General features: G+C 37.6%; 1 protein-coding gene across 3 annotated transcripts; it reads right to left on the bottom strand.

The window, feature by feature from the left end:
- Positions 1 to 9,285: 9,285 nt before the first annotated feature.
- Positions 9,286 to 44,051, bottom strand: LOC117414782 (sodium-coupled neutral amino acid transporter 4-like). Of its 3 annotated transcripts, none has more exons than XM_034024583.3 (16): positions 43,935 to 44,051; positions 27,910 to 28,164; positions 27,284 to 27,377; positions 27,083 to 27,198; positions 24,174 to 24,247; positions 23,968 to 24,060; positions 22,585 to 22,666; positions 19,436 to 19,518; positions 19,277 to 19,335; positions 18,287 to 18,547; positions 18,109 to 18,188; positions 17,314 to 17,414; positions 16,192 to 16,316; positions 12,367 to 12,511; positions 11,458 to 11,555; positions 9,286 to 10,222 (listed from the first exon to the last, which is right to left on the bottom strand). In XM_034024583.3, exons 2-16 carry the CDS (start codon positions 28,026 to 28,028, stop codon positions 10,121 to 10,123), a joined length of 1,632 nt encoding a protein of 543 aa, XP_033880474.2. In that variant the 5' UTR covers positions 28,029 to 28,164; positions 43,935 to 44,051; the 3' UTR covers positions 9,286 to 10,120. The 3 variants fall into 3 exon arrangements, with proteins under 3 accessions (XP_033880474.2, XP_033880476.2, XP_033880475.2); XM_034024585.3 differs by lacking the exon at positions 43,935 to 44,051 and adding an exon at positions 31,364 to 31,464; XM_034024584.3 differs by lacking the exon at positions 43,935 to 44,051 and adding an exon at positions 29,479 to 29,604.
- Positions 44,052 to 72,089: the final 28,038 nt, after the last annotated feature.

Here is a 72,089-nt window from a genome sequence, read left to right on the forward strand (position 1 = left end):
TACTAAATGTCTTTCTCAATGTCTTCAGAAAAAAAACAACATTTATATAAACATTTGTTATGGAATTTACTAAGTTTCTTTTCAAATTTTAAATGTACTTTTATCGTACAAATACACAGACACATGGATACACTGTTCTCTGTGACATTACAGTTAGCCCTTTGGTTTATAAATCCATGAGTCTCTGAGTATAATAAGCTCATTCCATTGCTGAAGATCAATGCAAATGCAAAGCATGGTGGGTAAAGATGTACGGGACCTCAGTACCGTATCCCAGTATAACTGCAGAGCCAATTACAAATTAGTAATTTGGTACCAAAGATCAGTCTTACTAATACCGATCAAGCTATACAAAACTATTAACCATGGCTATTTTTTACAGCATTTTATAGCACCAGGAAATCCACCTGACTTGCCTTAACTACTTTCTGGAGGGGTAATCCAGGGATAACCACAGTAGATGATTGATGCAACACATGGAGATTCCGCTGTGCTGTGAAATGCTCTATAATCCAGTTGTGGTTTATTGGTTTATTCCAGTGTGTTATAGATTTTTTCAAACCAATCCCTAAACGTTTCCATAGATACGCGTACTGCGCTAAGAATAACCAAAATAAATGAAGATGATGCAACCTTTTAAAACAGATTTAAATTTGACATTTTAATCAGAGATGGTCATAGTTAGAAAATATAGAATTTAGGTATCCGCCCTGAAAAATACTGGATGTGTTTGAGTATTATTATTATTATTATTATTATTATTATTATTATTTATTTTATTTTTTTTCAAAGTTTTATTGCACAATTTAACATACATTTCAGTAGCTTCCTAAACAAAATGTGATTGACGTGTAGTGTATTAATGTTTAATTAGATTGGCAGTCCAACAAAACAAAGGTTATTGTTGATAAGCTTACTATGCAAAACTGCAGCCAAATCGATACTACGTATCTCAGGCTACTTAAATGTTTGCCTCAATCGTGCTCCTGCCAATAGCCACCTACACTGACAACATTCAGTATTGAGTGTGTTACTAAAATACACATCTAGGAAAGGCCTTTTACATCATTACCTGTTGTAACCAATAATTTGTTCTGCCAAATCCTTATCTTATCTTTTTTGATTTCCAGGATTGCGCATCTTTAATACAACATTTTGCAATCTTTAATATAAAACTGTTCACTTCTTTTACTTGGACCCAGAAAGATGTGTGGTCTTCACAGTATCTTTGAGCAAAAGTGATTTTCTTGTTCTTTTTTCACTTTCTTGTTCCGGAATACATTAACGTTACTCAATTTATACCGTAGGTGCTGTCATCAAAATCAATAAACCAAGCAAACTCTTTCTCACTGCCTGGTCACTTTGTTAGGACCTCACTACCGGATTGGATTTGGAATCAGTAAACATGATTATGGAGTCCACCCAACAATGCTCCACTTGTACCCTGATGGTGATGGCTATCCCATCCACTGTGTCAGAATCGTGCGTGACTGGTCATAGGAGCATTACATCTTCCATGGCCACAATCCCTGGATCGCAATCCAGTTGAGCATGTTTGGGATGAACTTGAACAATACATTTGCCATCCCAATCGTCTACCTACCTCTCTTCACCAATAACGTGAAATATCATTGACTGAATTGATTACCAGTCTTCAAGACACCTTCTGGTACTTTGTGGCATCTATGCCACTTCATGCTAAGGCTGTCATCAGCGCCAATAGTGGCCCAACCCAATATTACATACAGTATATGGTCCCACTGTATTGCCATAATGTACCTACTTTTTTATTAAATACTGGCTTTATCATAGCCTAAAGAAAGAGAGATAGAGAGGAATAATTTATAAAGCAACTTCAAAATAAAATCATTGAAATTGAACGGCCCCCCCAAATAAATATGCACAGGAGAACTTTTCAGAATTCATGTGTACATATTGAGGTGAACATTTGTGAACAATACATGGCAATGTGAGACTGGAATAAAGTACATAATACATGAAACTGTATTCTGAATTGAATATTGCTAACCACTTCCATGAGCATGTATGGAGGGAAAATTAGTTTATCAGATCACATCATTGCGATTCACACAGCAGGTGCAATATGAACTGAATCAAGGGCAATACAAATGTGTATAAATGAAGTCAATGTCTGTTGCAGAATCACTTATTAGAACAGTTTGTGGCTCCATCTGCTGTTTGTAAAGTGCATTTGGAATGGTCTGTCATGAACTGCATTAGGCTTTCTAACACTAGAAATGAATATCAACAAACAGGTAGCCTTTTATGTGAATTAGTGTTTTATAACTCAAATTTTTATTCATAGACTGTGTGGCTTTTAAACAGTAAGTAGGTTGCAAAGTTAAATCAAAAGAAAATGTAATTTGGTTTAATTACAAATTCTGGTCATTTTAAAACACAAATACAAAATGTTATGCTTCATTTTCAGCAAATCTATTATAATCTCCAGTGAGTCGAATGAAAAGGCTTCGAAGTACAATCTATATGCATTACTTGGAAAACCACACATGTGAACCATTTCAATGTTTCTTTTGCATAAAATCAGTAACTTATTATCTCATTTTTAATATGTCTATAGTGGCATTACTGCAAGGTTTATCTACAGCTCTACAGTGACCCCATTCACATGTAACACAAATTATTATTATACTCAGATTTTGAAAGCTTATTTGCTTATGTGTTTGATATTAATTTCCCTGATGAAACTGCTGTATTTTACTGGGCAGAAAGCTTACGTTTAAAATGAAAATTTCATATCAAAGACTTCACAATGAATCAATGTTTTACAAGGAACCGTCTCAAAAGTGAATATCTTGCCAGCACTTCCCTGAAGGAAACGTAGGTGCTAATTATTGAGAAATGGTCTTGTGACCCTGCAGAACAATTTATACTCCTTGTAGAATCAGTGTCATCCTGTCTGTCCATGGTAGTTTAATGATAGGCGTTTCAAATGTTTCTGTCCAGCCTCTATCTACACAATATACAGTATTCTCAATGGAAACATTCATTTTAAATGAAATATGTTTGTTGAATTTTTCTTCCAGATCATTTATGAATTGCATAAGCAAGCTTGTGTGCTCTGTTGGGTTTAAATAAATCATTCTAAAATGAATGTATTACTTTTAGCTAATTTTGGATTTAACAGAATATCTACTGCAAGATATCTGGTTATGGAACTGAATATTTTAATTACAATGTCTAAAATTCCTTATCCATCGTCTCATTCATATACTGCTTTTACCGCTTTACAATGTCAGACTTACCTTTGAGACATCACACTTTGTTTTGCTTTTTTCCTTTCGCTTTTTGAAGTATACCACTTCATTTTAGGAAGCGATTTGCTCTTTATTAAATGTCAGATATCGGAATCATTAGCACATTTTGTAAATGGCAATTAAATGGATGAAATGTATGGAAACATTTGTGGGGCTGTCATAAAGTCACCTGGGGTACATCCACACATTATGGCCTATTTAGGCCCTGTAGAGTGCTGAATTTTGGTATTGGCACTGAAATAGCCAAAGGGAATAAAATGACACAAAGTAAGAATGCCCAGAGTGTTAAAATCACAGAGATGACGAGTTAAGGAGTGAAGGCCTCAAACACACATCTGTAAAACTGCTCATAGTTAATTAACCAAGTTATATGGGCTTTAACCACACCCCCTATGAGCATTTTTTTAATATTACATCATTGTATTAACCATGACTTGTTCTGTGCTGCTCTATACTCTTCGTCACCTAGATAAGGCACAGCATGCCTAGTAGACAAACTATAGTGCCTTTATCAGTGTTCACTTTTGATTGAGCCTTTTAGTATTATAGATGTGTGGATATAACCCTGACCAAATGCCATGTACTGACATACATGTTATGTAAGGGATTTTTAGGTTGTTGGTTTTTGTTCATCTATTCATGTGGAGTACTGTGGCACACAAGACACAAGATACGTTTGTTTTTAAAATGTTTATTGTGCATCTTGCATATATTGCAATTGTTTCTCTAATACAAAACAGTCTTCTTTGTTCCAACAAATGCACAGGTTGAGTTTTAGTTGTACCAGAGAAGAATTAAGAAAAAAAAAAAAAAACCTATACAGTACAAAACTGGAACTACTGTAGACATGCCATTTGTATTTTTACAACAGCAGCAACATGACAACCGTATGTTTGGTTAACATGCTTGTTGACTTTCAGAACCATGAACCAGGAAACACCAATAAGGCATCTGAAAAATATTCCTAAATTGAATAAATGGTTTACAAACATGGTAGTTACATGTAAACTTCCAGCATACATTATTAAAACTGTTATTAGAAGTCTCTGGATATGTTACAAAACATATAGTAAACTTCTACCACATTCAGGTCCAATGGTACCTGATAACTGAAAAACTTAAGGCTTGTCAAATCTTGTATTCATATACTAGATATGTAACAATATAGCACATACAAGTTTACACTGTGTTAAAAAAACTCCTATAAAACCTTTTTGGAGACTAACTTGCTGAAAAAGAGTTAAAAAAAAAAAACACACTGGAAAAGATATATGGTAATATTAATTTGCCTGCCATAACTTGAGTATGCTTTAATCCGTCTCATCCAAGATTCCTCAAGTATTTTCCATGCAACATGTAGGGCTTATATAACAGGTACAAGCATCCTGGATATGTTGTGATATAGTTTCTGTCTAAGAAGATTCTCCTTGGTAGGGTACAAAAACAACTATATACAGTTATATAAAAGGCAGGGCAGAGTTGCATTGCCGATCAAGGGTTACAGTGCATTGCTACGGAACAAATGGAAAGTGCTTTCATATTTAAGTAGCTTCAAATTACATTGATATTGTTTTTCATTTTTTTTTCACTGATCTGGCACATTAGGCTGATCTGGCCTGTGTTACTTTTGTCTATGGCTGACTACTAGAGCTGAAGGGCAGATTCTGAATTCAGGTCAAAGCACCTTCCCAATATCAAAAGGTAAAACATTCAAAATACACAGTCATTGAATAAAAGAACTGCTCAGAGTGATTGTAAACATCATACACTGCAAAGGGAGAGTAAAAACACAACTGCATATGTCATTTGAAGTAACTTAAGGTACACCTTGGATAATCATTTAACTCATTTATATATACACATTATGTTTCGACCAAGAGAAACAGCTTGTTTATTTAGGTAAATGGGACATGTTGTCACCATTGACAGCGGTAGACAAACACAGCAATGTAACCCATACTTTGCCATTTTTTACTGAATAAACAGCAATGTAACAGTAAATCCAGGTTTACTATTCCGTATCAATTACATTGACCACAATCTTATTTTCAAAACCTTACTTCCAAGGAGAATCTGGTGGCACAATCCCTTATAACCCCCACACAATTATATATATATATAATTGTGTACCACAGAAAACATTATTTACAGTACATATACAATCGTCAAAAAAGACCATGTATGTAATCTAAAACATGCATGCAATATTAAACCATTTCATTTGAAATATCTACTTGTTACATGTATATGTAGATCTACAAAAGATCTATAAATGTCCACTTTGGCTTGCAAGATTTGACACACTCCTTGGCTCGGCTTGTTTGTAACTCTTTCTTGGCAAGATATGACTGTAGCAAGGCCGTGGCAAAATATTGGGACAAAAATATTAAGCTTCAGTGTAAGGCGTTTATTTGGCATCTGCATCTGTTAAAGTATTGCTGGCGTAAGCTTCTGTAAACATTTAGGTAATCGTTTACAATTTAACCACTATCTTTGAAGATTTCAAAAAATTATTTTGCTCAGTTCTTTTGACCTTTTACACCAAGACAAACAACCTTTTAGTGATGGAAAATTAAAAAAACTACACTGAAATAGTGGTATTTAAATACTAAAATGACACCCATGACCGAAAAATAATATTAAAAGAATACAACTAAATTAGACTACAATATTAGAATATCTGCACAGAGAAGATATCAAATGAAAAGGTTACGTCAACAAGTTAAATACATGTACTTATTTGCTGTTTTAATTTTTTGTAAAGTCTTGTATTTACAAAGCTAGCTCTTCTTTCAGAGAGAGTAATAAATCCTAACCTTTTGCAGTGCATTTTTTGATGTGGCCCACAGCATATATTTCAGTTTATAATTTGTTCACGATAAGATGTACTTGCACTTATGCTACAGTTCTATATGTTTCTCTTTCAGTCAATTATTTGTTGATATTTTCACTCAGTCTACTTCAGCAAGATATATGAAAAAAACCTATACAATTATTTAGTAGTTTTTGTGATTTAAAAAAAAATTGTGTCCAATTATTATTTTTCCTACAGTTTTCTCCCAATTTGGAATGCCCAATTGCTTTTCCCTCACTGCAGCAATTCACCACATGGATCAGGAGAGCCAAAGGTTCAGTGTGCGTCCTCCAATCCCATGGCCAAGCCAGCATCCTTTCTCACCTAGGGACTCGAAAGCGGATGTCAGCGAGCTACCGACCTTTGGAGTACAAACACCATTACAATAAAACAATCCTCTCTCCTCCAGCTTACAGTGGGAATATGGAATATAGAAATTAAAGCAAAGAGGTATGTCCGCCTTTGAGCTTACTGGGCGCCTAGCCAGCAGGGTTCACTATAGCGCAATGAGGAGAAACAGTCCCTGCTGGCTTAGCCTCCCTAACCGACGGGAGCGCAAAAGCCAATGCAATGCTACCTTCAGAGTCCCCATCGAAGACTCGACTACTGTTTGTGATGAATTCTTGGCTGCACAGCATGCTGAATAAGGATAACCTATTGGCATTATTTCACTTTCTGGTATGTTTGAGACCTAAGGAAAAAAGGCTGCGTGACCTACAGAAAAGAAACAATGACTAGAACAGTGAATATTCTTGTTTTAAATTCCAAGTGAAGCTATTGCGAGGCATGCTAGATTCATGCCATTACCTTCCGACGACTGCAGCAACAATTGAATAGCTTGAGTGGTAAAAAGTAACAAGCAATACCACTTTACAGGCACATCTCAGCATTCACATTCCAAACCTCAACACAAATATAAACATACTGTACAAGTTTCTAAAACACGGCAACCAATATCTGCGCACTGGAAAAGAGAGCACCCTACACATATTTGGCAACAAACTAAATCCTGTGATATTCAATCAAAACCGAAATTTAAGGCAACCAACAAGCTTATTACAAAAATATTACTAATATAAACTCACAGTCTCTTGCAACAAACATCTTTAGACATATCTGGTCAACAAAGACAAACACAATCTTGTTTCTTCCCCTTGTTGCGAAAAACATGCCTAAATTAAAAGGACAATACTTGACTTGAGTAAAGGTTACTTGCTCCACTTAACAGTGTATGAAATAAAATACAAATATGCAGCCAGCATGGGGGGGATTAAGTCTAGCTTGAAGACAGTATTAATATACATGTATATATACAAATAAAATGAGAGATTCAATTGCTGGCCTGTCAATCTGAAAAAAAGAAAAATCCCCTTAAAATCACCAGTGCATGAACATTATAGACACACACACACACACACACACATACACAGTTAAGGTCACTGTTGGCATTGACCTGGACATGTTATAGGTCGCAGGTATAGCGCATATACTGAAGGTGGAAAGGCACACTTGCAACATATTTTTGTGTGGTAACTACAGTGGATATGTTCCATATTCAGCAACTGTGTTTATACTGCTCCTGCACTGCTGATAATTAAAAAAAAATATACAGTACTGTGCAAAAGTTTTAGGCAGGTGTGAAAAAATGCTGTAAAGTAAGAATGCTTTCAAAAATAGACATGTTAATAGTTTATATTTATCAATTAACAAAATGCAAAGTGAGTGAACAAGAAAAATCTACATCAAATCAATATTTGGTGTGACCACCCTTTGCCTTCAAAACAGCATCAATTCTTCTAGGTACACTTGCACACAGTTTTTGAAGGAACTCGGCAGGTAGGTTGGCCCAAACATCTTGGAGAACTAACCACAGTTCTTCTGTGGATTTAGGCAGCCTCAGTTGCTTCTCTCTCTTCATGTAATCCCAGACGGACTCGATGATGTTGAGATCAGGGCTCTGTGGGGGCCATACCATCACTTCCAGGACTCCTTGTTCTTCTTTATGCTGAAGATAGTTCTTAATGACTTTCGCTGTATATTTGGGGTCGTTGTCATGCTGCAGAATAAATTTGGGGTCAATCAGATGCCTCCCTGATGGTATTGCATGATGGATAAGTATCTGCCTGTACTTCTCAGCATTGAGGAGACCATTAATTCTGACCAAATCCCCAACTCCATTTGCAGAAATGCAGCCCCAAACTTGCAAGGAACCTCCACCATGCTTCACTGTTGCCTGCAGACACTCATTCGTGTACCGCTCTCCAGCCCTTCGGCGAACAAACTGCCTTCTGCTACAGCCAAATATTTCAAATTTTGACTCATCAGTCCAGAGCACCTGCTGCCATTTTTCTGCACCCCAGTTCCTGTGTTTTCGTGCATAGTTGAGTTGCTTGGCCTTGTTTCCACGTCGGAGGTATGGCTTTTTGGCCGCAAGTCTTCCATGAAGGCCACTTCTGACCAGACTTCTCCGGACAGTAGATGGGTGTACCAGGGTCCCACTGTTTTCTGCCAATTCTGAGCTGATGGCACTGCTGGACATCTTCCGATTGCGAAGGGAAGTAAGCATGATGTGTCTTTCATCTGCTGCAGTAAGTTTCCTTGGCCAAGTACTGCGTCTACGGTCCTCAACGTTGCCCGTTTCTTTGTGCTTCTTCAAAAGAGCTTGGACAGCACATCTGGAACCCCCTGTCTGCCTTGAAATTTCTGCCTGGGAGAGACCTTGCTGATGCAGTATAACTACCTTGTGTCTTGTTGCTGTGCTCAGTCTTGCCATGGTGTATGACTTTTGAAGAGTAAACTGTCTTCAGCAACCTCACCTTGTTAGCTGAGTTCGGCTGTTCCTCACCCAGTTTTATTCCTCCTACACAGCTGTTTCTGTTTCAGTTAATGATTGTGTTTCAACCTACATATTGAATTGATGATCATTAGCACCTGTTTGGTATAATTGTTTAATCATACACCTGACTATATGCCTACAAAATCCCTGACTTTGTGCAAGTGTACCTAGAAGAATTGATGCTGTTTTGAAGGCAAAGGGTGGTCACACCAAATATGGATTTGATTTAGATTTTTCTTCTGTTCACTCACTTTGCATTTAGTTCATTGATAAATATAATCTATTAACATGTCTATTTTTGAAAGCATTCTTACTTTACAGCATTTTTTCACACCTGCCTAAAACTTTTGCACAGTACTGTATAATAAAAAATTCAAATAAAAAAACACACTGCACACATAGGGGTAGATGCACTAAGGTGTTGCACCTGTTACAATAGTCGCAAACCTGTTGCAAACGAGCCGGAAGTCTAGGGTGAAATGTACTAAACATACGCAATGCTGTTAGCGACTTTTTAGGGAATGCTTTGCGGCAGCAGTTTTTCTTTGCGGTTCAACCTTAGATGAATATGTAATTATGGGCGTTCCTGCATAAATTCGCAAAAAGGGGGAGTAGAATGAGGATTCACAAATACTATAATGAGATGTACTAAAGCTGCCGACAATTGTGACACTTACAATTGCATCAATGTGTTAAGAACTTTTGAAAGCACATTTTAAACAGTTGCAATTGTTACTGGCATTTCCCAGTCCGCTTTTTCTTGTGCATTGCCAACATTGTGCAGTTGTGCATAGAATCTGATGGGATGCAAAATGCAAACTGCGGTGTGTTTGCACTGCGACTGGCCCCATCTTAGTAGATCTACCCCATAATCTTTAGGTAAACTAAACACAAGCGTTAATTTTCTTAAAAACATAAATAGAAACACTCCCTATTACTAGAGGATATGTGTTTTTTTCTTCTTTGAAAGAACACTTGTACTGCACTAATACAAAGTCTCTTGGATCCTGCTTTAACATGAGTGTGGAACAACATCTCCCTCCTCAGGTGCTCTTTCCCCAGGGGGGCTTCCTGGAGAATGGCATTAAGAGCTTCAAGTCATCAGTGTATACTTGTTTTTTCAACCCAAATGGGTTAGTGGCCACCAGAACCGGGAGGGTTGTGAATCCAGTCACTTACAATAAGTGACATGCTTCCGATCATAAAAACAATTCCCACGACGAGGAACACAAGTGCCTAAAGGTTGAGAAAAGGCAGAGTCAGTACTATGCAGCATACGTACAGTACACATTGCCCTTCTCTTTCTCATCCCATGTAGTTGACAGCCAGGGACTCTGTTGGCTTATCATGCTGGCTGCACCTGTCTCATCACCTGCAGGGGGTACATGGCCAAATAACTAACTCGTCATCCTTGCAGGAACACTATGAAAACCCTCTTCATTTCATACTCCGAGGCACTTATGCTAAACCCTGATACACTACTAAACTCATTCTATCTGTACACAAGAGACTTGCTGCCGCAGTCTCTTGTGTACAATTGTAAATGTCTCTTTAAAAACAATAACTAATGTTTTGCTTTCGTTGTTGCTCAAGTAGTTTCACTGCTCACAGCTCATACTGTTTTGGAAGACGACCTCCATTCCACCTTCTGTGTTAAATGAATAAACAAACAAACATCTTCACCACTGCCATCGTTGAACATAGAAAAAATAGCCAAGTGGCTGAGGGCAAGATTTATTGAAAGTGGAGTTAAGGTAAACATCTCTGTGTCGCCATTTTGGATCCAACTGTTCAGTACCGTGGTGTGAGGTAAATGAGAGTGTTTAAGCAATTTGCATGCCAGCGGTGGATTCAAAAGGGCATGGCACAAAAACACTATTTAAACATTGGTTGAGCTCGGCTGATAGGTAGACAGAAGCTGGGCTGTTGGACAGTGAAATTACTTACCCCCCAGTCGATCAATAACCAAAGAAATGGGGAAAGAATCACAGTTGTGCTTAAAAAGGTTAACACCATCAGCAGAAACCACAGTTCAAACGGTAGTCAGGGGGTGTTTAATAATGCTTAGCAGTTCTGTTGGTAAAGTTGTGCGCTACCACAAATAATTATTTGTACAAGAAAGTCTCGGCATGAGGGTTAACATGCAGATTATTTAACGTGTCCCTTTAGAAAATATGAACAGACTTCCCTATTCCATTTAAGTCAGTTGTAAGGTCCATTTGTCACATGACTTGAATGCAATGAGGAAGTCTGCTCAATGTCAGACAGTTAGGCTTGTTCAGGCAAGCTGAAAGATAGTTGAGCCAGGTAAAGACAGAGTATAAAGAACAATGATGAGAACTCAACATCAGAGCAGAAGCCACAACCACACAGAATGATTAACACAAAACAGTGATTCACATAAATTAGTTTAGCATCCAAATTAGAATGAACAGTGACTTCCAAATTTATTTATTTATATTTGTACTTACCCCTATCTTTTGTGGTGATTTAAGAGGTATGCTTTTCACTAGTCTAATGTAGAACGCAGCTGGAAGGATAAAGATAAGCATGGTCGCAGCAGAGGAACCTGATAAAAGAAAAGTCGGTTTATAAACGTACCAATATATATTTCAAAAACAGAGACTTCTGCACAAAAAACTGTTTTATTATTATTTTTTTACATGGTTCATCAAAAATGCAGATAATAAATTAATAATAAATTTGGCCGTCATTGACTTTAATTATTCCTCCCTTGTAAGTGATGCAACACCCCCTCCCAGCTAACAGCTGTTCACAATTGCTGTACAGCAAGAAGCTATCATTCATATAGCTGCAGGCTGATTCCTAGGCCAGCTAAAAAGTCACCATTATTGTTACAACCCCAAGAAGCTGTTAATAATGAATACGGGATGCTTAAAATGTATGTATTGAACTAAATAACTATCTATTTCCATTCTATTTCCTTCTCTTTTTGATTTCTAGTAGATTTATCTGCACTGTTAAATATTTAAGATACGTTAAAAAAAAACTTACTTGAATCATGCAAGGTCGTACATATAGAGTATATTAAAAACGTGTTCTTATTTTACAGTGTTCTTTTTCTTTTAGTTTTTACAATTACATTGATGGCATGTTAACCCTTTTCTTATGTTAATGACTTTAAACAGTGGCAGATGTTCATACTTTACATCAACCATGATTTACTGACCACCACATCATTAAAAAGATATATCATCTGCTGTGTGTTTTTTTTTTTTACCGCATAGATCAATTACTGGTTCTCAAAGCTGAATTTTGAAAGTGGGAAAAATCACCACCAGGGTCCTTAACATTTTGTGACGAGAGCCCAGGATTACTGCACAGTGAAATATGGGCCCAACAAAAAAAATGAAACTTACCAATGAAACCAAAGATGTCTCTAATGGTAGGCACAAATATCACCAGAAGATTGTTAAAAACCAGCAGGACTACTGCAATCAGGAAATGCCTGATCCAGCTGAACTCTCTCCCGGCAAATAATAGGGTTGTAATCGAAGACCGGACCTACAGTGGGAAAAGAATAAGAATAAAAGTCAACTAAAAAAAAGGACATCCGTTATTAAATAATACCAACAGAAATAGCCAGATATAGACAGAGTGGAGACATCTTATGCTTTATATTTTATAGGAGGACATTTTTCTGCAGAGTAATAATTGTAGATTGAACAGTTTTTTTTCAAGCTAATTTATATCCACCAATACCTTATCTGCATCTTATCGTCTTTTGCTTTTAGTACTTTAAAACAAATCCTCAAATAAGCCTATTAATGTTATGTAAATAGGGTCTATATTTCTGTAAAATAGAAGCGTCTGCTTTCAAACAGTTTGATGTGTTTTTTTTTTTGTTTAAGATATGGGACTACAGACACAGTAGTTTTTTTTTTTACATTGAAATCAGGTTTGTGTGATTCAGTGATGGAACACGTTACATGCAGTGCACAGATTAGCTCCTTCCATTGTGAATTTAAGTAGGTGAAAGTTCAAGAGTTGCAAATTGTACACTGCAGAACAACAATCTGCTCAATGATTGGCTGTGAGAAGTTTTAAGGGGCGTGACAAGCGTTTTTTCCGAAGGTGAAGAGAAATATGGGGTGTCATCGCAACTCAAACAGAGGCTGTAAGGGAGAGACAAGCAATTGCAAGTGAAGCTTACATCAGCCATAGGAGGCATGGCTTATGCAGCACAGGTGCAGTTGTATTATAATCCAATAGAACATTATTGCACAGATTGTTTTGCCAAGAATAAAACACACTGTATATTAAAAAAGCTGTTTTGTTGTAATTAATAATGATATTTTATTTCATGAAAACACAAAGCATCACAATTTTAACAAAGGAAAGCACAAGTTCCTTTCCTATATATTTCCCATACCTTAAATAGCATGTTTTACTGACCACTATCAAAACTTTTAATGACAAAGGCAGCAGAGTGGTGTTGCTGTCCAAAATTGCTGAAAACGTTAGTTATGGTAATCATGGCAATTAAAATGTCTTTGAAAAAGTTGTTCATTTGTAATACAATAGTTCTAAATATTTTAGCCATGCCAGAATATCGGCTTCAGTAACACACTGCAACCTGTCTTAAACATCTCTTTGATCTGTAGCCTCTCATTATTAAAATGATTGGTGCTGAAAGCAAAGAGAACTAAAGCATTGTCTCTGGAAAAAAAATTGCCATCTTTACATTTGACAGATGATACCGAAAGAGCCACAAATACCTTGTTCTTTCTAAAGCTGTGTATGAACAAAGCATTCTACTACACATGAAAACTTCACAAACAGATGTACTATATGGGTCTAGCTGAACTGAACCGTTGACTGATTAACCACTAACTGTTTTGGACTGGCAATCACTGATGAAGAATAATACATACATCCCTGCACAAATGTCTTGTATTTTTTCCTCTCAATGATCTTACGTTTGCAATTCTGATAAGTGTGAATGTTTCTGTAAGGTTATGATTGCATACGTGTGGCCCAGGATCTTGCCTTTCGGCCTGAAAGGAGCAGCTCTCCAAGAGGTCAACCAAGGCCAGGTGATGGGACCCAGTAAACTTCGACAAAGGAAAGAGGTAAGTCCCTTGTTTAAGCAAGTGCACTAAACCTTTAAAAAACAATTACTGCATAACCAAAAAACTGTCTTTCTATAACGGTATGCAGTTGTCAGAGTAATATGTATTAAGCATTCGTGCAAAGAGAAGGCTTTAATTAAAAAAAAAAGAGTAAAAGCTTCTGCTAGTTCCAATTCCCACGTCATATTCTTGTCATCAATGGTTGTTTAATTTAAAGGCATCACTGTTACACAGTCTATCCAGTTCAGTCTTTAAAAAAAGAATACAGGTTCTGAATTATTAAACCTCTTCTGCAGATACTCCAGATACTCAAGAACTGGCTATTTACAAATGAATGAGCCCTTTACAGTTTTGAGAGCTCAGTAAAAAAAACAAAAAACTGACAGCAGTCTGCAAAAAGGACATTAATTCTCTGTGTTGGTATTCAGCTGTAGTAAGCAGATTTATCTAAGGTTTGTTCCAGAAAGTACTAATAGCTATAAGAGTTAAGAAAAAAGTAGATTTTTCCTCACTTACAAACTACAGGAAGTACTTTCCTCTTTGTATGTTTAAATGAGGATGTGGAACAGCAGTGTTGAGGGCCTGGAACATTCTGTCTTTTCTAAGCAAACTGCAAAACACAGGGGTGTGAAAAAGCTCCAACACCCACTTGACTGATCTCCATGTGATTGTTGAGACTACTCAATTGTAATTGTAAGTGAATGTGTTTCTGTTATTTCTTGTGTAGAGAGGGAAACGGATGGGTCCGTTTTTTTTTTTTTATTCCACAGTAACAAGCAATAAAGGTAACTACATCCACATTACACTACAACCATAAGAGAAACATTTAGACTGTATGGTGATTACTGTTTCGCCTGAAAATGCTATCTGGCTCCCTTTGATGGGTACTGTTAGGGATCATATGGAGCTGTTCACAGCTGCTCATTACATTCCCATAGCACTCCTACAGTAGTCACACAGCCAAATAAAGACCAGACCCAAATATGGTAAGTAGGAAGGGGCCAGCCTATTGAAACGACTTCCTGAGAACTAGTTTTAAATGGATTCTGTATTTACCAGGAAAGAACAGCATAGGTGTCCTTCAAGACAAAGCAGAACTCAAGAAGAGCACACATTGAATGATAGTTAAATATTCTATGTATCAGTTCAAGCTTCCGTAACTTGGTCTCTGTTCTTTATTTGGGTTAGCGAGTCCTGAGAGAATAAGCTGAGAACATGCTGTGTAATTCCACAGCTCCCTTTCTTTCAACCTGCTTGTGAGCCACACTCAATGTATCTGTCATTTTTATTGTGTGGTTAGCGACCAAGCAAAGCACAGCACAGGCCTATTTAAAGCAATCAAAAATACCCCCAAGGTGTGACATCAACTTGAAAGCTGGAATGTAGATAATCTGGCATTTGTGTTGTGTTGTGTTATATATTATATATAATATGTTTTCTGTTTGGCTGCTTTTAAAATACAAAACTGTCCAATTTGCACTAGTGGAACCCGATTATTTACAAGCCTCCTCTGAAGGTATCTTCCCACAAAATTGTAATTATTATTATTATTATTATTATTATTATTATTATTATTATTATTATTATTATTATTATTATTATTATTATTATTTTTACTGGACTTAAACAATGAACAATTTGTAATTCATAAACCCATATATCCTAAAAAAATGTCACTAAGCCTGTAGAACCATTTAAAATAACATTGTGTCCAAAGACTAAAAAAGTACCTGGCATAAGCATTCTATTACCTAAGATATCTATCTATCTATCTATCTATCTATCTATCTATCTATCTATCTATCTATCTATCTATGTAACATGCTATCTGCTGTAACATTTCACTGTAATAAGATTTATTTCTGTGTTCTGATATCGATTAAGCTTTCATGAAGAACCTCTGTACCTAGAATGAATAAAACGGCACGGACACTGGCATTGAAATCCTTTCTGAAATCTGATAGAAAGCTCTGTTTAGTCTGCTTTTAATACCAAGCTAATCATTTTGCAAATCACTCACACCCCAGGAACTTATTTTGGAGATTCCTCCAAAGTGACAAATCTACACTGATGCATGATATGTGCCGTTTTTAAGGAAAGATGAACGCTTACTGGAAAGAGGACAATGGGGACAGTCAAGGTGACAGCTATCAGTACTGCAAGACGGACCATGAGAAGCAGGGTGTCAAACCTGTATACTTTGGTGAAGGTATGAAGCAATTCTGCTTCCACGTTACCTAAAATTAAAAATAAATAAAAAGGAAGATGAATGTTTCACACAAGCAACAGCCTCTTCAATACATATTTACAACTACATCATACTGTAGTATACATGATAAAAATAAAACACACACAACATCCAGTGCACTAATGCTGTAATTGTGGTTTATTTTAATTAAAAGGACATTTTTACACACCCTCTAGTCTATACTATTTTACCAGTTATACAACAAGCGTTGGGAGATCTTGTGTTGAATAACTTTTTCAAATTCAATGCTGCTGAGAGAATTAATATTAATATTTATTTTTTATATACAGGATCTCATCTCTCTCTCTCTTTCATTAAAATCCGAAGACAGACTGACCAGGCAAATGCACTGTTCCAAATTACACTGCATTGCTAAGCAGAGAGCTTGATCTAAGGAAATATATTCTCTGAATTCAGTTGTTTAATTTAGGTTTAAACATACTTCTTTCCATACATTGTACTTATTAGTGAAGTAGGAAGCACTTCAAAAGGTGAGGGCTGTGACAAACCAACTAAACATCACTGAGGTTAGAACAAGTGTCTGCAAGGTCAGTGGTTGTGGGTTTTGATTTCTAGCCAGGGCTGACTCAGCCTAGATATCTAAAATAGGTACTCTGGAGCGGGCTTGCAAGGGCTGTGAAACATCCCAGTTGCTTCCAAATTGGCAATGTATGACATATTATGGATTAAATAAAGTTTATGTATGCAAGTTCTCTTGACAACTGATACAGTAACTTACTAAATCTAGTATTTTTTCCACCATCTATCAAAACAGACTTAAAAAAATAAAAATAAAACATTCTTGAAGGAAGTCATGAGTTGAACCCCTAGAATTTCATCTTTTTGGCTGCTGTTTCTGAAAACAATATACCCTTTATACAAGTAGTATCATACCAGAAAACAATCAGAATCTAACATTTTAATAGTGAGGCTTATTTTAGAACTGCATAGTTGTCCATGAGTTTTGTTGATTTTATTTAACTTACCATAGAAAGTAAGATACCCAAACAGAGCTGAAAACATATACATAACAAGCATGGCAGTGATGGATATGTTAGAGACATTCTGCATCTTCTTTCGTGAACGGCTGGGAAGTAGAAGGAAAAGATCCTGTTAGAAACCCTACTCTAAAATAGCTTCAGACTTTAAACAGAAGGTTACTCTGTTGGAGTTTTCATGGGAGAGAGTGCAAACATCAAACTCTCTTCTTTCATATCTCACAGTTTAATACCTACATATGTGTAAATTTACACATTTTACAGTTTTGTTAAATCCAGCAGGTGTTTTGTCAAGTGCAACACTGTAAATGTGTATTATGAATATCAGTACAGGGATTGCTGCTGTTTTCTGGTAACAAATTCACTTCATGTCCTTTGGTTTCAAACCCACTCCAACATATAATAACAGGTAGTAAATTAATTTCAAAGCTATTGTTAACACTCTTTTAACTTGTTTAAAACGTTATTCATTAAACCATTAGTGGCTTCATTAAAAGTCTCGAGACTGAATATCAAACTTTACACCCTGAGATTTGATTATCGACTTTACTCTGTTTTTTTTTTTTTAATACAACAGATGAAATTTGAAAGCCCTTTGAGCTAACTATTTATTCCTTGTCATTAGCAAAAAAATAAATTCTGAAAGAAAAAAACACAACCAATAATGTTCAGAAAACAGAAATACCCATCTCAAGAATTTAATTTTGAGGCTTGTACAGTTAATATTTGTTTATTAATCAATTTAGAATTACAATTGGTGTTATACAGGCTGGGTATTCTTACTCTTTCAGTTCACTGAAGATTGGCAGCACCTCTGGGTGACACACAAATGCGAATGCCAGGATTGGTATTGTGTAAGCGGTCTAAAAAATAAAAATAAAAATGCAACACATATTCAGTAACTCAGCGTGCGTTAGGATCAGAGGATCTATAAATACATGTCCTTCAAAGGCCCGCATACCTGTGAGTTGAACACAAAGTACTTTGGTTTGCACATGTCCTCCTCCTCGTGGTGAGTTTCATAAACCACCCCACTGCTGTGCCCTCCAGGAGCTTTGGTTTCGCCATGAGAGTATTCCATAGCGAAGTCAGCACCAGAATGAACCGTTCTGTTGTGTAACATAGCTGGAGACATGTGCATGCTGGTATTATAAGTTTGGTTCGCTCCAATTGGGTCCAAAAGGGGCAGTGGGCAGGGGATTTGAGACTTCTTGTAGATCAACTAAAAACACAGGAAATTAAATATATATATATACACACATACATACATTTACAAAAATGTATACAGTATATAACCTGAAATTAATAATAATAATAATTACATGTAAATATGCAGCAACTGAAGTGAAAATAGTCCTCACATATATGTTTTATTTTTTTTTATTTTTTACACAAATGGCTTCCCTGATATATAGTGGTAACTATGGGCTATCGTTGAAGAATATTCATCTTGTAGACATCTTATAAAGCAACAAAGCTTTATTTACTGTATTTTATAAAATATTTTAGGTTTCTAATGCCAACGGTAATTAATGAATAACTACAAAGAACATAGAGTATACTAGGGGGTAACAGTCTTCCAAATGGACACATTCTGAGACTATTAGTGAGGGGGCCCGTTACCTTCAATTACAGCACAGGCGACACACCCTTTAGTTATATGACAATTACGTTGGTCCTTGAGTTTTAAGTTTCTGTTTTTTTTTTATTTAAAAAAAAAATGAAGTGCCGCTTCTGCTCTGAGTTTTACTTCAACAGAATCAGTCATTCTGCTCGGCGACAGAATGCTGTTGCTATGGTGTCAATGGAGTCCTTATGATGTTTGTTTATCCAGATGGTATTTTTTTACCACATAATTCATCAAACTAGATGTGGAATCCCAATGAAAGTGAATGGCAGAGAGATTCCGCTTCTCATGAAATATTGTACGATATTAACATGAAATACTTACAACTCCGAGGAAAAACACCATGCATGTGAGAGAAAAGCCACTGGTATAACCAAGGTAACCTATCCAACAACAACAATTGTATATTTTATTTTAAAAAGAGAACAATCAGAAAGCAAAGAATGAACAACATAGGAAGACCTGGAAGTCGAAGATGCTTACCCAGATTTTTAAGCATGGAAAGAGGAAGGATGATTGCCAGTGATACAATCACCACAAGGTAATTGCCATTTAAGTACCATTCTCTGTTAAAAAGAAAGAACGAACATCAATGAAGTTGGACTGCAACATTTGTCTGAGTTGATATACATCTTCCCCGTCACAAGTTCAAGGTTTGCTTATCTGTACAAAATTATTAGATTCAAATTAGCTGTACAGTTAAAAATAAATGACATGCCTTCTGAAGTTGTCTGACATGTTCTTTATGCATAGGGTTATTTTTGGTGCTTTACGTTTTTTAGAACATGGTGGCTAGCACTGTTGTGTAAATATAATGTTTGCCACATTACACAATCCTCATCTTGTCAAGGAGCAACTCTTATTTTTTACCTTCTAATAGCTCTATTGCTCTTCAATTGCTAAGTGTGTCTGCAGAATACATACTGGACAATGCATCTTTTGATCTTGTTATCGGCTCATCAACTGTAGGCTTGAGACTGCTCTGTGTGTGTTACAAGCTAGAAGTATATTGTACACATATGCAGGATTAATGGGGGTCACTCTTTACAAGATGCCTTCTTTATTCTTTAGCATATTGATCTAGGCTTGCACATACTGTACTCCTTTTAAGAAGTAATATCAATTTCCAATGCTTTATTTTTTAACATAGTCATTCAAGCTAAACAGGTGCTTTTGAATGTCATCTGCAAACTTTATTGTGAAGCTTGTTTTATATACTGATTAAAATGTATATAATCAAACGCAATTAGCCTACATGATAGTATTAAAATAATTTAAATTAAGAGCTGACAAGTATGCTTTCATTGACTTCTAGATAAACAAATTAGTAACTGTTTAGTGAATGTACAAAAGCTGGGACAGCAACAAAAGTCGGCTTTCTAATACGCTGTATAATAATGTATCTAAACAAACTTGTGTAGCCCATACAAGGTATAGAAAAACACTAGCACTTGAGATGTGTAAGCGTTCACAGTCCCCTGGTTATAGGCAATACATTCTTCAATCATTTTATTGTATCAATCACCAAAAATTCAAACAATTAGCACTGGGTAAAAGGATTACAAGTCACTTTTCAAAGAAATAGAACACCATGGATTAGTAGTAGGCTTTGTAGATAGCTGTGGCAGTGTGGCCAGGTGAAAGCCCTGCCAGTGCACAGGTGTGTGTGGGGAATATTGGGTGGCAGGGAGGGGGTTAAATTCCTCCCTGTCAAAACATGTGGGAATGTGGCGGGAGCCATACATTGAAATACATGATTAATGATTGATTAGGCTTCAGCCACAGGTGTATAAAAAGAGTGATCGAGGGTATTAGTTAGAAATAGTGGTGAGAATTAATGTCGGTGTTTGTTGGTGAAGGTATGCAAATTATCATTGGTGTTAAGCGCAAGTTTTATGGAGCTGTGTGTTTTTGGAAATTACATTTCTGCCTGAAGCCAGTTAAATGTGTTCATATTATTTTGTTAAACTGGTTTGTTTTGGTCCTTGTGCGTGTTTGTTTTGTGTTTTGTTATTAGTTATTATTAAAGCGTGTTAAACCTTGCAGTCTCTGTCTCTGGGTCTCTTTTCTGCCAGTATCGGCCTTGGCTGTGACGCTACCCTACCACAAAAGCAAATAGACAATAGCACCTTTTCAGGGACTGGAATTTGTTTTGCTCTAAACACCCATATTTTGGACCCAAATCCTGCCTATGACTGTGTGTTCTGTACTCTGCTACACGTAGTTTGCTCACCAATGATTCAAGAAGGTAGCTTATATTTGCTCCAGATTTACATCACATTCTATTACATCCAGATAGTTTTAAACCTGAACACTTTCCTATTTACACCAGTACCTGAAAAAAAATATGAATTTGTCAGTTTTTTGTTCACACAGACTTGACAGCATAAGAGGTCAGTAATACTAGTATTCATTTACATTTAGTCATTATTGTTAAACTCTTAAAGGCTAATCCCACCTACAGCAAGGTCTTTAAAAATGCTGCCAGTCTTGTTTGGTCACAGTTTTTTGGAGGGGTGGGGGAATGTGGGGTGTTTAACAGTAAACTGATAAAGGATAGCCTTTCATTTTCCCATTTTCTTGCTTTCTGAAAGTTGTTTGACAGGTTTAAGGGAGTTGGGTCAGTAAATCAAAATAAACCCTCACAACTAAGACGTTTGTTACTGGATGTAGACTGACCCAGGTCTTAATCACTTTCTGCAGTAGTAGAAGTGTAAAAAGTACACAGTCCATTTGGCGAAGCCTTATGGAGGCACTTGATTTGATGATTGTAAGATTTTATGACTTTCTTGAAGTGGAGTATTTTAATTAGTATCACATGGCCAATGAAATATTGTTTGTTTTACAAGGAACAAGCACTAAAAAAGGTGCCCCTCCTGTTGATTTAAAAGTACGCCATCAGGCAAAATGAAGTAAGGCCTTAAAAACAAAACAAAAAAATCATAATAAATCAGTCCTTTAAAACAGAGCTGCACCAAAAAGCATGTTACAATTTAACTGGACCCATCTTTACAAACTACTATATTCAAATTTTGTATGCTTATTCATACCGTACATCAGTAATAGCCTTGGGTATTAAACACGACATGTATTTGGTTTCACAAAGTCATTGAAATAATTTGATGTGCAATGTGCCACAAATTTCCAAATCGAATATCAGACAGGAATATCATCAATGCATTGTAAACACTTCATTATTCAAAATAATAAAAAAAAAAAAATCTTCAAATACAATGAAAACATGCATGTGGTAGCAATATAATATTAACAAAACGTTATTATTAAAAACCAAGAAGACAGACATTTTTTTCATTAGATTCTGACATTTCTGATTACAAAACAAACACAGATGGAAGAACGTTAGTCTTGCACTGTTGCTGGGTAGTTAACTACATGAGGCACGAGGCTCCAATTATGGCCCTATGTAACAGTTCTCTGAATGCATGCAAAATTAAAAAAAACCATGGGAATCAACAATGTGCTAATTGTGTCTCTGGAAATAATACTCTTTGTACTGCACAGGTCCTTAAGATTTATCTTGGAATTAGACATCAAGCTTGAAGAGACGTTATTTAATAATTACATCGCTGCTGTGAATAAAACCATATGTACAGTTTTTCATTTAAACATACCCAGTGTTCTCCTCCAGACCCATGAATGCTCGGATTACTTCTGGGAGTTCATATTTCACTATAAACAGGTAGCTTGACATAGCTGCAGAACAAAAAAAAACATGAAAAGAATAGGATAAACCGGGGTCCCATGCACTTTCCCTTAGTGAAGATAAAAAAATAAATAAAAAAAACCAAAGACCCAAAGACATAATCCATTTGAAAATAATTTCTGTTAACTAATGCATAGCTGAGCCTGGTGCATAGTCTATTATTGACATTTCTCTGAGGTCCTCTTCTAACAAGCTCTGCTACTACTTGAGAGAGAAGCAGTGGGAAGTAAGAAATTAAATCTTCAAGGCCAGGAAGCAAATGGTAGAACAAAGAAATATTGCTTTCATTCCCAAAACCTTTTTTTTTTTTTTAAATGTACTTAATTTTATTTGTAACTATAAATAGTGTTGCAGTGACAATATTGATAACTGCAGGTGGGGAAGTCTTATATTCATGCGGTGTCTTATGAACTAATTGAGAACAATGAGCTGGGTTGGGCCTATAAATCAGCTATGAAGTAGTGATCGTAACGGTTGTATTTCTCTTCTTGAATATCACAGTGATCACAGCGGGCAGCAGTGTGGAGTAGTGGTTAGGGCTCTGGAGTCCTGACCGGAGGGTCGTGGGTTCGATCCCAAGTGGGGGACACTGCTGTTGTACCCTTGAGCAAGGTACTTTACCTAGATTGCTCCAGTAAAAACCCAGCTGTATAAATGGGTAATTGTATGTAACAATTGTAAGTCGCCCTGGATAAGGGCGTCTGCTAAGAAATGTAATAATAATAATAATAACTAAGGCATTCTTCTTGTTCAGAATCACTTTGTATATCATTTCTGTTCCGTTTCAGTCGTCAAGTTTAAAGCACCCATGTGGCCTGAAAAAAAGCTCTTAAAACATTTTCTGTCTAAGCTCAGCTCGTAAACCAGATTGTAGCCAATAACCCATCCCCCGGCAACACTCTGCTCTTCGTGAATGTACGCAATACATAGAGCAAATGTGGTGTTTGTTGCCTCCACCAGGGGGCAGACAGCTGCTGGGGGACAGGGAAACGGCCACAAAACATATTTGAGAACCCTTTTGAGGCCACAGAGGTACTTAAAAAAAAATTACCAGGATGTGATGACTAAAGTAGAAAAATCTCAGTGATTCTAAACAAGAAGAATGCATTAGTTGAGATGACCATCATATTTTATAACTGTACTAAAACCATACTTTAAAACAGTGAAGTATTATTGCTATTTCAATCTTAATGAATTACATACAAATTCCATTGCAGGCCAAGCCTATACAAATACAAATTGTAAGCACGATGCAAGACAGGAATAAGCTGTTAAATGTGCTTTCTCTTACCTCCAATATTCTGCATTGTTATAGATAAAAATGCAGCAAGTTTCCCTGGCCAGCCAAAGGCCTTTTCTCCCAGTTTCTCATAAATTAAAGACCCTGAACAGACAAAGAAAGCGCTATTGTTAAACAATTCATAAAGTATGTAGCAAATATTTATGTGATAAAGTGAGTGTGCACTTTTCTTATGGAAAAAAAGAGATAAAACAAACCTCCTTCTTTTGACGTTAGCAATAAAAGATGAACAGAATACAGTGATAATATTGCTACTCCTAGCAAGAGGATTCTGGAAAAAAAACAAACAAACAAAAAAACACATATTCAGATGAAAATCCAGCAAGCAATGAAATCGGTTCAAGCATTGTCCCATGTTTAAAGACATTCTTCAACTCTCAATTAGTTTTATATTTTTTACGGTCTTTATTGATAAGCTTGTGTGAGTACTAGCTTAAAATATTACAATTGTACCTACAGTACAATGGCATTTAAAGCCTGTTTTCAGGAATAAAATACATTTTGATATTTATGACTGTTCCGGGTCCAGGATATACAGGTATCCCAAGTAAGAACATATTATGTTCATTTTATTATATACAAAAAAAAATTGAGTGATAACACAAATTCTAAATATGCAAGTCTGTGCTCGAAGATCCTGAGACGTTTCAGGCACAATGTGAAGGGCGTGGCTTCAAAGAGCAGACACTATAGTTTTAGTCTTTTCTGTCTTCTCAAATACAGCACTTAAGTATTTCTGTGCGCTATGAATCCTATGTTTTTGTATTCACAATGCATTCTTTTATAAGTCCTTTTATATTATTTCTGGATTTATTTCAGAATACAAAATGGTATACTATACTGTAAGTCTGGACTCAAAGTAAATTCTATTGTATTATATTTCAGTAAACCAAAATTGATTAATCCTTTTTCTATTTCTGAGATTTTTGCCAATGAGATCAAAATGGTATGACCCTATCTATGTTCCAAACAGAGAGAGTAGGTTGCACACTTACAACCTGTATGCTTGACATTCATTTTAAGACGAGACCTCTCGTAAGTGGAGCATTAGGATGTTTGCTTCTCGTCTCAGCCAAACTACATCCCGTGAGGATGCGTGGTCGGCAGCTAATAATTTACTGACAAATTTGCAGTCGACCACGTATATTAGAACTCCCATGCACAATGTGGTCGAAGGATAAACAAGGTCATTTATAGTCAGTTAATCCCTCTACTACTAAAAAAACCTACAGCTTTTGCTGACCGGGGTTGATGACAGTGGAGAGAAGGAACTAGAGAGATCTATCACGAAAGTAAGCTAAAAGACCATTGCTACGCGTGCTGCTTTTAAACATGCATGATACGTGTTTTGTTCAGTGTTTGCAGTGTTTTGTGTAACTGTTTATGTTGGGCCACCATGACTTTTGTTTTGTTCCAGTGATTTTGTTTGTTTATTTATTAAATAAAAGGAGTGCATTTGCATCTCAACCCGCAGTACTGAGTGTGTGTCAACTTCCTGGTTTGACATCACCCACCAAGCCATCCGTGACAGGCTGTAATTAGTAATCAAATTCAACTCTCCACATCTCTGGGAATTTTCAAACCACAGGCGATTAGAGTTCTCTTAAATTCCAGCTTAAATTCATCCTACGCTAGCAATGCATCTGCAGGTCCATGCACGCTTTTACAAAACGTCTTCTGACTGAATCAACACAGTTCACCTTTCTGAATTACTTAAAACTTATGTACCGAATTTTTGCATATTCACAGATGCTGCTGAGCAAGGGTTGTTTAGAAGGAGTTTGGTGTTGTAAGCAGTATGCCTTCAAGTAAAATGAAATCAACTTGTGTGCCTAAAGTGTGAATTGCCTACAAATTAAACATAGGCGTAGTTGTACTAAAGTGATAGCACATTATAAAACTAACATTGGCATTCCTCAGTGTTAGTGTTAACAGACATGTAATTAATTACAGAATTATTTGACAGTTTTCTGCACTGCGGGAGAGGACTAACTTAGTTTTGGTGAGTATGCGGGAGCCTAACATTACAGTATTTAAAAAAGTATCATTATTTTGGTGGGGTCTTATCACTTTACATTTCACTATCTCTCCTGAAATCCACACATACTTGCATATTTTTTTAAATGTTACCAGAATGGTTTAATCCTTAAAAAAGGATTTTCTGTTTCCTAAACTTTAGTTACCTCTCATAAATAACTAGAGCAAGACTAAAAAAAAAAAATCTAAACCCTGCACTCACAGCATGAGGATCAGCCTCTCTGTAGATCAGAATCACTATCAGCTGCTCCTTTCTGTCAGATACAGTATAGGACACAGTATCCTAAAACCATGAGGATCACTCAGCACCGCCAACACCTACATGTACACCGTGCTGTGGGTGCAGGAAGGAAGGCTGCTCAGGGCACTGGCTGCAGAATTAGAACACACTGCACATTACACTGCAGTGTGTTCCATAAATTACTTGTAATTTATGCTTTAGCTGGCAATACAACCTCCACCTCATCAGCATGCATGGAGCAAGCCGAAGGTCTGCTGCAGCCGAGTGGAAATCTACCAGAGTCTATTTTGATATCTACTGTGTTATTCTTGGGCAGTTGTGTGGTTTGAGATTTGCAGCACCAAATACTTATTTCAATTTACTTACAGTACATTGACCTTCTCTATTTTTATATAGCACAAAGTAAACAAATCTTCACTTTGTCCTAACCAGTAGAAGATAATTAAAATGATACTGTAAATCCATGATTAATAATATTTATTTCATTTATATTTTTAACATAGAAGCTGAAATACAAATGTAGACCATTTGCACACAAACATAACACGAGAAACTATTTCACAACATATCAGCTCTGCTATCGATAACCTTCACACTGAAATACTAAACACCAGACTGACTGAACTGATTTGGAACATTTCTTTTTGTTCTGACTCGGTAAATTATTTTTGTTGTGACAATAACAGGCTCTGAAATATAACACCCCATTGACAGATGTAGTCTACTGCATCGATAAAACAAATAAATATTTACAGTATTATTAAAAAATGTAAAAAGTAAACTGTATTGCATTATCAATTAAATGTGTGTTTACTTTCAAATACTTACACAAACAAAACAATCCCAGTGTTGGCCATGGCATAAGACAGCCCAAGGATGCCACTTCCCATTATGGCATTGCTGAGGTTAAATACTGACATCCCAAAGGAGGTGGTTCCTGGGTGCTGTATGAGATAAAACACAGTGTCAGTTGATAGAAATCAAGTTGTACAGTGCATGATATTGTTCAGGCCATTCAACTGTACTTACACATTCTTCTTGATACTCTTCATATTTCTTCCTCCCCAAACCTCCATTCGTCAGGAACTTTTGACTTTCTGCGTCGTCTTCATCAGCAAATTGACTGGAAAGAATAAAAAGGTTAAAACTTGTGTTGTATATAATATTTCACGCTCAGCTTTTGCACACATTTATTTTGAAATAATTAATAATTGAAAAAAAAAAAAATATCACATATGCAAAAATTGCAGATTCCCTTTAAGTTACACTCAGACATAACATCAACCTTTATAAATGTAGTATTCTGTATACAGTATATAAGTATAATGTCTGGGAATAAGCTGTGATCTTATAAGCTGTGAATAAATGCAATAGATAGTTGTAAAGAAAAGTAAGGAGGAATGTGGTCTGCACAGTTAGGCCTCAACTCAACACCGACCTCCACTGACCATCCCGACCCCCTGGAGGCGAGATACAGTTGCAAAAGGTTGTTCTAAAAGGAAGATATTTTGGGAAGAGCAAGTCTGTTTACAGAGGTTGTGTTACACCAATAGAAATGATCTGGAAAGGGACTGCAGCGCTGTCCCTAGACTTCATCCACACAAATGTCTGGAATCCACTTTAAATGTTCATGTATTAGTTGTGCAGCTCCTTACCTGCTAATGGTAGCTTTTTCTGAATCTATTGGCTCATTGAAGCAGCCATCCATGCTGTCTCCACTGTTGCTCTCATCATCAGGGTCAGTGTTGACTTTCTTTAGTTCCATGCGGTCCATATCAACGAGAAGCTGTTTTGAATGTACTGCTCAAGCTGGAATTCCGTGCCGTACGTAGTGTTTCTCTGCTTTACAGTATTTGTTTTGGTGTTTTCTTACTGGTTCTTATGCAGAATCAAACTTGTGACGCCGTGTCCTGTAAACAAATTACAGTACATAATATTGTCAGAAGTTTTCCCCATGGCTCAGATAAATGACCGGACACTCATTTGCTGCAGGCACTTGTGAAGGACGTCATAATCATCAGGACATTGTCCAGCATAGACTGCATACAATACCCTATTGTAAAGAAATACAGGAAACACAAAGAAGTGGACTGCTTGGAAAAACATTAGTTGCTGGTTCTATGGCAGAGTATTTTTATTGGTTTCCCTTTACATTAAAGATGATGTAACTTTCTATTAACTGGGTTTTATTGTGCATGTAAAAGAGATGGTTTAACTGGTAATGCCTTTAGTTTCCCATTTATTTCTGATGTTAACATATGTCAATAAAATCCTGTTTAAACACATTTGGTAGTATCTAATGTCAAAACTGTGAAGGGTGTCAGGGAATACATATTGTCCTACACAAGGTAGGGAGTTTTCCCCCAAATGTACATTAGGAACAAATAGATTGATCATAAAACAATCAATTATGTATGTGAGGTAAAACTATGAGAAACTAGGGGCCAGATATTGCTTTACAGCAACAAACACTTTGCCCCATATAAAATCTTATACAACAAGTAACAAACAACTGTTGTGAAGTTTTTTTCTTTCACAAAACATGGTGCAAGTTAAATTTCAGTGTAAAGATCTTTGGTATACAGTGAACTGCTGGTTAATTCCTTCATCTGTGTTCTAGTTTAACCAGATAATAAATAGATATTGAAGTCGAACTGTGACGTTGCTTCACAGCAAACACACTGAAGCTCTGCATATTTCTAACCAGCAGAAAAACTATTTTGTGCATGTTTTGAATGCAAGATTTAATCAATATTTCACAAGTGAATACAAAAACAAATCTGTTTTTCTTGGTGTTAGTCAGTGCACTTAGTGAAAAAATAACCCCAGTGTTATTCTCAAATTCTTATGACTGCAATAGTTTTATCTTTCACATAAGTTACATTTTACCTACTGTGGAAAAAATATATACAGTGAAACACCATTGTGTTAACTACCCCCACCTCGTGTACTGTCACACGAGTAGAAAATATATCACTGGGAAAAAATATCCTGGACACTGTTATAAATACCGTCATAAATGAACATCACAAAACTACATTAAAAAAAATAAGTTTGAAACTGTGCTGAAACTACTGTCCATAGCGCACAGAAATTCCTTAGTTTAACAACAAAACTATTGCAAGAATAGGATAAATCTCAAATAATCTAAGACTTATTTGAGATGTAACATGTACATTTTCAAGGCAAGGCAATTTTCATTAAAAAGAGCATGTTCTTTTTACCTCTGAGCAATATTGAAACACAGGTCCATGAAATAATTTGAATATCTTCAAGCCACAATCCAGAGATTTAGTTGCAGCAAGGCAGTCTAGTCTGTGTGCTGTACACCTCCCTCAGCCAGCCTTTTCTGTTACCAAATTCCAAGAAGCTATCTGTCCAACACTCCACTTTATCACATGCACAATTTGAGCCTATCATTTAAAAGAAACTGAATCGTGAACCACAGTACGTGATTTAACCGCTTTTCTTTAATTAAGAAGAAAACGAAACCATGCAAATGGTTATACAACTCTTACTGTCTGTAGTATGGCTCTTTAAATCAATAAATGCCTACTATAGCTTGTTATTCAAAGGTAAGTTACGCAAACACCAACAACCACATGTATTTCAATAAAACTAATGTATAAATAGATAACAGGTTCTAACAAGCCCATGACTTGATGCAATAAAATAAATAAATACAATCGCTGAGAACTTAGCCTACAAATTATTCTTTACAAGAAAGACCAACGCATTAATGCCCAGTATAACCAATACTGCACAGCTTAACTTTCATGTATACACATAGCAAGATAAATGGATAAATCAACGTATGCTTTATTTGTAGTTATAAAGTAAAATATATAGCGCAATACATGGGACAATTTACAGCCAATTGCTGCTAATTAGAAGCCAAGATTGTTGAGGTCATGGCTCTAATTGAAGTTTAATCATCAAAAGATTTATGGGCTTACCAGAAGTCTGGTATTGATGACTTACACAATTAAAAAAAACTTTACAATTCCATGGATTGAATCTATCAATGAAATAGCTGAACTGGTCATTTTTTTCTGACCTGCATACAACAGTCTTATAAAATACTTGGAATGAACTGAAGTCTCCACACAATATTTATAGTACAGCATATACAGCAGCAAAGCAGTGAAACAGCTGATAAGGCAAGATACTAGAGGTGTAGCATCTGGCTTTAACTTATAGAGGTTTCCCTGGCCAGATACTGTATCTGAAAGTTGCAGTGATAGGAAAGATATTTTCAAAATGCATAAAAATATATGTGGTTTACTGATTGTATACAACTCAGCAACTTTTTATGTGTTAAGCATAGTTAAATATTTCCTTAGGAACGTGATTATTCGTATTAGTCGCCGTGTCATTAGAATAACGTTGAAGATGTAAGGGATGATTTTTTAAGGGATGGTTTTTGAATACTGTTTATAATCAGATTAACACAATGTAAAAATATATATATTTCAATGCTCAGTAGCAATGTGCAAATTCATCTTAATTTCCCTTTATAGTAATTTAAATAATCACATAGTCTGATCTATGGATGAAATAAATAGCAGTCATTCAAAACCAGGTATTAGCAAATGCATGACCTGTGATCAAATGTGCACTGTAGATATTATTAACCATCATGCATGCTTTCTGTGTTTGCTTTAAGCAATCTTATAAAAGCAATGATTTAGTAAACTGCAGAAACAAAAAAGAAATCAAGTCATTTGAAACCATTCATTTTTTTATACTGGAGTTAACACTGAACCTTTTTTTAAATCAAATGTCACCCACCATATTTAACTTAAATGCCAGTAACGACAGTATGCATCATTACATCATTACGTGCCAGTCATGTTTAGGGTAAAGCAAATACAACTTAGTATGCAAAACAAACTACAAATAATTGTATGCAGTATATTACAACTAAAAAGATACCTTTGTATACCAGCATGATATCTGAGATCTATTCAGCTCAGTTTATTTGATCTACAAAATGCGGTATCAACAATAGTTCACAAGAAATTTACTAAAGAAATGCTCTGTAAATCTTTTATTTAAATAAATCAGTTTTATGCATCCATATATATATATATAATATATAAATATTACCTTGCTGGACAGAATCTTCAAAGACTTTGCTTCCAATGTATTCACTTTGAAATGTGGACATGGTATAACAAATGCCCCTTGCCGACAGAAATAGAATGTATCTTAATTTAGTTCAGTCAGGTGAGGGGGCACTTTTAAAGACAAGTGGGTGTGTGCGGACAGGGCCAATCATCAGTGCATCTAAACTCCTGCCCTCCACTTCCATACTGTCACCAACAGAAAAAGGCATTGCAAACTGTGTCCAAGATTAAACATCAGGATTGCACCAGATATTTGTTTTGGGGGGGATTCTTGATGAAAACGCAAACTGTGCGTCTGCAGTATGTAATAACAATCAATACCGTCACTGGCTATAGTATGCCATCCAATAGATGAGTCAGCTGATGCTGGGGGACTCTTGGGTTCATTCATTAACAACCATATTTACTGCTGATGTTCCAATATGCCAGTACTGGTTGTCTCCGAGGGCTGTGACCAAGGTCACCAATCATGTACTTGGGTATTGCACAACATTTGGGATTCAGAATATAGCGACTGCAAATTTAAACTGGAAAAGCCAGATAAATTGTAGGGGACTGTGTGGTCCAGTGGTTAAAGAAACAGGCTTGTAACCAGGAGGTCCCCGGTTCAAATCCTACCTCAACCACTGACTCATTGTGTGACCCTGAGCAAGTCACTTAACCTCCTTGTGCTCCGTCTTTCGGGTGAGACGTAATTGTAAGTGACTCTGCAGCTGATGCATAGTTCACACACCCTAGTCTCTGTAAGTCGCCTTGGATAAAGGCGTCTGCTAAATAAACAAATAATAATTATACATTGAAATACTTTGAGCTGGTTTGGAGAGAGGAAAAAGTAGCTTCCAAAAAGGCAATTGCAAATAAAGTCCAGTAATTAAACAAGCACAGGGCAGCAGTGTGGAGTAGTGGTTAGGGCTCTGGACTACTGACCGGAGGGTCGTGGGTTCAATCCCAGGTAGGGGACACTGCTGCTGTACCCTTGAGCAAGGTACTTTACCTAGATTGCTCCAGTAAAAACCCAACTTTATAAATGGGTAATTGTATGTAATTCTATGTAAAAATAATGTGATATCTTGTAACAATTGTAAGTTGCCCTGGATAAGGGCAGATGCTAAGAAATAAATAATAATAGCATATCCAATCTAAATAAGAATACTTTTCTTAGGTCAATATTGTATATTAATTGCATGGGATTAGCATGCTACATAACATTTCTAATTGAACTCCCTCCAAAAACCTGTTGATCCTGTTGGTTGATCCAGGTGGGGGACACCTCTGCTATACCCTTGAGCAAGGTACTTTACCTAGATTGCTCCAGTAAAAACCCAACTGTATAAATGGGTAATTGTATGTAAAAAAAAAATAATAATAATGTGATATCTGTATAATGTGATATCTTGTAACAATTGTAAGTTGCCCTGGATAAGGGTGTCTGCTAAGAAATAAATAATAATAAACATACATTACAAAAGAAAAATAAATAAAGATGTGTGCTTGCTTTTACCTTATATTCACTACAAAGAGCCACTGTAACGCTTCAGAATGTTAACAAAATCTATGCTGCCTCAACCACCTGGAAACGCACTACTAAATGCAACCATTGTACAAGTCAAACAGTGCAACATTCATGCTGTACATCATGTACTAAAGCAGGTAAAACAGTTACACAAAAGTACTTTAAACACATGATTTTAATTACGCTTTCCTTCAAACTTGTTATGAAGGACACTAATTAGATCTTAAATGGCATGCAATATTGAAGAAAAAGCAAGATTTCTTACGTCATCTTACAAACATCACCGGCAATGCCATTCAATATTCAGACCAGGTACTATCTACATATTAAATGGCACTATAAATCAACTTATATGATATGATAAGGTGCATATACTGTTCTTACGCCAACCATAAAACACTTTAAAATGCCATAAAATGCCCAAATAATCAATCAAATCCTCCACATGATATATTAAAAAGACTAACCATGTTTTAACTGATAGTCCTTTTTCCTGTTGCTCACATCCAAAGATGAAGCCATCAGAATGTCCTCATTTACTTAACCAGGTGTTCCTTATCAAATTCCTTCATTTTATAGGACTATACAAGAGGAAGTCATCTGCGTCACACATGATCACCCCCCAGTTTATTACATGCAATCAGAGCTGACAAGTGATGCAATATCAGCTAAAAAAAAACAAACATGTTATCTTATGCAAACTTAGAACAACCTTATGGAACTGACTGCTTTCCTTTCAAATTGACGACATGAGTTCACTTTCCAGACTGCCTAGTCAGGTATTTGAAAAACTACTTTCTTTCAACATACTACATAAAAACAGTTTGGGACAAGTGAATTCCTGTTAGGAGTGCCAACAAGGTAAAAGGTTTCTAAAATACAAGGGGACCCCTTCCCATATATGTAACATAGGCTAGATCAGCCAAAGTGTATTTATAGAAGTAAGCACCATGGGTTTCTTTAGTTTTACTGGAAATGCACTGCTGTGTATGCATTGAAATAACTGGCCATTGATGTATCAATAAAGTCGTCCTATACAGGATGGAATGGTGTGCATACTGTATGCTGTAGGTGGAACAGTTTTTAGTGTCCCTCGCAATATCAGATACACCCCTGGCACAAACAAATCTGGCCAGCAGACATGTAGAATGAATATTTAATTATTCATACAACAATGAAGAAATAACAGCTGGCATACAGTGGGGGCAGCACCTTCCTGTGTGTCGCGATGGTGTCGTAGCAATTGGGAATTTTCTGAAAAACTTGATTCAGCAGCACTTTGTTATTCCTGCCCCCAGGTGTCTGTCTGCTTTTGACATCTGTGACAAACTTTAGCTTATTTTTGTAGCAAAACTGTCACCGAAATATTAAATTGATACGTTATTGTAAGTACTGTATGTTGCCTAAACCTGCATAACACCTATTATTATTATTATTATTATTATGATTATTATTATTAATAATAATAATAATAATAATAATAATAATAATAATAATAATAATAATAATAATAATAATAATAATAATACATTTAAGCTAAGGTATTGTAATCTACTTTTCAGTAAACGTATTTCAATCAAATATCTTGTCTGCCACGAACAGTCTGAAACAGGCTATTTGTTTGTTTGTGATTAAGATTAGGCTTTGGAAAGTTTAACCTTGAACTTTGATTGAATTAGAACGTTCACTTTCCAAGTATATTTTAAATTGTGTTGTAACCAGTTTTTGAATTCTATGGCAAATTATTGATTGCCTTCCATAGTAACATGATCTACAGCATGTGACATCTGCTGGTGAACAAATGTATTTCAGTTATAATTCCTGTTTCGAGCCACATAGTGCCCTCTATCGTGCAAAAACGTAATGGCTGGTAACAAAAACGTATGTCAGTAGGCTGGCATCTTTTGTGCAGATGCCTTCCCACTGATGTAGACATTACTGAAAATGTTGACATTGATTTTACCTCGGCATTTATGATTAAGGTAAAGTTATGGTCTAGGCCAACTTTGGAGTCTCTGGTTGCAAAATATAAGGACCAAAAGTACACAGTATACTTCAGGATACATTCAGGAGTGATCATTTATTGAATATTATTACAAGTTGCAAAAATGTCACACTTCATTTGCCAGACAGCTTTAAAAGATGACCAGCGGATTACCTCGGACCTGCTGGTTTAAATTACATGTCCTGAGCCTTGACTCTCAGTTACTTTCCATTAACTTGACCAATTTGTAACCCTATAGTGTGGTGTACTATATTGCACAAAGTAACACATTAATGATTGACCGTTTCCAGGTTTATTTATTTACTCCTTCTTTACTGTAGGGGCTTTCTGAAATAAAACTACAATGTTATTATGGGGGGGGGGGGGGGGTCAGTTTAAAGCAGAACCAAATCTAAGAACGTTTTTCTACCCCAAGCTTTTGTAGAACAGGACATTTTAGACAATTCAGAAAGTGTCTGTACGCATTGCTGCATGTCTGTTGACTTGTTTAAACAACATTGGCTATGCTTACAACAAAAATAGAAGTAGTATGTTATGATGGTAGCGCTATATTCCCGAAAATAAAATCGACTTGACACTGTCTTTTATTCTGACATGGGTTTGCAACAGACTTCTACAGTGGCCTGCCAGTGGGTGTCATTTATGATATTAAAGAGGGGCTATGCTAATATGTCGGATGTCAGGCACCATTAGAACCGTACACTTTATTAAACATGCATTGCAAATTGTGTTTACAAAGACTGTACATCTTTTCCAAAACATTTTGTTTTAACATGAAGTTCATATTGCAGTGAAGCGATTTTATTTGCAGTAGTGGTAGCCTGTTGGTACAACCTGAACACAGTACATTAACACATCTCTTTTGTGTTGTGAAGCAGTCTTAAAGGAGACATTTAACAAATAGTTACATTCAACCATCCTCAAAGATAAAATAAATAAATAAATAAATAAATAAATAAAAGCACAACACTCCAGTTACATGGATGGGCACGATTAGGTAATGTTTCTGTAATATCATTATAAAATCAGACAGTTGTAAACACCCCCTTTTAATGCAATGCACGTTTAATTTATAGTATGGTTCTAGTAATGACCTGATTTTTGAAATATTAGCATAGGTCCTCATTAATTACCATGAAATGTCATCCACTGGTGTGATACTTGGATTTTTTTCAGGAATAACAGTGCTACTATCATAGCGTGCTACCTCTGTTTTTGTTGTAAACACAGCCAAAGTTAACTGTCCTGCCCTTCAGTCATTCTGTATAAGTCACATAATGTACATAATAACCTTCTGTTTTCATTCATGCAATCTACATTCACTAACACACAGAAGTAATTGAGAAAAACAGAATTCTAAACATGGTTTAAAAGCAGGCAGTGACCTGCCACTTACATCAAAACAACCCTGATGAGAGATGTTTGATGTTCAAGTACGCTTTTGAACTACATGAGCATTTTGAAAACGACTACAGGAAAAGCTATCTAAAAAAAAGTGCTAATGCATATAATAAAATGAAAAAAACAAAAAAAACACTGTTTCAATAAACACATACTCACACGTTGAATAGCTATGCCTGTTCTTATCTGCTTTAATAATGGCATGTTATTACAAAACCTTGGAGAATGTATCATGGAACTATCATGACAAGGCCACCTTGTGAAACAGTAATCTGTGAGGCTGGAGACCTAACCTATTGGCTAACAGCTGACCTGTGTTTCATAGACAATTTATATGCAGATATTTCAAAGACAAGTCTATAGATGAATAACCATGTGACATGCAGCACACAAGATAAAAAATACAACAGCTAACAACACACTGGTCCAAAATAGAGTTCAAAATTATGCAGTCGACGTGACTAAGATTTTAACTAAAAATCCCCACATCACAACACAGCGTAATGCAGTCACTGCTCAAATCAGTAGAAACACATGGCTAAGTTTATATAATACAAATATTCCAGACACAGGAACAAATGTTTTACAATGTCATGCACTGTTGTACTGTACATAAAACCTTATCCCTGCATGATAATCAGCGGAACTGCAACTGAGGGTTCTGATTAAACTGATGCTGGTAATGTGACAACATCACGGTTTATTTTCAACCAAACTGTTTTTTTTTGTTTTTTGTTTTTTAAATCAGGGTTCCCTTGTATCCAAAAATCCCATTTACTTAAACAGGACTTTTGATGCAACATGGACACCCGCCCAGAAACAAATCGGTCTAAATAATATTAGGATCTTCAGAGAATTAATGTTATAGAACAGTGTGGTGTCCACGTTGCATCAAAAATCCTATATAGGAAACGGGATTCCGAATGTACATGCACGTAAACCACAAATCAACCCCAATATTCTGAGACTGACACATATCACATGATATCCACAGGAGGGTATCGATTTGAAAAATCCTTAAAAAAAAATAAAAATAAAAAAAACATTTACAAAAGCCTGGTTTGAAAAAGCAAGCAAGCTGTATCACAAATAAGTACTGTAACTATTGACCATGTTCTTATTAAGCATACTAATTTTCAGCATGTTGGCAATGTTTTTTTTAATGTAAGTGTCAGTCCCAATTTGACACTGGAATGAGGATCACTCAGTGCGTTTACATGAGTATAAGAATTCCGATATTTTTCGGAAAACTAATTTCCGATATCAAAAGTCATGTAAACACAGTTTTCGGAAAATGTATTGGAATATTCCGAAAGTCAGTTTTTGGAAAATAGCACCTAAAAATTTCCAATTAAATTCCGAAAACTAACAAAATGTATATCATGTAAACACACTTTTCGGAAAACTTATTGAAATAGCATACTGCGCATGTGCACACTTTGACCCTTTTCTCCTGCACGTGGTTTTATAAAACAGAGAAAATAATAATAATCTGTAGTCAGTCTGCATTCATTCATTTGTCTAGTTAGGGATAAAGTAATACATTTGTTAAAGTCTGTATGTATTTGTTAATAGCCCATACTGAAGCAGCAAATGTTTTACAGTTTTAAAATGACGTGAGAATTTAAAATAATGTCTGCAAAAGAAACTGGTAATATAGAACAGGAAGAGCTGTTGGTAAGGTTGATTGCACATTTTGGGAAATCTGAATAGAGGTATAAGGTACTAATCTTTGAATTTAAGACCTGACACTTCGATAAAGCACTTGAGTTATTGGATTGGTCTCCATTCTGTCGCAGAAATGTCCGGTCTGTTCAGATCGTACTTAGTCTACTACAGTACTTTGCATGCGTAAATATCCTGCGTTTTCCAAAAACTATAATTCAACTGTACACATGGATTGAAATTAGATTTTCTATTGTTAATCATGTAAACTCAGAAAAGTGACATTTTAAGAAAATCAGTTTTCTGATTCAGTTTTCCAAAAACATTAGTTTTCGGAAAAAACGCTTTGTCATGTAAACATACTGAATGTTCTATTTTAATTATGATGGTGATATCCTAATACAGTAGAAGCCTGTCCAATGCAGCGTCACTTGTGTTGAATTTGACTGTTTGCTGGATTAGAGTTATTGTAAGAAATCTAATCCTGTACCAAAACAATTGTACAATGACAAAACTATTTGAATGCTTAAAAAAATCATCATAATAATAATACTGTATCTACGGTATAACAAACACAAAATGAAAGACAACAAAAGAAAAATCACAGTCAGATTTAGACTTAAAAATCATGCCGGATTCCAGAACAGTTTCTGGGATTTGGTCGGGACCCAAAAATCATGCTGAATTATACAGAATGCCGGTATGTAGAGGGGCTGGATTAGACAGGTTTTACTGTAGCGGGTTAAAACACAAATGTGATACAGAACATGGATGGTTTTGGTAAATTGGGCAGTTTTAGCAAACATCTTAGTACATGGTATCAGGATCAATATGGCATAATCAAACGTGGTCAGCTCCTACTTGTTCTAACAAGAGAGGAGATGGGAGAGTAGCAAACTGGTATATGCCAGAGTGTGGGGGTTCAGTTTGTGTGGACAGAGTGGGCATTGGCACATGTGCCAAATCGGGTGGAATGATTTCTTTACATAACTCTTCCTGACCCTTCATCCAGCAGGTCGAGAGAAAGTAACTCGATTAAAATAACACACGTCCTGTTTTGCTGTGCCCAACAAAAGGAATTCTCCAGTCCCTTCAGTTCAGCCAAATGTGTTTCATGACAACCCATCTTCACGCTATTTCTGTGGCCCAACCAGTTCAGGAACAGAGGAACTGGTGATTCCTCTGCTGCTGGAAATTCAATAAAAGGATTTTTAAAAACTCACACTGCTGGTATTTCTTTCAAAATATACCATGGATATAGACCATGGGTAAGTATACCATAGACAATGCAATCAAGTTTGAGAGTCATTAAGTTACAAATAAAATGGTTTTGGCGTTGTGTTATATGTCTGTGGTGCTGAATACTGATGTTCACTTTCTGGACAACAGTCTGTATTTAGCATGCCAGCCAAAAAGGCTTACGTGACACAATGGATATAAACACTAAGGTTTGCCAACCAGACTAGAAAATGGTCCTTTCCTGTTCCTTCTATTTCAGTATCTTGGTATCTTGATTTTGAAATCTAGACGTAATTTTGATGTGTCTATTTTGCTGGTTTGATTTGTACAGATGTTCTGAGATGAAGTCAATAAAGAAGCTTGTCTAACTAGAGGTTGCACATGCAGTCCTATTATCTAACAGGGACCTGCAAATAATAAGGCTGTAAATAATAATAATAATAACCATAATAATAAAACATATTTTACTTTGATTAAGACTGTGTTGATTTTATCATTTTCTCTACTGTATTCCGAATCAGCTACTTACAATCCATGTTATACGAGCAGGAAGGAGAGGGCTGCTCACTTGTCATTGCTAAGGAAGTCTTGAGTTTCAGCTTGTCAGAAATAGTGAAGAAATATGACAGAAAGATGAACTGACTGTGATATAGAAGCACAGATGGAGCTGTCCATGTTAAGGTTTTAAAGTAAAATTGGACCACAGTCAAACTGCTTTTACACAACAATAAAAAAATTTGCACTATCATAACAATAAAATAAATAAATAAAAAAATACATTATTTCACTTAAAAGGGCAAACGCTTTTGTTTAGTCGTCACTGTACACACTTGGTAATCTCCGTTATCCTTAAAGCTACTAAAAATGTTTTCTTTTGGCTCAGTTACAGGATTTATACTACAGAGGATTCAACTTGTCTAGCTGCAGTAAAATATTCCGCCTTATTATTGTTTTGTTTAAAATCTTTGTTTAAATTCATGTTCAAAATTAATGTGCCAAAACAGATTTGTTGAAAAGTTCAGTTAAAAAACGCCATTCTTCCTGTTGACTTTTAACATTCTTATTGGAGGAATGGCAAGAGCTGAAGAGAACTCTACAGCAACTGCAATTTTGTCACAGTGCAAATTGTTTTTGAGCAGTGTTGGGACTACGATGACGACATAAAATTAGAAAGATTTCTTTAATTTGTGTATTGTTGAATATTCTTCATTTTTGGCAGGCATTTTTATTCTCAAATATCGACTGTTATATTGTACTAAAAAGTCCCCCTGATTTCTGGGTTTGCAGTACAACCTGGTTTACAATAGACTGAAATGCACATCTAACAGAAAAGGGTAGTATCTGACTGTTAGTGGCCTTCAACTAAAGGCCATCTGTCAAAAAATCTGTCACAGATGAATCCTTGAATGTATACATATCTTCCATTTTAAAGTCCACCTGTCTAAAAGGTCTCTTTGAGAAGACCCTTTGAGGTGTCCTTATTATCATGTTACTTCAACACTTCAAAGTGGATTTTGAGCTGAAAGCTATTAGTAAATGTGTTTTTTGTCTCTTATTGTATAAGCAATCTCATTATGTTTGGGCAAGCGGCACATGAATAAGAGACATCCTACATACAATGTATTAACATTGCAAATCGCAAAAACAAAACTGTACTTGTATAGAGGGGGCATACATTCAACATGTAAGAAATTACTTGGTATTGCTATCTTCTCTTGTTATCCTACTTTGAAGATTTATATTCTTAAAATACATGAGGGGTGCCATAGGGACAGTACACAATGTGCTTCCAGTAAAAGGGGTTGCTTTCACTGCCAACTTAATAGGCTACTGCTTGCTCACAGCAATTGGTCTGTTTCTCAAACATGTGAAGTCTTGCCCCCCCCCCCCCATTATTTCTGTCCTTGGAGCGATACAATAACATTCATTCTTTCTTTTTGTCTTCACAATTCAAGTATTAGAATTCGGTTTACTGTATTGTTGGAGGCAATGCAAATATTAAATGCTCCTGTTCAATAACATTGATTTGTAACTGGAAAACACAGTCATAGAATACAAGTGCAGATACAGTACCACCAGTCTTATGGGCAATAAGGGTACTTAAAGAAATTAAATAAATTGACCCCAGGCACAGTTTTTCCAATGGTAGGTCTGTTTGTAGATGTAAGATCAGGGGCTTTCAGTTTATTACTTCATTGTATCCGATCAATACTTCATATACTGCTGTATAGACTGTTGTATTGTACAGGGAACACACCGAAAGTCTGCTGTTTAAAGAGAAGTACCCACTACACCCTACTTTTCATATTTAGTTTTTTGATCTACGGATTCTGTTACTGTTAATTGCTTTTTGATGTTTTTAACACTAGAAAAATAAATAGATATATTGCACTGATTTACCAACAGGTGGTTTAAATAGTGATAGTTACTGGGTGTTTTATACTGCAAGTCACCTGCATGTCATATATGTCCTTATATATCAAAACGTCATAAACATTTCATGTGAAGTAGTCCAATTTATGTACTAAAATTATTTATGTATATACTTTTTATGATCCACTGTAAACTACTGCAGTTCCTATTTCACAGACACGTCAAAAAACATGCCCCATAACCTGCAGAAAATGTGTAACAGAAAAATATATGTTTCAGTTTTTATTAAATTAAAAAAAAGTATGTCTCACTGCACGGTTTTACATAAATGGCAGTAATCACAGTTAAAGCACTGCATACTCAGTGGAATTGAATTTATTCAGATTAACAGACCAGCATCATATTGAGATTTTTTTTAACACCCATCCAGATGTTACAATCCTGTTTTGTTCCTTTACAGGGGTATATGCATTCAAAAAACGATATGCGTAATTCAATGAAATGCTGGTAAATGCATCAGACTGCAATCAACATTTATGTACTCTATTGTCATTTATCCAACATTTTAAACCCAGCTTTCAAAGGATATTTTAAATCAAATGCCAAGGTTGTGATTTACGTTGGAAATGTACCATACAGTACATGCTTGCCTTTGCTTTACTAGGCTTTCACATTGCTTTACAACACTTTGCTATTATTTGGCATGGTGCATATGGTTTTATAAGGGTAGACAGAGCTACAACTACCTTATGTTATCAGTTTGTAACACCTGTTTGCAGCTTGTGTGTGTGTGTGTGTGTGTGTGTGTGTGTGTGTGCGCATGTGTGTGTGTGTGTGTGTGTTTTAAAGAGGTTATATGTCCACATCACTCTTGCTGTCTATGCAATTTTTATCAAGATCTGTGGCATAATGGTTATATTAACTAACTGAGGAAATTAGCTTCTATTTACCCAAGTATTTTTGAGGTAGAACTTTTTTTTGTCTGTATATTGAGCTCCTAATGAGTATATGTTTGTATGTGGAACAGCTTCATTTAGGGATGGTGTGCCAAGCCATACCAAATACAAACTGTTATGTAATACACACTTAAAATGTCATAGCCCTGCCAAGTGGATAATCAGTGAAGACACAGTATGCACAGTATGAACCATATTTCAAAACACTCCTCAGAAACCCCGTTAGTTCATAGTACCTTTCTGGTTATTCCTCAACCAAACGGACTTAAAAACTACAAACAAAACAAAAACATACCCCAAGGTCTTAAATCACTTAACTATGGAAGAATCTTCCAGAATATTGCCCAAAGCATAAAACAAGACGGAGCTTCAACAATAGTTAATTTAAATCCATAGAGAATATGAGCTTCCATAAAATGGAACTTGATTTGAAGATAAAATATGGAATATTTCGAAATACATATTGAAATACATTAAAATGAATATATACTAGCCATAACTATTATAATAAATAAAGCACAATACGAAGAATTGTTGACCGACAAAAAAGGTGTCACTGAACACTGACCAACCAGAAGATTTATTGACAGCACATGCAATTAAAGCCCGATACAGATTATTGGTGCATATATATTTTGATATGTGATTATTTCCGCTGCTCACTTATTATCTGTTTTATACATAACGCAACATGTGTTTTAATTTGGTCATTAAAAATTGATCACACGCACAAATCAGAATATATCAACAATTTATTTATTAATCTATCTGTAGATAACGTAACACCGTGAAAGCATGATATACACACTCTCTCTCTCTCTCTCTCTCTCTCTCTCTCTCTCTCTCGTCCTGTGTAGTTTCATTTCGTGAAAATAACTGTACTGTATATTTAAACAAAGCTGCATCAATCAATAAAACGATAGACATGTGATAATACTTACTTCACTTTTGAAAATTATGAAGACCAAAAGAAAACTTTTCATTAAACATAAAATAATTGTTTTAAATATATACATATTATTATTATTATTATTATTATTATACACCCCACCCCCACGCGCAATTCTACCGCCACCACATAGCGGGTCCTTCATATGTTTTATTGTAGCAGCCATCAATTACAGCGTTCCAAAGGCATATCAAAAAGGTGTCAAGTCCACTCTGGACTGTTTAGTGAATACGATGCAGTTTTCAACAGAAAAGCACTCCTTAGAACTCTGCATCTTGGGTTTGCGATTTGCAGTCTGTCAAATCTCCAAATGGTTTGTTTTTAACTGTCAGAAACAGATGAAGCAACAAGTCCACTACCAGCTATTGCAGTACCTGCCTATTCTATTAATGTTTAACATAACGCATTGAGATGTGAAACTTTAGTTAAGAAGCTTATAGTGAAACCCACCTTGTTTGTAAAATGCAACAGGAATCAGGGTTGAGGCATGGGCGAATAGAAGAATTTGTAAATGCATCAACAGACCCTTCCCATTTAACAGCATGAAGACAGAGTGGAAATTTCCACCATGTGATCTTGTCCCGCCCTTCGCATCGTGTTTCATCCATTAAATGGAACACCCGGACAGCTTTGCAACCAATCAGGGAAAGAGAGGCGATAGAATTAATTTATATTTATCAACAGCACAACGTGCTTATTCACGTCGATTTGGTACCATAATGAGTGATTTCAGCAATGTAAGTGTGTGTGTGTGCGTGTGTGTCTACATATATATATATATATATATATATATATATATATATATATATATATATATATATATATATATATAGTTTGCACAAAATGTTGTATAAAAAACGGGAACCGCAGGCATGTACATTTGTATTGTACTTTGACATTTTGCTGCTTGATTTACTGCCACTGCCACAATAGCTTTGTTGATATGCCCATGACACAGCGTGACAGGAGAGCGTGAATCAAAAGCATAAAGCCATAAGTCAAATACTATTGCATTTATTACATTATGTACATTCCAATGCAATAGTCTTGAAATCAAACTGGCCCCTCAATCGTGTGGTTTGTATTGTCTTGATCGCCAGGGTCTGTCAGCTGTCACAGAGAACAGTCCTTCAGTCAGTTTATCCAGAGGGGGGCCCTTTCAATGACTCAAAATGCACTGACAATCTATTCCATTTAAGAGTTCAAATTCCATTTTTTAATTTTTTTTCTGTCCCTTTACATTTTTTTTTGTTTGTCTTTATTCTGAGTGGTGTTTTTTTTTGTTTGTTTTGTTTTTCAGTTACTGAAATACTAAGTTTATTAACAAGCCTGTGTTAAGGTTCGTTCACTTGAGTTTGCCTGACAACATAGGCTAGATCACCCATCTAGTCTTAATTTTGTTCTGGCAATACCATGTTGTCCAAGAGATGGTACTGGTGTTTACTCATAAAAGGTAACTTTCCCTATCTATCTATCTATCTATCTATCTATCTATCTATCTATCTATCTATCTATCTATCTATCTATCTATATACAGACATGCTCAAATTTGTTTGTACCCTTACAGCTCATTGAAATAATAATGCTTCATTCCTCCTGAAAAGGGATGAAATTAAAAGCTATTTTATCATGTATACTTGCATGCCTTTGGTATGTCATAGAATAAAGCAAAGAAGCTGTGAAAAGAGATGAATTATTGCTTATTCTACAAAGATATTCTAAAATGGCCTGGACACATTTGTTGGTACCCCTTAGAAAAGATTATAAATAATTGGATTATAGTGATATTTCAAACTAATTAGTTTCTTTAATTAGTATCACACATGTCTCCAATCTTGTAATCAGTCATTCAGCCTATTTAAATGGAGAAAAGTAGTCACTGTGCTGTTTGGTATCATTGTGTGCACCACACTGAACATGGACCAGAGAAAGCAAAGGGGAGAGTTGTCTGAGGAGATCAGAAAGAAAATAATAGACACGCATGGTAAAGGTAAAGGCTACAAGACCATCTCCAAGCAGCTTGATGTTCCTGTGACAACAGTTGCAAATATTATTAATAAGTTTAAGGTCCATGGAACTGTAGCCAACCTTCCTGGGTGTGGCCGCAAGAGGAAAATTGACCCCAGATTGAACAGAAGGATAGTGTGAATGGTAGAAAAAGAACCAAGGATAACTGCCAAAGAGATACAAGCTGAACTCCAAGGTGAAGGTACGTCAGTTTCTGATCGCACCATCCATCGCTTTTTGAGCGAAAGTGGGCTCCATGGAAGAAGACCCAGGAAAGAAAAACATAAAAAAGCCAGACTGGAATTTGCTAAAATGCATATTGAGAAGCCACAATCCTTCTGGGAGAATGTCCTTTGGACAGATGAGTCAAAACTGGAGCTTTTTGGCAAGTCACATCAGCTCTATGTTCACAGACGAAAAAACGAAGCTTTCAAAGAAAAGAACACCATACCTACAGTGAAACATGGAGGAGGCTCGGTTATGTTTTGGGGCTGCTTTGCTGCGCCTGGCACAGGGTCCCTTGAATCTGTGCAGGGCACAATGAAATCTCAAGACTATCAAGGCATTCTGGAGCGAAACGTACTGCCCAGTGTCAGAAAGCTCTGTCTCAGTTGCAGGTCATGGGTCCTCCAACAGGATAATGACCCAAAACATACAGCTAAAAGCACCCAAGAATGGATAAGAACAAAACATTGGACTATTCTGAAGTGGCCTTCTATGAGTCCTGATCTGAATCCTATCGAACATCTATGGAAAGAGCTGAAACTTGCAGTCTGGAGAAGGCACCCATCAAACCTGAGACAGCTGGAGCAGTTTGCTCAGGAAGAGTGGGCCAAACTACCTGTGCAGAAGTCTCATTGAGAGCTACAGAAAATGTTTGATTGCAGTGATTGCCTCTAAAGGTTGTGCAACAAAATATTAGGTTAGCGGTCCCATCATTTTTGTCCATGCCATTTTCATTTGTTTTCTTATTTACAATATTATGTTGAATAAAAAATCAAAAGCAAAGTCTGATTTCTATTAAATATGGAATAAACAATGGTGGATGCCAATTATTTTTGTCAGTTTCAAGTTATTTCAGAGAAAATTGTGCATTCTTCGTTTTTTGTGGAGGGGTACCAACAAATTTGAGCACGTCTGTATATATATATATATATATATATATATATATATATATATATATATACAACTAGAATAATGGATGAAAAAAAATAACGTGTAGCAGCAACTTTCTATAACTATACTATTACTATAATAAATATTTGGTTTTACAGTGTATCTTCTTACTTATGTACCCTTGCTTCTCTCTTTGAAGTCTTCATATCATTCTGTCACTATACACAGCCTCGCTTCCAGCAGCAACAGCAGGTTATTAATGTTGCCTGCAAGCTGTGATGTGGGCCTGGGAAGTAAAACAAAAATGTAAACAAAGAAAAAGAAAACAACTGGACTACACCATCAACAGTATTATTAGAACATCCAGTGACATGCATTATCTTGTATACAGGAATAGCCTGCCATTTTTGATTGTTTAAACAATTAGCCGATTAGTATGCAATTGAGGCATATACATAAAGATGCCCTTTTTATTTACGTTTTTTGTAAATATAACTATAATATTGTATTTTGTATACAGTATTTAGTATCCAATTTTAAATATTTGGATAAAAATGAGTACATTGATGGATGGAACAACCAGAACACCTGTTTGCTTAAAAGTAAATGCCAAAAAAAATAATAATAACACGCACACACACAGCAGGGAGGGGGTTAATATCCTCCCTGCCTAAAAATGTGTGTTTTGTTTAATTGTTTAATTGTTGTTTTATTGTTAATCATCACCTGCACCTGGCTATTATTGTAAATTAGAGCCAGGTGCAGGGTATTTAAAGAAAGCAGCCAGTCTGCTCAGGGCTGGTGCAGTGTGAAGGAGTCTGATTGAAGGTGTGCTCAATTGTAATAGGAAAGGTACGGTGTGAACCTTTTTGGTTTGTTTGTTTAACTGTGTGTTTAGTTTTTTTTAACAGGTAGACAGCCTAGCTGTCCTGTGCATTAGATAGGTTCCTGACAAGTCTGTAGTCAGTGCTCAGAAGGAGCTAGGTGTTTGTTTTGTTTTTTTGTTTCTTAAAGGTAAGTGCTTTAAAACCTTCAGTTTCTGTGTGCTGGGTTATTTTTAAAATGGCAACAAACGACTGTGAGTGGTTGCTGGGTTACTGAAGGGGGGAGGGAATCTGCTACAAAAGGATTACTGTGTATCCCTCTTCCATTCTGAGTGCAGGCTATCATTCTAATTAAAATAAATTAAATAAATAAAATTTAAAAAAAAAAAAAAAAAAAAAAGTTGGCCACATTTTAGGCCTGCTTTTCAGTCACATGTGAACGCGCAAAGGTGCCTTAAAAAATGTGAACGAGATTGCAGACCTAAATATTGGGTGGCCCAGGAGAGTGAACAGGGTCTTGGAGGTTTGGTTTAGTGGAGTAATTTTAGGAATTGAGGGCTGATTTAACAGGATCTGTCTAGATTGATAGGGGAATGTATTGGTAGCTTTAATGCTTTTAACATAAGGTGATTGGAGGACTGAACAAGATTTTACAATGCCGGGTAACTACATAGCACACTTTTTTTTCTTTTTTTTAAATGCAGAAGTCTGATAACATCTTATTGGTATCTTGGTATGCGTTTAAAAGGTAATTACTTAACCCCAAAACAAAGAAATATGTAATTGTCCCAGGTCACCCTTGGTTACTCAGATTAATATAACATTTACAAAAACACCTTCCTTTGTGATTTATTGAAGTTTGACTGTCTTGACCTATGGCCAAATTTGAGGAGTGTTTCTTTATTCTTTTACATTGTGTACAGCGGCATGTGTGGCTTTAAGGAGCAGTATTGAGCTGTAGTTTAATAGTATGTCACACTTTAAATAGGTGATGTAGACTTCTAATCGTGGCATGCTGGCATTGTGTAATCGGTTAACTGTCATTTTAATGTATGACTTGGTAGCCATAGTAATTGCATTTACTCAACTCATGTGACTGGACTGGGTGTGGTAGCAATTTTACTGTTTAATACTGTACACAAATGTCTTTTGGTGGATTCAATTTGACATTGACAAAACTGTTCTAGACTTGCATACAAAACTTATTTAATCCAACACAATGGTAAACAGTTAAGTAAACTGCTAACATTTGGAAATTACTGATTAACATGACAGTTGTAATTTGCAACAACAAAAAGAAACACAGAATTCAATTACTGTGAGGTGAAAGTTATTTCACACAAATGACCCTCTCTGATTCCTTCTTAGATTCTTCATACAGTGATCTTCGTAAAATGTTCTTTGAAAGTCAGATCAAAGTCTGTTGAACGGTAACTAGTTTAAGAAAGTAATGACATGTTTGGATGGCCATCCTCCTGAGAATTGTAATATTTAGAACATTTCTTTCTGGGCCAAAAGGTTGGTTTAAAAAAAATCTACAGTTTAAGACCCTGAAGCCATTTATTTGAGATTGCTTTATACTGTAAATGATTTGACAACGAAACCCAAATTTGTGAGTATATCAATCTATCATGAGGAGAAGCTTGTAAATATTACCACCTTGCTTATAGTTCCTTGAGGGAGACCTTTGTTAAGAAGGAGAAAAATATATCAATAAATGCGATTGCTAGAGATTCTAGATACAGGGTGATTTAGAAAGTAAGTTTACCATATCATTGATGTGGTAAATTTACTTTATCAGCATGTATATTTTCAAATCTGTCAAATGTCCATGTTGGACATACTATATATATATATATATAAATAAATAATATAATGTGTTGAAATATTATTTATTTAGACACACCATTTGTCCTCAAAATTCAGCAACCTTCAGTTTCTATAGCAACCATGTAGCAGCTTCAAAATCAAAACAAGGTCTTCAGTGGGTACTACCTCGTCCAGGTTAAGACTGGGCCTAATTTACCCATTACAGTCTTGTAGCAGAACGTGATGTTCATGAGCCACTGCTTTGGACATTGTGTTCTAAAGCAAATAAGTTTGTCCTGTATTTTATCTAGTTTTGCCTGTTTTAAATGCACAGTGCTGCCAGATATAAACCTTAGTAACCAGCGAAAACCTACATTTAAGATACTTTACTTCTGGACCAGGGAGAGGTTTGGTTAATTGGTAATAGACTTCACAATCCTGCACTCTGTACTGTATATCCATTGTTGGCACTGCTGAGAACTATGTAGTATGAGAACCTTATTTCTGTAACTCGCTCAGGGTTTCCTTTCTGTATGGGTAGGAGAGACTTGCTGTCTCTAGTCCACAGCATACTCTTTAAATTTCAATGTTAGCATAGATCAGATTTATGGATTTTAATTTTTTTATTTGTTACGTTGCAAGTTGTTGAAAGTGTTGGAGGATGCGAAGACATCCACTCCAGTACTTATTTTAGATACTGCCTGCGTTTGGTGTCCCTTGAAATGAGAAAAGCTACTATATTAATTTAACTATATTATGTTTCATATACCATTTTTTTTTATAAAAAGAACACCCATCACTTCTGTGCAGCACTTTTTAAATCCCTCATGTTTTTTTTGTTTCATTCTCAGTGAATACCCATCAAGTACATGTAACAAGAATATCAAAGCTTAACTTAATTTATATGCATGCCAACAACAGAAGGACCCTTGCTCTTACTGCTCAGCTTGTTAAAACGTGTGAAAATGTGTTGTTGTTTTTTTGGGAGTTTCTGTAGACTAAGTGATATAAAAACCATGTTACAGAAATCTGTTACTCCTTTTTATTTTACAATAAATATATTGGTAAGAAAACATTTCTATATTTTCAGGGTTTAGTTAGGACTACTTGGAATACAATAAACGTTTCAAAACTACTTTCTAATGAGCTGAACTCAAAGCAGTTACTTCTGCAACAATGTGATTGCTGTTTTAGAGATGAGTGAAGCCACCACTTACAATAAAGAAGAGAAAACAAAGATGCCCACTTGGAGAGTTACATAACGTTGTCATTTATAGCAGACATCTTCCGCTCTATAGCGTCTAGTATTGTTGTCCTAATATTGGCCACATAATCACAGGAAAAAAATAGCCAAAATGCTCTACAATAGTGGTGAACTCTAGTTCTTGTTTTAAATTATTGCGCATGTGTGAGAGAACGTTATAAATGCCATCCAAATAACTCTTTTTAGCCTGATAATTCCAACTTCACATGCAGTGAAAATAGAACAAACTCAGTTGGTGAATTTATGTGTGGAAGATTAATTTTAGAAATGTACAGTATGTTTGCTACTACAAGGCATCGGCTCTATAAATACTACAGTTACGTTTAAAGTGCAGGGCATACAGACATTAACTCTTCCAGATGATTCCTCTCAATTTTGTATTTCTTAAGCTCAGTGAAATAGTTCTGCATATTTCTTTTTTTTAATTACTCAAGTCAAACTCTCTGCCCCAACTTCAAACTGTTTGTATGCAAATAATACTAAAATTATTATTTATTTCTTAGCAAACACCCTTATCCAGGGCGACTTACAATTGTTACAAGATATCACGTTGTTTTTACATACAATTACCCATTTATACAGTTGGGTTTTTACTGGAGCAATCTAGGTAAAGTACCTTGCTCAAGGGTACAGCAGCAGTATCCCCCACTATTAAATTTTTTTTAAAAAAAATCAACTCAATAAAAGTGGGGAAAAAACAAGCTAAAGCTAACTTGAACTGTGTAGTACCAGACTAGGTTATAGAAATCTACATGAGGTGCTTCAATGTAGTCTTGCACTTCATTGGTCGTTTCACCTGAAAAGTGACATTGTCTCCTCCCTTTTATCACCTTCTTTTCTGCCATTTACCAAACAGTTTCTTCCCCAAAGAAGCACATTTAACAGTGAATGGAAGTCTGTGACATGTAAGATTTATACAATTATTTGATGAATTATGACCCATTTAAAGAGGTTGCACTGCAGGTACTGTATTAGATGCTGAATCCCCCGGTGTTCTTTGTACAAGCACATGATATAACTCTGATTCCAAGGTATGAAAACAGCTGTGATTAAAACTGATTGTGGGTTGAATGTAGTTTTGTTATGACAACAGCAAAGTAAACCTTAAAGGCAACATTAAGGGTTCCGTGGTACTGAAGCTAATAAAAGGGATGGGATTTGATTTTAAAACCTCTTAAACTCAACCTTTTAAAATGTACAAATACAGGCTTGGTGCCATTCTTAAAGAAATTATCAAGGCTCACTGGTGACATCTGTTGTCGGTTAGTGTTAATGCTCTATTTTGTTTCTGGGGTTTCCACTTCGGTTAGATTGATGAGAATGTGAGTTTCACAGTTATTCGTGATTGATGTTGGGAATTTGCTATCAATTCCATACATGCCAACAGTCCCTATATGGTCGGGACAGTCCCGCCTCCCGATATTTACCCATAATAAAAAAAAAAAAAAAGAAAATAATTTATTCTGCACAGTAGTTAGTGAAGCTCTTCCTGCGGCTGACACATCTGCTGATCACTAACTTGTACAAAGGTAAGAACGCTTAATTATGTCTATTTTAACTGTCATGATGGTCGTGTGGTGTTGATTTGGGAGGATACGTCTATTATATGATATTGAGTATTTTTTGCGTATGAACCCTTCCATGTGTATGATTTCCTATGGTACATATGTCCATTTCGATTTCACTGGGTTCCATAAAGGAGTACACCATTCTCCCATTACATTTTTGAATGCAGTTCAGTGTTCAGAGGAGTGAGTTGTACTGCAGAAGCCTGTTAGTTAGATTCCAGTGAAGTTATGTTATGCCACATTTACAGCTGAGTTCAATTAGTAGACTAAGTACAAACTGGCATGAATGGGCGCTTTGTTTAGCCCTTGTTGTTATTGTGGGTGTCTAAACAAACATGTTTGAAGAACAACATCATGTCAGTTAATTATACTGTCAGGGAAATGTTTAAAGTTGCAAAATACATGCTGTTAAACACATCAATTTTAGTTTAAACATTAAGCATTCATTAAACTCGGAACGTAGCAATGATTCTATGATGAAAATACTAAACGTATCGTTCATTTTCTTCTGTTTATTTTTAATCCATATTATATATTTATAAGAGTAAATAACAGGGGAAGTTTAATATTTGAATTGTGAAAGCTTTGGTCGTACTGAATTCCAAATATAACAACAGTATGGCTAATTTGGCTCATTTGTTATTATTATTTGTTTATTTAGCAGACGCCTTTATCCAAGGCGACTCGGGTGTGTGAACTATGCACCAGCTGCAGAGTCACTTACAGTTACATCTCACCCGAAAGACAGAGCACAAGGAGGTTAAGTGACTTGCTCAGGGTCACACAAGGAGGTTAAGTGACTTGCTCAGGGTCACACAATGAGTCAGTGGCTGAGATGGGATTTGAACCGGGGACCTCCTGGTTACAAGCCCTTCTCTTTAACCACTGGACCACACAGCCTCCTTCAAAGTCAATAATGGTCAAATAGATATATTTCATTACAGTCTGTGGTCCCTCAAAGCCTGAACATTTTAAATTTATACAACTACAATCTAAAGCCATTTCATGACCAAAAAGTATGTCATTCATGCATTATTATTACTGCAGCAGAAAAGTGACAAAGCAGGACTAATCCACAGGAAACATAACAATTGGAGAGCTTGCCCATTTTGCAACCTGCTTAAAGGACTGGGCTATAGAAGGGAACACAGTAACAGGTCCCGCCGTAGGCTGCTACTGGGTGGTTTATAATAATGATAATTACAAAAAAAGTTGTCCCACAGACTGTGGTGAGTTTAAGAAGAACAAATATACACTCTACACATCCAGGTTTCTACAGACACAAAGACCTAAAGCACGCAACTGCTCCAAGAGCAATATCATTGGAAGTGTACTGAAAACGCACACAGTTTCTCTAAGTGTAGTGAGAGAATTATTTCCCTTTCACTCTGAAAGAGAGGCCGACCTGATGTCATGTAATGTTGCCAAACAATACCATCGGAACAGTAATGTTCCGATGGTATTGTTTGGCAACAACAAAACCCCTGTGCCAATGATGTTGAAATTGAAAGATTTACTGTCATTATTACCTATTAACTGGGGATGCCTGTACACCGTACAGCTATCATTTACTTTCTGAATAATATTCACTTTTTTTTGTATTGAACAAGTGTATGGTGTTGCATAACCAGATGTGTGGTTCGGGTACATTCCTCTATCGCAGTTGTATTAACTCTGACTTAATGATCTGCATGCAGCCCTTAGTAGTATTGTACAGCACATTTCTACGTTCCGTCTTGGGATTTTATTTAGTTAGCCACTGTGGCTAAAACAACTCAACATTTTTTAGCCACACTGGAAAAACTTAAGCCACGCCAAAGAAGGTAACTGTAAAACTAACCAAAAATAACTGTAAAACCTATTTTATTGTAGGCTTGCACAATACAAAAATTCTAACGATTTCAAATGTTAATAGTAATACAACTAAAAAACTGCTCCTCCCATTGCTTTCCTTCCCTTTTCAGCTTGCCATGCAACCCTAGTGACACACTGTAACAAAGTACTGCCAGTGGTAGAATAGGTACCTGTCTGACAAGTTCACAGGGCCAAAACAATAACAATTGTTCTACAGGAATTGTAAAGACATTTCTTTCTACACTAAAATGTTCATACCGGTACTTAAAAATATGAATAGGTTTTAATTTGTTTCAGCAAGACAAAATGTGTATTTTATTTTAAACATGTAGCTAGATATTTTAATGACAGACTCCACTCTACCAACACATTTGCAGTAGTTGCATAGTCATTTAGGTTACATATGTTTATGTATAACTAGCATGCAGCATGTGCTATCATAAAAAAAATGTATTTGTTGCGTCATATGAAGAATAAAAACAGGGCTTGTCGTAATATTATTACATTTAGCTAATGCCTTTATCCAAGGCAACTTAATAGCTTACTCCAGCAGCTTATTGTTTGTGTTGATTTGTTTTTTCGCTTAGGATCCCGAGGGTGTACTGTGCACCAGTAGTTTTATAGGATTATATGGTGCAATATAATTTTTAGAAAAGTGCAGTACAGCATAGCGAAGACATGGTAATGCATAGGTAAGAATTGTAAATCCCAGAGTGCAATAAAAAAAGCATATTAAAAAACATGGCAAACCAAGATCAACTATGGTAAATGCATAGTATATCCATGGGAAAATCATAGGGAAATACTGTGACAATGTACTGTATAAAGGACACCACTTACTGTAACAAGAGACAAAATGTAAATTCTTTAAAGATATACATACAGTGGTGCTAGAATAATTGAGGTGCTGTCTTTTTTATTGAATCTACCTCACAGTGAATCAGCACCAAGTTTAAAACTTCTTTTATCATACTGACAGAAGCATGGTGGCCATAGGATGACACCATAATGCTCCAGGGTTGCATTGTAACTGGTAATAATCTTTGTCCTTTCTGAAAACATTTTATAGGCATCCCTGCAGAGTTTGTGTATAAGATAATCACTAATCTACTTTAATGGGACACTACACCTTTAATGCCTGCAAGGCTACAAAGAAGCTTAAATTGGCAGTGGCCTCTAAAGCTGCAGTCAGTGAGGACACACACTCACACATGACAGAACTTAGGTTTTCATTCTTTGTGTTGACTTCCCATTTCAATGTAAATAGCCTTTATAAATTTGCAATACCACTTTCTCAGAAACAAACCTTAATCCCTTTCAGAGGAAGGAAGGGTCAAGAGGTGAAATGAACTGGTTCAACTCTGTTCATCCCATCACTCCTGGGAGGCCCTTGTGTAGTTAGAAACAGACTGTATACATTGTTTGTATGGTTTTAATAAAAAAAAAAGAACAGTGGAAAACATTGTACATGTTACAAATTATTTGCAAACAAAATAATGCTTCAGCAATAGCTGTTCCAGACAATGGGACACCCGACTCTGAATGGAATTTAACTGAATAGGATGCATTCTGTCAACCCAGAACAGTCTTAATCATAAGCTCTGCGACATTAGAGCACAGCAAGAAACCTCTAGCCTACTGAGCTCCATCAGTAAAATATGCATAGCAACCTAATTGTGATACAGAAATCTATAAATGATAAGTTAACAGGACCACCACCTGCTCCCATGTGGGGTGGGGTGGGGAGGATATGTAGCTTGCTTTTGGAGATTAAAAAAAAAAAGATTTACCACAATTCTATACTTAATTGTAATAATTATAAAGACTGGAAATGTTATGTAACCGATGCATAGAGTACAAGCACTACAGAGGGCATTTTGATAAAGAGGTTCAGTTGCAAAGATAAACAGACACCTTGTGCTACTGAATAGACACTCAGATGAAATATATTTCTCATCTACTGAATCATGTGTGCTGGTTATATTTCCATAATCTCTTTTAAGAGGTGACATGGACAGAACACCATTTATAAAACGATATTGAAATACAACCTGTATGTTAGCTATGAGATTCCAATGTAGTATGTTAAGCAGTGTAATGCGATTTAATGTTACAGACATGCATCGGTTAAAACAGTGCCACTTGGTCAAATGTGTTTTTAATTAAATAAAAACGGAGGTAAAGAAACACCTCTATCTGCACTTTCTGCTGTCTTACAGAATGCATGGTGGAAATTTCCACTAAGCAAGCTGCATCTAGGGCACAGAGGGAGATCCCATGATCACTGCAGCATCACAGCTCAGACAAAATAGAGCATCATAGGAATGCTTTATTTATGCAGCAACAGAGAAAGTGTTATTTTTAGAGGTGACATTGGAAGGCCGAATGTAGCTACAGCGACATGAGAGAAGCTGGTTTTATTTGGTGTTTTTGTTTCATTAAATGTATGTTTTTTTTGTTTTTTTTTAATTATTATTTCAATATGTATTTATTTAGAACTGGTTTGTTTTAGGAGTTGATGTAACACACTCAGCCAATCTCTGGTGATGCCATTTTATGATTACAGACAAAGGAGCTCATTTTCAGATATTAGGTGAGAAGGGCATGTGAGGTTCTTGGTTGGGCTCGAAAGATGGGAATGCTGCAGTAAAACAGATTGAAAGAGCAGCTTGGTACGAGTATGAAATGGCACAGCTATCTATCTATTGTTCTTGTTTAGATTCACTTTGTATCTTATTTTCTGTTTCAGTCACTACAGCCTGGTTTAAATCACCAGTTTCCCTTGCTCTACTATTTACATCCATTCTGAGAGGATACTGGTTGCTCCAATACTGACTAAATTATTGTCACATATAACTGCCATTGTGCTTATCTGGAGAAGAGAATCATTAATATATATATATATATATATATATATATATATATATATATATATATATAATTGTATTGAAGCGTTCTGGCCAAGGCTGGTTTGCACCCTTAAACAGTTGACCCCGACACCAGAACTGCAATTTTAGCGCTTTTCTGCACACTTTTATTCATAAACACAAAGCCGAAGTCCTTCTTTTGGAGTGCTAACTAAACTTTTAACTACTACCTGAACTATCATCCGGCTGGCTATGCCATTTACTGGTTACCAAAACACTTGTTACACACAGTACACATAATATTCACAGTACGTTTCTTTCGGTCTCACACAGCCCTTCACACAACACAGCCCTTCACACAACACAGCCTTTGCCTCCAGTCTCACAGGTTTTGTCTTTCACCTGCTTTATATACCTGCCTGTCTAACCACAGGCAGGTGTCCCTCATCTTATTACACCCTCTAATTACAAACCCCAAGGCATTCTGGATTATGTAGTCCTGTATCACATATCACACCCCTGAACTACATTTGTCCTCTCTCCTCCCCCTACTCTGCCACTATATATATATATATATATATATATATATATATATATATATATATATATATATATGTATTATATAGACACACAGAGAAAGTACTGTATGTGGGTCTGACAGGGTCACTCAAATGTTATTATAACTGCCCCTTGTTAAGAATCATCAACATCTTTTTATAACATTTTCAGATACCAATTAATTGTATTCAGTTTAGTGCTGAGCAGAGTGCTTTTATGAGCAATTTGTTTTATTTTATTACTTGCTTAAATATGGAATGTTCACATGAACTTTATTAAGGTTCACTGAAAAAATACAAAAAAGGGAAAGCAGGTAGCTGTCAATTACTGTAATAGTAGATCATTTATTTTATGTTACTAACATGGTAGAAAAGCTTAATCCTTTCTGCAGTTCAAAACAATACGTGATGAAGAACAATAACACAATTATTTTTAATTGGATGTCATTCTGTAGAATAACAAGACCAAAATGGCTCTTTACCTTAAGATGAAACCCCTACTGATATCTAGCAGGCACATGCATGGTTACTCCTTCTTTTTCATTCTTATAGACTGATGTCACATGCTGTGCAATTTTCATATTTCTGAACATTGCACAGTGTGAATTCAAGCATGTTTTTGGGGTTATATTTTGGAATACTTTACTGCATCACATTCGCTGTGTAGTTGTATGGAAGGGTAGAACAAATGACTATTACTATTGACCAGAAGTGTTAAAACTGTGGGGGTTGCCAGAGGTTTCCAGATATCTTGCCACTGATTCAGTGTTTGGGTTAATCTCTTCTGATTTTGGTATATTTACATTATCACAAGTCGTCCATGCATGTTTTTCTTTCTGAAATATCGGACATCTTTTTGAGAAATATATATTTGTTTTTGATGTTAATGGTTTGAAATGGGCGGGGGGTCAGCTGCACCACAACTGATATGATGTACAGTAGGAAGAGAAATGGAAGTGCTTAGGTTAACTGTACAGCAAATTTAGCAAATACCTAAGCACTCCTCATGTGTACAGTACCTGTACCATATCCCTTTTCCCACACAAATAACATTAAAGCTTATCTCATGTAGTAAAAGCACTGAAGTTTGAATGCAGAATGAGTCAGAGTGTGGATTGAATCACGCTAACACCAATGTTGCCTGGGGATCCTCAGGGAGTGCTGCATTGGTCCTTGTGCTCCTGCTGGGTTAGGGCTGAAACTCAGGCGGGGGGTTTCACCTCATATCACTCTGGTGACTACGACTGATGGTGTGCCCCACAAGCCCATGCAGAGACCTTCCAGACTGGATCCTTTCCTCCAGGGTTCAGTAGTGTGGTAACATCTGAGTGTTTCTCAGGCTGAGCATGTGGGAATAGAGTCTGGCAATGTTTCACAAACTAAGAGCAACTAGTATTTTTTCTCCAGGGATAGCTGTCAAACATTATGCCACCATTTAGTTGTTGTGGTTGTTGGTTTAACAAATGTTGCAGTTTTCACCCCTAGATAATTTATATAACCACGACTTCTTTAGAGAAATCTTACCAGAGGTACAACAAAAGGAATTACAGTATATGCCAAGGTCAGCTGATGAGTAATAACTGTTGGGGTTTAGCTCAAAATTAAATTAAATGCTTTATTCACATACAGCCTCCAGGAATCCAGACCTCAACCCTGCAGACCTTCAACAGCACAGACTCTTTGAACATCAGAGACACCATTGTCACAGAGATTTAAAGAGATTACTTGTAATATTCAAGCTGCAATTTGACAAACTCAATAGCTGCAATTTGAAATTGTTTTGATATTTGTGCAGTTAATGAAACGCATATGAACCTTGAAAGAATCATCTGAAGAGGCTAAAATAAATTAAAATTAAAAAAGATATACATTTTTAAAACCCTTTTCCACTTAATTAATCTTTCCTGTGCTTAAATCCTTAACATACTAAGTGACTAGTATTATTGAAGATGTTATTCCTCATACATTTAAATCATGAGTTAGGAGTAAGTAGCCTCAAATTATTGTGTTGTTTTTACAGATCCGGGAATAATTCCTTGTGTGTGTGTGTGTGTTTATAAGCCTGTGTTAAAAGTGCATTTATTAGGAGTTCCAAAAGCTGCTTTTCAGTTCTAGATTGCAATATGAATGTAGGCTAGATCACCAAATTGTGTCTTTAGATTAAGTGCCAGCACCATCTAGTGCACAGCAGTGTATGCCAGCAAAACTGGATGGAGCTGGCTCTGACTTCTATAAAGGCACTTTGGCTGATCTAGCCTACTGTATGTTAAATGTATCTAAGGCAGGCAACCCGACCTAAAGATCAGCTCCACAGGCTTATCAAAAAATGAAAAAAAAGTATGTGAGTAATTGCAATAAGAACCACTCAGAACAATTGCAAACATCATGAAAGGAGACAGGTGAAAAACACATGTGAAGCACAAAGCAAAACAAATGTTCTTACTTGTATAAGCTGAGCAATCATTAATAGAGTATCTATGCATAGAATTGCAGATTGTTGCTTTATTAATGCTAGATTCAATTAAGGTATGTGCAGTAAGTTTAGCCAGCTATACAAGTTTACAAGATGTTATATTACATTCTCAATTATTTATTTATTTCTTAGCAGACACCCTTATCCAGGGTGACTTACAATTGTTACAAGAGATCACATTACTTTTACATACAATTACCCATTTATACAGTTGGGTTTTTACTGGAGCAATCTAGGTAAAGTACCTTGCTCAAGGGTACAGCAGCAGTGTCCCCCACCTGGGATTAAACCCACAACCCTCCAGTCCAGAGCTCTAACCACTACTCCACACTGCTGCCCTATCAATTGTGTCCACTGCTACAAAGGCTTAATGAAAAACATCTGTCTCACTCAGTTGATTTATCATCTCATTTACAGTCATTTCGATCATTTAGTAGTTTGCAACCTTTTTCTATTTCTTCTTCTATTGCTTTGGTTGCAGTTCTTTTTTTATAACTTGAAAGTTCAGTCATATCAATAATTTGGCATGGCACATGTTTTGGACTTGTTTATGGGAACAGATGAGATTTATGTGGTATTTTTTATAATCTCTGGTGAGCAATTTTTTTCTGTGTGAGGTACGGTTGGAATTCCTTTCAGTTTGACAGCTCGTGCTGGTGTTGCTCTCTGTTGTTGGTGTTAGCGCACGTTTCCTGGGGTTATTACAGGAAATATCAACTGGATGAGCCCAGTGAAAATATTGCTTATAATATAACAATGTCAAAAAAGTGCTTAAGATTTAATGAATCACCACATTTGCCCTCAACAATCAAATTTCTTTTTCAGGAAACACATAAGATGAAGCACATTAGCCTAATGAATATTTTATTCTATGATACAAACTAAGCTGGCTGGATATTTTACTCAAGTATTTTAAGTCAACCTTTTGAGATTTGGTGTTAGATTCATATTTCCATTGGATAATAATTCTCTATGACATGCATGTAATAAAATAATTCAAACAACTCAAGAAATCAAATATTTGTGTCAAAACTGATGCACATGTGGACCACATATGGGTCAACCAGATACAGCTAGGTTTCTAATGCTTTTTATATTGTCATTTTGGCCCATTACACACACTACAAAAGCACCACTTTACACTTTATCTGTATGTTATGAGGACTTTCTTTTCAGATTTCAGGTTTATGGTCGATCTATGCGCTAGCTTTTCTGTATTTGGCTTAATCCTTCATCAGTGGTTAAAAAAAAAAAAAAAAAAAAAGGGTAATGGTGCAAAATGACTAATAATAAACTGAATTATGATTCTGGGAACTGTATTCAGACCATAAGAGTGCTTATAAACTTCTCAAGTTTTAAAACGTCACCAGGGTTTAATGACTGAAATGATACAAAGTGTATTTAAATGACAAGTAGAATACATTAGTTAAGAGGATATTTCATTCCATTTCCACGTTGCTCTACAATTGGTCAATATTATGGTACTGCTACAGTGTTCTCCATAACAAATAAGGCATTTGCATTACTATATTTAGATATAAGTAGCTCATAATGTTAATTACAAAAGCTGTTTATGAAGTAACACGTCATTACATCTTCTGCTGGAATGGTAGTAAATCAGGTCAAGTTAAGGAGAGAAAGACTTCCTTACTGTGCAATACTGTACATTTTCCATAAAAGGAAATAGGTTGTTCTTTAAAAGAAATTCTGAGGTGGGAATTTCCTGTACTGGGAATAATGAGGAAAGGTGGTTCTTTGAAAACAGGAGGTGTTACTCTTACTGAGTTTGAAAACGTATATATGCACTAGCTACATAGTGAATGACATTAGGTCCTGCGGGTGTACAAATGTGGAAAAAAGACTTATGGGTTAAATACAGAAAATTACTCTGGTTTATAATGTTATTTATATATATATACACACATACATATATACACACACACATACACACATACTGGGACAGTATGGGAAACAAACATAATTCTTGTTTTACTTTTTATTTTCCATTGTGTGTCTTTTAAATAAGTCACTGCTCATGCCAGGTTACACAGATCTATGAAAGAAATTCTGTAACATGACAAAGACCATGAACAAATGCTAAATTTTTATTGCAGAGCAAAATTCCCATGTCACATTTTCTAATCATTAACTGTTATCACATAAGCTAACAGTTCTCTACTCTTGGCATTGGACATTTGGTTCAGCAAGAAACTGTCCTTGGAAATACAATGATTAATTTAAACTGAACAGTTTGTCTGGAATTGGCATCTTGAGTGTTTCAGATATGCTCCATCCTTACAAGCCAAAACTTCTGTATCTGGCCCTTCAGAAAAGTATACCTAAACATAGGTGAAGGCAGCAAAATGAAGGGGACGTGGAACTGACCCAATAACCTCTGAACATGAACCCAACGCAGGGATGGAGGAGAAGGTGAGTTCTGGCAGCAGGAGGTGGGTTACTCCAATATGGGAAAACAATACAAAAACACAGTCGGAAAACTTTCAGGTAAAGTAAAAATTTCATAGTGTAATGAATTAAAAAAAAAAAAAAAAAAAAAAAAACTCAGTACAAGGGTTAAGTTGATAAGAGCTCTTTAAGCTTGGTAAGATTTTGCATCATTTCGTGTTACTTGCAAGGTTTTGGCAATCTGCCATATACATCCTTAGAATAGATGATGAATAAGGATGTTCTGTGATTCAGAAATTCCCACATGTAGGATTCTACGATTATACAGTACTGAATAGGCACACATTTACAAAGGTCAGTGACTAACACACATGCATCTTTAGCTGAAAGCTTATTTTAGGACATTACAGTACATTAAAGGACTGTAACTAAGGTTTTGAAATTCATACCCTTTACCTTTGTTTAGCATGAAAAAACATTATCACTGGTTCCCCTTTTTCTTCTGCCAAAGATCTTTTGGTTTGCCCTGCTTGGATTTTGTACTTAGTAATAAGCAGACAAGTCAACCATACAGTTGTTTGTTTTCCATTGCTAATTGCAGGTAACTCACTGTTTCAGAGGGAAGGAATTACTATACTGGTGTGCATGGTGCACCTGTAGTAGTCATTTTGTATGCTGGCCTTAGTGCAGATATTGTAGCTTGTAAGTCTTTCTATTGTAAAGGGAGATATTAGAGAACATGTTATATTTACCACGAGTACATTGCCAGGATAATCAATTGCATCATCAACTCACCATCTCCAGATAGCCTGGAGCACACAGGGCTGGTTCCAGGGGCACGCTCACCACTTTGCAGTCGGAACACATCCAACCTCATGATTGCATAAACACACAGGAGAAGTACAAGCAGATCAAACGACATCTGACTAAAACATATCTGACACTGCATTTAGGTCCAAGCATGTCGAATAACTTAAGAATTCAACATAGAGTGCATTTTATGCCATAGATAAGTATACACTTTTTTTTTTTTTTAATGCGTTTAAAGCAGGGGTCTCCAAACCTGGTCCTGAAAAGCCCCAATTCTGCAGGTTTTATAGGTGTCTTTACAGCATCCATGGCTAAAGATCTGGAACACATGTTAATCTTGACTAATTAAGCCACTAATTAGTTCAGTTAAGCCTTCTACTTAAGCAATATGCAACAACAGGGATGTAAAATCATGAGTAGGGCGCTGCGTTTTTCACAACTTGTTTTTTAACTTGTAATTTAGTCCTCCAGCCACACGATGTCGATATAGCCTCCACAGTAAGCCACATAATGAGCAATCATTAAACAAGCATGCCATTACATTACTTTAACCATTTGAATTGCTCATCTACGTATTAGGAGAATAATGAAACAGAATGCTGTAAATGGCTACTGACATTTATTGAATCCTTACATACCTGTGAATACATATAACAGGATTTTAAAAGGATTTTTTTCTTCATTTCAGAGAACTCATAAGTAGAAATACATTTATAGGTTTTAAATTTACCAGTACACTTTTAGACAAATCATTTGTTCAAAAAATAAATTAAATTTCCTTGATATCTGGATCTCACTAGGCACAAATATGTAATAGATTATATATATATATATATATATATATATATTAGTGACAGACTGGGGTGTTTTGTCACAGTTCTTTCGGGTCTTGAACACAGTCTTTCGGAACCAAGCACACTGGACAACAGTATTTTATTGTAAACAGGGCGGTGTCTGTATGTTTATTATCATGTTCTCTTTATCCAGAGTCACACAAATCAAATATCAACAACGTAAACAAAATAAACCAAACAAAACCTAACTCTTTATTAAGAGCACTAACTAAACCTTTTAATTATCTTTTAACTACCCCTTTCTATAAGTCAGACAGCTAAGCTGTTTACTGACCAAACAGAACACTTTAACTAGGCAGCAATTGTTTTCCCCTAGGTAGAACACCAACCTTTAATCTGTTTCCAGTACGTATCGGTCTCTCTGCATGTCATACCCTTTGCACACACTCGCGTTTGAAAAAAAAAAAAAACCATGCTCTTTTATGGCTGCCTAATTGGAGACAGGTGAAAACCTTTGTCTCAAAATGGTCGCCCCTGTGGAGCTCTGGGAATTGTAGTGTTTGTGACATTGGCAGTCAAAGACTACAACTTACTTATGTAACCCAAATTCAATGGAGAGGATAGAGGCTTCTCTTCACTCTTGGACCAATATACACACCGTCCACCACTTTCCCATATATTTTATAGTTCACTTTGTCACTATATATATATATATATATATATATATATATATATATATATATATATATATATATATATATATATATATATATGAATTTCCTGTTTCTGGCCCCAATCCCTGAACAATATAGTTAATATAACAATTGATTGGAATTTTGGAATTTGATAGATTATGTAACATATATAAGTTGTGTTTTTTTTATTGGTTTTGTTTTGTTCTTTTGTTCATAAAGCGCCCATAAGTGTTACTTTATATTTGCAGGAAAGACAAAAAAAATCAATTTATTTTTTGCTGTTAAACTGCACCGTCAGTTGGTTAAGCGGGTCTACTTTCGTGCATTGACGTTGCTCTGTGAAAATGTATCCATGCGAAGAAACACTTCTTTCAGCAGCCACAGAATTGGTAATAACTGACAAATATCTTTTAGCCTTTCTTGCTAAATACATTTCACCAAAATTCAGTCAAATAAATTCAACTACCGTTTCCCTTTGCATATAGCTGATATCCCTCCATTTCACAGTAAACATCAAGCCCTGGATAGAATCAAACAGGAGGGTTTCTTTGTTTACTTGTTGGGGGTCGAAAATCCTTACTGCCTTCAGAAACATGCAAGCTGGTTAAATAAAACGTGGCTGTATTCTGCATTGATCAGGGTTGTAGTAGCTCATCAATTTTCCATAAACTTTGTACAAAGTTTTAACACACTGCTGTGCAACTCTTGTGCCCGTGCTCAGTATGTATTCATTATTTCTGCAACTTTATTATAAGTTTGATAAACATTACGACATACAAACAATTTTATGAGATCCATTAATCCCTTAAGTATGTTTTGCAATCAGGGAGAGTTGAGACACCAGGTGGATATTGGTGCTTGCAATCTCTCAAAGAAATACTTTTTGATTTTGTTGGTGTATCCATTTTTTCTAAAACAGCAAGTGTCGAGGTAAGCTTTTTCTTTAAACATATCAATTTCTAGAATGGCGACAATTGTCCCTCGTGATTAGGGGGTGTTTTCTAATTATTCCAAATTGAATGCGTTGATTCCTTACTTATTATTTCAATCAGTTCAGCTGGAGTGGCTACACGGATATCTGGAGGTTTAGGACTGAACTGCAGGTTAGTTCTGTCCTTTTAATTCTCTCATGAATTCCGCAGGGCCCTAATCATGAGGTAATCTATCCCTATGAGCACCACGAGGCATGGGTCTTAGCTGTTATTAATTACTAACAATTATGTATAATAAAGCTAAATTAAACCTCATAGTGTAATTCCAGGAGGATGACTATGAAACAGTCACATTGTATTTAGAGCAGAGTGGGTAATTATGGGTAGATAATTAGAGGAATGTTTACCCTTCTATACATGTTTTAGAAGTATACAAAGCACTCTTAGTAGCAAATGGTAAGAATGAATATTTACATATATTAAAAAAAGATAAATATATACTATTAAGTTTCATGTATAAAACATATTGTTTAACATATTTAGAATGTGAATCACAACTATGCTTGTTTCTTATATTTGCAAAAAATTAAACAACTATTAAAGGGAGCCGGCCCTTTTGTTCAGCAGTCATTTCATCATCGCCCAGAAACCATTCTGTGACCCCCTGGCGTGTCCCGCCAACCCCCAGTTTGATAACCCCTTATCTAACGTGTTCATGATAAGTGATAAAATCAATGATACACATGGAGGAACACAACAAATTACAGAACAGGCAAAAGCACTTTAACAAGTAATATGCAAATACACACAAACAGAAGACTTTGTAAGGTTCATAATTGTTTGTTCAAAGAGTTATGCATGTCTTCTGAAACTTGTTGCACAATTATCCAATTTCATGATGTTTTTATGGAGTCAGCTCAGAGCAAATATCTCCTTCCAAAAAGTGGCTGTCATCCAGCTGAGCTTATTTCCCAGCTAAGGGACCCGGTTTAACCCTGGATAATGTCTTTCTTTAACAACTACACTGTGCATCTATTCTGTAAAAATGTAACAAGCAGGATTCTTGTTATATTACAAGCTAGTAGTTTTAATGATTGGGGTTGTACAGATACATGCAAATATAGACACATTGTTGATATATGAGCTATTAGATCACTAGCCTTAAGTCATGTTTACAGTTTGTGCCCAGTATTTTCAATCATAACATATACTTCAAACCCCAATGGCTACTGGAGACATCTGAAGGAGTAAAAGCTGAGGAAAGCAGCTGCATGCTCATCCAAAGTATTTTCCTGTCAATGCTTAGCAGCGTGTACTGGTTTAACCTGAGCATGATATTCCAGCCAGTCCTTTGTTATTGAGGATAATGACCCACAAGCTTTCCCAATTGAAATCTGAAGTCTTGGCACATTATCATGGGAGGTGAATTTGCGGTGCTAGAATGCTTTTGTATAGGTTGGCACTGAGCTAACCTCCTCTATTTGATTTTGTACAGTTATTCATTTAACAGAAGCTTGAAGATGCAAACCCACTTGGTGGTTATATCGATCGTTATGAATTTGCAGGTGGTGGCCACTTTATATGGAGTCCTTAAAAAATAAAGTAAGTATATCTCCAGACAATGGTATGTTATGCAAAACTGCATTATTAGGGCTAATCCAAAACCTGTTTTATTCAGGTGTGTGACAAGGCCTCCTATAAAATATTGGCAGATTTTAAACAACAAATACCAACCCAGTCTTCTCTAAAAACAATGTAGTTCTGTTTTCATTGCATTAAACCACATTATTTTTATTCCAAAAGAGGCAACTGGTGAGAAATGGAAGACCTGAAATGGTACATCTGAAAGGCATCAAACAATTTGTTAGGCACCAATCAAGACCTGTTGTCTCAAAACAAGAGCAGACATTTGTTTATGTCCAACAAAAAATCTGAGTAAACATTCTCTAAACTGTATTATTATTATTATTATTATTATTATTATTATTATTTATTTCTTAGCAGACGCCCTTATCCAGGGCGACTTACAATCGTAAGCAAATACATTTCAAGTGTTACAATACAAGTAATATTATTATTATTATTTATTTCTTAGCAGACACCCTTATCCAGGGCGACTTACAATGGTTACAAGATATCACATTATTTTTACATACAATTACCCATTTATACAGTTGGGTTTTTACTGGAGCAATCTAGGTAAAGTACCTTGCTCAAGGGTACAGCCTATTTAAGGGCCGATAAAAAACTGCGCCGGCCGCCTATTGGCAGCCGGCGCACCAGCTGCTCGAAGGCAGCCGGTGAAAAGATTCAGTTTGGCACCCCCTAATCAAAAGGGGGTGCCAACAAAAACCGGCCATTAACTAAGCCAGTTTTTTCAAAATTAAATGTTCAAAACAAAGGGGGTGGTGGCGCAGAGCACGCCACCCAGAGCCCACTGGTCGACAAAAGCCGTCATGTCGCCAGTGGACTCCGTGTCGGCGCGCTCCAACGCCACCCGGGAACGGAGGAGGGCCCTGAACATGGCCCCACAGTCAAAGAGACCCTCCCCGGTGATCTTACGCTTCCTGGTCTTGTAGATGGAAAGTTTTCCAAGAGCCAGGAGCAGATTCACCAGGAGGTCCCTCTTCCTGGTGGAGCCACGAACAGGGTGCCCGAAAATAAAAAGGGTGGGGGAAAAATGCAGCCAGAACTGCAGCAGGAGGTTCTTCAAGAACAAAAAGAACGGCTGCAGCCTGGCGCAAAGGAAATAAATGTGGAACACCGACTCGGACTCGCCGCAGAAAGGGCATGCGGGGTCCGAGTCGGTGAAGTGACGCAGGACCTCTCCTGACGCGAGCGCTCCGTGTAGCACCCTCCAGCCCAGGTCCCCAGCGCCTCTGGGGACCAGCGGGGAGTACAAAGCCTCCCACTGGGGCCTCTCGCCCTCCGGGGGTCGGAGGGGCTCCCGCCAAGCGGTGTCTCGGCGGGAGACGAGGGCGAGGAAGTGGAGGGTGTGGAGCGCCATCGCGTACAGGGTCCTCCTCGACACGGAACGAAGGGGGGTCGAGGAGAACTGCGAGGTCCTGCTCAGGTGATTCTCGAGGGGAGGCTGAGGGGGAGCCCGATCCTTTGGTCTGATCAGCAGGGCCGGAGAGCCGGGGGTAGGGAGGGACGATGGCTCTCCGGTCCTGAGGACCCCCTCGAGATACCCGACAGAGTCTTGGTGCAAAGCTGCTTTGCACTCCCGGATCGCTCGGCGGGCCGTTCTGAGGGTCCCCCGAGTCGCCCTGGCGACCAGCGACCCGGGAGTCAGCCACGCCGAGCGTTGGTGATCCAGGAGATCCCAGACTCTGGTCACCTTGGCCGAGATCAACAGGCTCCGCACCGCGGGGGATTCCAACGCCTGCGCACCTAGATGGGGGTTGTGCAGCAGGGGCTCCAGAAGGAATTCCTCCCCCTCGGTCGGAACCGCGTCTCGGCCGATGTCGAACATGCTCCGGGTCCTGAGCAGGTCCTGGTAAAAGACCGGCAGCTCGGGGAGACGGATTCCCCGGAGATCGATCCAAAAGAGCTGCCGGTCGTAGCCCAGGTCGTGCAGCTGGCGCAACAGAAGGGACGCCAGCGTGCACCATGCGGGGCCGGGTCTGCGTACAGGAATCTCTGCAGCGTCTGGAGGCGGAAGGTGTGCACCTGGCTCTTGATGCACACCAACCCTTGCCCTCCCTCGGCCAGAGGGAGGCTCAGAACCGCCGCAGAGACCCAGTGCTTTCCGGCCCAGAAGAAGTCCGTCAGCTTCCTCTGGACCCTGGCCACAAACTCAGGGGGCGGGCTCAGGACGGTGAGTCGATGCCAGAGCATCGACGCCACCAGTTGGTTAATCACTAAAGCCCGTCCCCTGAAGGAAAGCAGTTTCAGCAGACCCGACCACGACCTCAGCCTAGCAGCCACCTTGTCCTCCAACTCCACCCAGTTGGCTGCGACCGAGGTCTCCGCGGGGCTCAGGTGGACTCCCAGATATTTAAAACTGCCCGCGCTCCACTTGAACTGTTGGAGCGCGACAGGGAGGGAGTCCACCCGCCAGGGACCTACTAGTAACCCGGAGCACTTGTCCCAGTTGATCCTGGCAGAGGAAGCGGCAGAGTATACACTCTGGCAGCTCCGCATCCTCTCCAGGTCAACCGGGTCGGAGGCCACCAGAAGCACGTCGTCGGCGTAGGCCGACAGGACCACCCTCGTGTCCGACGCGCCGAGCGCCAACCCCGTGAGCCTCCTGCGAAGGAGGCAGAGGAAGGGCTCGATGCACAGCGCGTACAGTTGTCCGGACAGAGGGCAGCCCTGACGCACTCCTCTCCCAAACGCGAGGGGCGCGGTCAGGGACCAGTTGACCTTCACGAGGCACTCGGCAGAGGCGTACAGCATCCGGAACAGGCCGACGAAACGCGGCCCGAATCCAAACGCTCGCAGGGTTCCGAAGAGATACTCGTGATCCACCCGGTCGAACGCCTTCTCTTGGTCGAGAGACAAGAAGGCGACCGACCGACCGGTCCTCCTGCAGTAGTGCAGCAGGTCCCGAACCAGGAAGATGTTATCAAAGATCGTCCGGTTCGGGACCGTGTAGGACTGGTCGGGGTGGATCACGTCTGCCAGCACGGACTTGAGCCTCAAGGAGGCGGCCTTGGCCACGATTTTATAGTCCGTGCACAGCAGCGAGACCGGGCGCCAGTTCTTCAGGCAGCGGAGATCCCCTTTCTTGGGCAGGAGCGTGATCACCGCCCGCCTCATCGAAAGGGGCATCTCCCCGGTCTCGTAGGCTTCCGCCAGGACCCGTGCAAAGGCGGGCCCCAGCAAGTCCCAAAACTTCTTGAAGAACTCCACGGTCAGCCCGTCGATGCCCGGCGATTTGTTATAGGGCATCCGACTGAGGGCGTCGGAGAGCTCGGCTAGGGTCAGCTGGCCCTCGAACTCGTCCCTGACGCCCTCGCCGACCGTGGGAAGCCCATCCCACAGAACCCTGCACGCGTCGGAGTCGACGGGATCCGGAGAGAAGAGGTCAGAGTAAAAGGCTCTGGCCCTCTCGTTCACGCTCTCCGGATCCGTCAGAAGGGAGCCGTCGTCTGCCAGAAGGCAGGTGATGTTCCTGCGGTCTCCCTTCTTTTTCTCCAACGCGTAGAAGAAGCGTGAGCCGCGGTCCATCTCCCGGAGGAACTGGATCCGCGAGCGCACAAACGCCCCCCGGGACCGCTGGAGCTGCAGGTCCCGCAGGGTGCTCTTCTTCTCTTCGTACGCGCTCTGCTCGAGTGGGTCCCCGCGAGCCAGGCGGCTCTCCAGATCGAGCAGCTCCCTTTCCAGCCGCTCGATCCGTGAGTCCCTCCGGACCACGCACTCGTCGGCGCCGATGTTGCTCATGTAGGTCGACATCCGGCGAAAGAACTGGACCCTCGCCGGACCCGTGGACGGCGCATACACGTTCACCAGGTGAACGATACTGTCGCCGTCCCGGATCCGGTGGTGTAACAGACGGCCCGGCTCGACGTCTACCACATTGAGTACCGTGGGAAGAAAGGACCCGGAGAAGAGCGTCGCCACCCCACAAGAGGTGCCGGTGAGATGGCTGAACGACACTCTCCCCCCCCACTCCAGAAGCCAGTTGGCTTCCGTCTCTGGAGTCGTGTGGGTTTCCTGCAGGAAGCACACAGAGTAACCCCCTTTTTTCAAGAAGGAGATTACCTGGGCCCTACGGAAAGGGTCCCTACACCCGTTGACGTTCACGGTACCGATGTGATACATGATCTTCTGTCAGGAGTTGTTGGTGACGCTCACGGGAGATCCTGAGTTCTCCCGAAGCTCACCAACTGGTCGTGTAACTTTCGGGCCCGAATGTGCACGTTCGAGCCCGAAGTTTTGTTGGCGTGGCTGGCCCTGAGGAAGGACCTCACAGAGGTTAGGACCCTCTGGAAGTCCCCCCATTTGTCCAGGGCCAGCTGTACCTTGTCCCTGCGGTGGATGGTGGCCTCCAAGAATTCCAGGAGATCCGCCGCAGGGATGTCAGGGAGAGAGACGGACGGAACCTCCGAGCCCACGCTGCCCGTGGACTCGGTATCCTCCTCCCTCTCCCTCAGCTCTCCATCGCCCCCCTCGCGATGGTAAAGCACAACGCACTCACGTTGGTGGGTGAGCGCGTTGCGCCTTATCTTGAGCTTCACCGGTCCTCCCTGCGCCCCACCCCCAGGGGACGCGACGGGAGAGACCGGCGGAGGGACCCTCGCGGGGACCGTCTGCACCCTCGATTTCGGGGGCCTAGACGGGCGCTCGGCATACGCCGCCGAGCCAGATGGTCGGGTCCCCGCTTTGGGCCCCTCCTTTGAGGTCCGAGGCACGGTCTCAGGCCCGTCCTCTTCCCTCGAAGGAAGGGGATCCACCCTCTCGGGTCCTTCCCCTCCCTCCCCTAGAGAAAGGGGATACACCCTTTCGGGTCCTTCCCCTTCCTCCGCATCAGTCACCGGGACCGCCTCGGACGATGTTTCCCCCCCGACGGACGCGCGAGGGCCGGAGCCCTCGTCGCCGCCGGAAAGGGAAGCCCGAGGCGGTTGTTCTTTCAGGGGCTCCTCCCGCGCCCCCTCGGTGACTGGAACCGGTCCCTCGGTGCT

The sequence above is a fragment of the Acipenser ruthenus genome, chromosome 7 (assembly GCF_902713425.1).
Source record: "Acipenser ruthenus chromosome 7, fAciRut3.2 maternal haplotype, whole genome shotgun sequence".
Classification (NCBI taxonomy): Eukaryota; Metazoa; Chordata; class Actinopteri; order Acipenseriformes; family Acipenseridae; genus Acipenser; species Acipenser ruthenus.

Coding starts and splice junctions, on each gene's coding strand:
- LOC117414782 (XM_034024583.3), bottom strand. CDS start 28,028: ATGGACCGCATGGAACTAAAGAAAGTCAACACTGACCCTGATGATGAG. Junction 24,248..27,082: donor ACTGGGATTGTTTTGTTTGT/GTAAGTATTTGA, acceptor TTTTTTTTCCAG/AATCCTCTTGCTAGGAGTAG. Junction 19,519..22,584: donor GGTCTGGAGGAGAACACTGG/GTATGTTTAAAT, acceptor TCTTTTTAACAG/AGAATGGTACTTAAATGGCA.